Raw genomic sequence first — 72089 nt, forward strand, 5'->3', positions numbered from 1 at the left:
CACTGGTTTCAGCATTTTCAGAAAATTATATTTTAGATTTGCCTTACCTGAAGGCACAACTTCTCATGTTGATTTAATTTAATGTGTACTAGGTGTTATTGTATTCTAGGTCTGATCGATTATTGTGCTTGTTTTAAAAAATGAGGCATTCTGTGTTGATATTGTTGTCTCAAATACACTTAAAGCTACTTGATGTGAGATATCAGAAGCATTATGATCATGTTAGCCCATCCATCCATAGCACTATACTAACTTATTCTGATTAAGCAATCTGAGCAGATTTCTACTCACCATGGCTATATGGCTTCTGGTACCAGAATTAGCTCATTTAGAGTTAATTTTAGCTTGAATATCTCCACTACACTTACATTATGCAGTAGAGACACCCTCAGATAACTCAAAAATGTATATAAACCCTTACAAAAGTAATCTCCAAAGAGTTTTAGTTGGAGCACTCCCATGCAGTTTCTTCTAGTGTGTGTTTGTTTAATAATGTTTGTGAGTTACGCTTGCTTTTATGCATTTTACTGGAACTGGGGGTCAAGCTATGGTATTCCACAGAGTTGCACTTCAGAAAAAATCATTAACGGAGCTGGCAGGATAAAAGGTATATGTTGTCTTTAAGTTATGTTTCAAGCAGACACCTTTCTGGTCTTGTACATGTGTATATAAATAAAGAAAATGGAAAGCTGTGGCATAAATTCTTTACCAAGGAAGACCAGGACAATAGTTCCTGTTATGTGACAGTTTGGGTTTTCCTTTGCCTCTAGCAAGAAAAGCCAGTTAAGCACCCTGCCACTTCACGTGCAAATGCCATCAGTGGTTCCACTGGGTGAATGTACTGTTTACCCAGGGTTGGCTACTCTCACATGCAGGTGGTTCCATGAAGTCACTGAGGTTATTTGTGCACACATGTACACGTGCATGCTGTGTAGGACTGAATATAAACTTCCTCAGTTTTTTTTTTGTTTTTTTTTTTGCAGACTGCATAATCATGCTCCACTTCAAATATAAGAATTTACTTTAGACTGAGATAGAGATAAGAGATCCTAACCATCTCTTACATGCACAAACTCACATGTGCAGCTGCATGGCTCCAACAGGGTGATTAGGATTGCCACAGGCAGGTACATAGCTTCCTTCACCACCACTGCCTAACAGAGAACCGAGTGCTTTCCAGGCAATTTAGAAGACCCCCATGCTGAGCAAGAAGCTGTGGAAGAAACACCAAGCAAGAGGATGTGCCTGAACTCCTACTCCTTTCTAGAAGTCAGAAACTGGAGTCCTGGCTGTACTTCAGACTCTGCACATTTGGGATCCTGAGTGTAGAGTCATAACTAAGCAGGACTCAACCTTTTTAGAAATTCTAGTATGGTATTCAATACTGCATGCTATCTAGTGCTTAAAGCAGTCAGTTGGGAAGTGAAAACCCAGGGCATGTGTTTTCATTCTCACAGAACTGAAACCTACATCTCTTAAGGCATGTCCCCTGACCACAGGAGTAGACCCACTAAAAAACTGAAGGTACTCTCCTCTCATGCTGATGAAGAATAAAATGCAAGGGTGACACAGTGCGGAAAAGGACTGCAGGATGAGCAAGCCAGAAAAAGAATGAGCAGAAGGGAGCTTCACTGTAATTCAATAGTAAAGGCATTAGTTTAAGAAAGGAAAAAGGGAAAACCTAATTTCACTGCCTCTTGTTTAGAATTAGTGTCATTTCAATTTCTTATTCAATGAACAGAAAAACCTGAATATGTTAATTTATGGGAGGATCTAGAAGCAATGCAAAAAACTTACTTCCTTTTCTTCTTCTCAGACTATCTCTGACAAGAATACCCAGTTCTCTGCATCTGCTCTCTCACGACACGTTTAGACGGACAGCGCGCATGATGTTATACGTGCCATTCAGCCATGGGTAGTCCTTCTTGTGAGATGGTGCTGCCGCATTGATGCCATATGCCTTTTTATTTGATGACACCTGTTTGCACAGTATGAGCCAGGAAAAAGATTACTTTTGCAGCAGAATGGGAAACCATAGAGAGTTCACAGGTACTAGTCTCTGTCAGCAGGTGATGGTTGTATTTGCAGTGGGTTCATGGAATATCTACTAAAAGCATTTAACAACTTGAATCGTCAGAATTTGTATAATCATCCAGGTAACATGCTGTTTAAGTACCACATTGGCAAACCACTTTGAAAGCCAAAGAATCTGAATTCTGTAGTTAAAACTTAGCTGTAAGTAGAAAAATATTTATGTATTTTTTTCTGTTACTATTATTAAACTTATCCAATCCCTGTGTTGTTTTGATTAGGGTTTTCTTGCTTTATTGATTATTCTTCTTAGTATTGCAAACTTGGTGAGAAAGTACAGTTTTATGACTTTGTAAGTGAAGTGTACCCCCCATAAAGATTGCTGTTTAGCCCAGGAGTGCAGAATATTTACTTCTGCTGTGGTGCACAATTTAAAGATAGCACTACTGGCCTTTGGAAAAGTTTGAGAACAGGTCGCTGTTCTCGGGTTTCCTTTGTAAACACTTCCAAGTGCTCAAGAGCAAAAACTATCTTAGTTTTAACCAAGATGCTTTTGAGGTAAAATGCTGCATTGCATGCTGAATCACCTCAGGCATGGGCGGATACTCCATTTCTGTGACTTTTCTATGGGAACATAATCTTTGAAAGAAGAGCATGGCAGAGTTTTAGTCTTAGCAGTTAAGTCTTAAACTGTTGCAAGAAGATTCACCAGTTAGTCTGTCAAAGTCTCAAATCACAAATGTCCTCTACTCGCTACCACATGAGTCTACGCGTTGAACAACGAGGAGTCAAGCCTGTATTATCTGTTGCTGTGAAAGCCGTGTAACATGTCAACAGTGATAAAGCACTGCTACAGGATGTGACAAAACAGAAGTATTATAATGCTGAGTAGAGAATAAATAAGCTCATTTAAGGACCTGGAGGAAAAAAGTTTCTTTACATTGTAGAATCTTCCAACTTTGAGAAAGTTTTAATAAATTCATTTGACAGTTTTAAAACTGTCATAACACACAAGAAAATATTTTTTAAAAGGTAAAAACAAAATATTAATCACATTGCATTCATTCATTGTATCCACGAAAGAAAAATAGTGTAATCAAACATAAACTAGATCGCAACACACTAGGATGTTGTATTTTCTAATAGTGCATCATTCTACAAAAGGGTTATTTGAATAGCCGGAGATTAAGAATTAGCCCAACGTATCACAGCAAGTCATCTGAAAAACTGGAAAAACAACATGGGAGTCCTGAACAGAAATTATATGGTCTGGGGGAGGAAAAAAAGCTATTCCATTCCTAGGGCCAGGACTGTGATATCATTAAGGAACACAGGCATATGTAACTGAAGAACACAGAAGAGGGAAAAAAAGGCAAGTCTTTTATAGAACGAGCCTTCCCAAGGTAGGAAGCTATATTCCTGTTTGAACAAAACCAGAGAAGCATGTAGAATTCTTTGTCTTATGTTCTTTATTTCTGCCTACAAAAAGCAGTTAAAGGAAAGAGTAGCTACAAAAACTGCAAGCCATACCTAAAGAGAAAGCAGTGCTCAGAGCTTTACGTTGTTCCAACAATGAAAGTAGAGAAATGGAGCTAAGACTGCTTATGGGACTCTTGGGGTGGGGTGTAGAAACCAAATGATTGACTTTTCAAGTTAGCCAAGAAGTTGAAGTAGCCACAAAGGATCCTGACTGTCTTACAATATATCTTACAATAATCTTAAAAATGTATTATTGCTTCATCAGCTGCATCCATTATTGAAACATGATGTCACTATACATGACATAAAATTAATATTTTACCTAATCTTTTACCTACTTAATATCTTACCTGAAAAGAGAAATAACTCCAGATAACCTGGTAAATACAATGTGAGAGTAAAGTTCTTTTACGAGTGGTAAATTGGAATTTTTTTTCTTTCTTTTTGCAGGATTTGGAAAAAATCTAGAGAGTTGGGACATACATTTTATTCCATGTTGTAAAGGCGGATTAAGGATCTAGAGAGTCCTTCTATCAGACCCACAGGCTGTAATCTCTCATGTCAGGCAATAACCAGTATTCCTCAGAAACCAGTATAAGTGGTGCAAAATGACCTATGACCCCAGGAATCACACCTTCACAGAGAGGAGAAACTAGATCTGCTTAGAAGCTGTTTTTAACTGAAAGTTTGCCAGAAAAGAAGCAAAGTCAAGCAGGCGGTATGACAAGAGTCATGCAGCAGGAAAGCAAGTGACAGGTAAGAAGGAGGGAGGAAAAGAGGGCATTTACATAGCAGAAAAATATATGCAGAATAACAGATGGAGAGGGGGAATGAAGAACAAGGTTAGTGGATCAGACTTTTGAAAAGAAAAATACCTTATTAAGGTTGCTGAAAAGTATACACTTTTACTCTTCCACATGACTAACTGCTCTATCTAGTAAAATAATATTATGATCGTCCAATGTAACCTATGTAACAGCAAAGGGGAGACATCTCTCTGTCAGGATGTCAACCACATTATTAAAAAAATGGATTAGAGGTCATTGCTTTTCCAGTTTAGTGGGAGACACCACTCAACATGAAAGGGATATGAGATGTCATGTAGAAAAACACTATATAAGATGCGGGCCTAATATGGGAAATCACAATGTATTAACATAGCATATTGATTACAGACAATGTATCCCTGTAACCAGTAAGTGGTTTAAATCTGTCACTAAGGATATCATTTATGAAATCCTACCAATATTCCCACAGTATTTGTTTTAGTAAGTTAGACTGAATGCAGAAAGAGTTCAGACAAAATGTTTGTGTACTTAAAAGCTGGAAAAAATATCTGTGGATTTTCTTACGTTATTCACCAGCTGTAATAATGTATTTCTGCCATAGTGTACACCTTGTCCCTAAAATATATTACACAACTTGAATATGGAATGCATTTTATTTCTGTATTTTAAATCATCTTGAATCATTTTGAGTGCACATAACTATGTGTGATCACAAACTAACTAAAATGCTTTTTTCTTTGACTTTAAAGAATTAAAAAGATATATTCCTCCATTTTGTTGATTCTAGTTTCATGTTGATCCAGCTCAGGTTTATTAGAAAATGCTGGTTAATATAATAAAAAAGTGGAAAACTAACACTGACAGTAAACCATTGGGACTGTATAGTTAACGTGTGTTTTTTTCTCTGTCAGTTATACTTACTGTTGCAGACAGCTTCTTATTCTTGTGGTGGAAACTTATATCCTCTCCATTCTCCCTACAAGACCTATGAAGGCAGAGACATCTCATTAACATTGATTTTCTTTTGCTCCCTCCATATCCTGAATTGAAAATGAGTTATGAATCAGATTTTTGAAAAGCTCCTCAATTCTGGTCAAAAGATTTAAAAATCTGGCCTAACACGGGCATCACTGCTATACTGTGGGTGGGTTTCTCAACTCTGAAATGATATCTGATAATTCATTATTCCATAGCTTAAATTTTGCAATTTTATTTCCTGAGTTTTTCATAATCTTGGCAATTAAGAAATAGGAATTATCAGCACTGCATATATGGCCTGGTACAGCATTTGCTACAGTTTCATGCTTTCATCAAAATGTCTTGGAACCTGTCTTGGAATTGAGGCCAGTGCTCAGGCTGAGTCCCTTGGGTATCAATGCAACTTTCCTACTTCCAGCTATAATTGCAGATGTGTCAGCTAATATGTCAGCAGAGGTTATTTAAAATTGGACTTGAATAAGGACCTAAGTCAGTTCTGTGGGGTTCTCCTGGCAAAATAGAGTTCCCTCAGCAATACTGTGAGACAGGGGATGCTGCCGTGCTGGTTTCAGGATAATTAAATTGTATTCCGTTACATCTAAAATCGAAGTTCACATTCCCTAAAAGTCAAACACGTGAAAAAGTCACCTTCATTCCTGCCATCTGCCTCCCATCTCACAATGGAATCCATTCCTGAAAAAATGAGCTCATATAATTTAGTGTATCTTAACAAAGCTACATTTTCCCAGTTGTATTAATAGAGAAAATTGATTCCTGTTGAAATTCATAACCTCAGCAAAACCTGGAAAAGAGATGGCACTCTGAATGTAATATATTTGGCATATTATAGCTGTTGAATTTAGTTTACTGAAGAAAATTATAATAGATTTTTGTTATTTTTATTTCAATTGTAATGTGATGCCTAGGAAGCCACAATCTCCCTCTGTCTTCAGCTACAGAGGAACAGATAAAGGGTAACTTTTCTAATACATGCCTGGGAGAGGGAGAGGCAGAACCTTTTGGCCCCCTGCTGTTGCTTCAAGTTTTGGCGGTTTAGAAGTTCTTTGTTATTGTTGAATACCCTGCACAAGTTAACGAAAAGTCTGCTAAGGAAGGGCAACATTTTTTCACTTTTCAAAAGTGTGAAAAATAATGCTATTCAAAAGTAAATTGGAAAGTCAAAGCATCTTTCTCTGTTCAGATTTTACATTATGCTCTAGCAACATAAAAGGTCTGTAAAGATAGAACTATTCAGGGAGTTATTAAGAGTTCCGCACAATGAAAAACTTTATGTCTGTCCTTCCTTTTTGTCCCCAGTACAACATACAACTCAGGCATATGGCTGGGAGAAAATGTCATGCTGAGAGCAATACTGTACTATGGCTCTTGCCAGCTGAGCACATGGTTCCCACCACTTACAGTAAGAAAACCCTACGGATGGTTTAAAGCCATCTTATTCCCCATCACACTTTCTACTCCTTTTCTTAAGATGAAGGAAGCAATCTGGCCTGTGCTTTGCTTAGAAAGGGGAGGCAGGGAGAGGTGGGCAGCATAAAAAACAAATACAGAGTTTAAAAAAAAACACAAGAAGTAGACATTTTGAGAAACAATGAATTATACAACTAGTCTAGATTTCTATTATATACAGTGGCTGATCTACTTCTGAAATGATCAGTACTTTTATTTACATATTCCTATTGTGTTTTGCAAATGCTGGGGGGGGGGGGCTGATTCTTCCAAATGATAACATTTCAGAGCATCTGCTTATATATATGATAGGACATCGTTATGTCACTAGAGATCATCTGATGTGACAGAATCCCTGGTGGTAGAACCAAGCCCTGCTTAAAGTGAAACATAATTATGGTAATATTTGCAAGCTATATAATTAAGCATATCCTTTACCCTTGGAAAACGTGTAAGTCAAACATCCAAAAGATTCCATAAACAATGAAGCAATAAGGCCCCAGTCAGAGTCATCGTGCTAAGCCCACACTATTTGCTTTACAATATCAGGCCCGCAATTGTTAGGGCCCAACTCTAAAGACTCTCCAAACCATAATTCACTTTAAGCAAGGCAACATTCCCAGTAGATAATGAGCATGTTATAGTTCTGATCTTGCAAAGCAATTCATGGGACATAATGAGGAGAATGAGCTTTTATCAGTAGAATTTAAAAGCATTTTGTTTTAGTACAAATAGTCCTGTCCCAAGAAAATTCTCACAAAATAAATACTGCATTTCCATAATGATAAGAACGAATAAAACGTCAAGCGTTAAACACATAAACACAATTTAATATTTAATGCTCTCATCTAGTGCTCTGTATGCATGTATTTAAGCAATGACAAATCTAACAGTTACAAATTAAAGTTTCTTCATTATTAAGAGTAACAAATATTCCCATCCTTTCAGTAACCATCTTTTTTAATCAACATCTCAATCCTCCAAAATCAGAAGGCTTGCATCATTCCCACGAAGAGTACTGACTTACACAGGCATACATCAAACCCCAATGGAAGAATATGACTGCTGAATAATGAAGGTAGCAAAGAAATGTACTGAAAGGTCATTCAAAAAGTTAGCTATTCCAGCAATTGCATGTATGTGTGATCTGTTGTAAACAACAAATCATTTTAGAGATTCCTGAGAGTAAATAATTTATAGAAAGTAGCAAGAAGACACTGAAAAGTATACTTTGCAAAAAAAGCATGGAGCTTCAAATTTGTTGCCTAAACCATAAACATTACAGAATGAGTCAGCAGGAAGTTTCTAATAAATCACTATTGAAGGGATTTTCCTCAAAAAGAAGGACTGACTGAGACTTCTGCTTTCTAAGAGGTATTTTTCTTGCAGCATCTTCTGTTGCAGAAATTTCAACATTCAGTGGTGTTTTCTTAATGAAACATCTCCATTTTGCATTCTTTAGTACACCATTTTGATTTCACTGTCCATTCAGTATTTTATGGTGTCTTGAATTAGCTGGCTTTCTGCACCATTTCAATAACATCTTCCTACTGTTTCAGGAAATAATGCATCACTACATTTTTTTCCCCATACATACTGTTTCCCCATACTGTTGTTGACTGGAGTGTGAGACTTGGCAGCATCATAAAACGAAGTGGAGGTTAAGCCCCCTTTTCCCTCTTAGTAATCCTGCACCTGAAATTACCAGTTCAGCTATCTAGTCCCTTCTTCCTTTACAAGATTCAGGGAGGACTTAGGGAGATGTGCAGGTCTGAGAATCATAATCACTAAAAACGTCTTCAGAGGGGTTCACCTACCTGCAGGACCCAGGCAATGCTTCAGGGCTACAAAATGCATGGCAAAGAAGGCTACATGATCCCAGGAACAACCAGGAGCAGTTCAGCTTCAGGGTCCAGAGCCAGCACTGAACTGGCCACTTAGGCAGCCCCCGGGTGCTAAGACTCTGCAGTAATATTGATGACACCTCCTTCTGGACAGCTACCTTGTTAATAGGAAGTGAATGAACCACCTTCCCACAGCCATGACAGAAGGGTGCAATTGCAGGTGCAATTTGAACAGCAAGCAAAGGGGAAACAGGAACAAGACAACTACAGTGACACTCTTCCCCCCCCCCCCCCCCAACAGTTGCAGGGATACTGCATACCTACAGCTCCTAGGAAACAATCTTGTACATTGGGCTATGAATATCACACAGTCAAGTAAATTTGAACTGTGGGAGGAATGCAGGGAATGTATTAGCAGATAACACCACCACAGTATTTTTGGCTGTGAGTAAGCATAAATATACTAAGGGTCATCAGCATTACTCTGCTGTTGATGCGTTACTTCCTTCTGTTTGAAAAGGAAAATCGTTAGCAGCGTTTTTCCAACATTACTCCCACCTCTTTGCCACCTTCCCCGCTCAACAAAATCCCGTTTCAGTACGTGTGCATGTATGAAGACATGCACTCTCCGTCACGAGCAGGCTGTGGAGTCAGCTGTACTGTCACAAATCTCTAACCTCCCCAGTTCCCACCACGCAGCTCAGAGTTACAGATGTCCCTGCAGAAACCATCTGGCTCTTTGCTGAATTAATATTTTTCTGACCCTGATCCATACTGTGTCCTCTATGAGTTTATTTTCACTATCTCACAAAAGCTAAAAATGAAATGTAAGCGTTTTAAGACCTTACATAGCATTTTTCTCTCTTTTTTTTTTTTTGGCCTATGTGGCTCACAATATGCATTTAATTACTTTTCACAGTCCCAACAAACTTGTAGCTATAGCAAACCAACTTCCCAGTAGTGTGAATGAGTGATGCTCTATTACCTTAACCTTTCAGAGGCCAAAAAAACCCTTTAAAAATGGTTACCAGCTCTCCTAACGACATTATAACATTCAATATGGTATAATTACCATTGAATTGGTTATTACCATTGTAATAATCAAAATTCTGGACACAATTCTGGCGATGAGTAACTAGCAGCTCATATTTAAGCAACAGAAATGTAAGCTACAAGTGCAGGTTTTATTCAAGGGATGGATGTACTAAATTCATTCAGATTTTAGAGAGATGCTGGAAGATTTTGGAGAGATTCTCTTCCTTAAAAAACTTATTTTAAAACCTATATATTGGACGGCAACCTTGTACATTTGGTAGCAATGGAGATTTCTGGAGACTCCTTCTCAACATCAGCATGACAGAGAAATCCAAGCTGAGTTGAAATAAGCAATACACCTACCACAGATTCACTTAGACTCACTGCATCAGCTAATTTCCTGTCTTTTTTTCTGCAACGACCTCTACAAACATTTTTATTTTAAATAAAAGACTGAAAAGGAACAAAAATAGATGAGAACTGTAAACGTTCCTAAAAACGCACTCCTTGGCACAGCTTGCGGCAGCTCCCCGCCGCGGCCGTGCCACAACATGGCGGCGCCGGGGCCGCCGCGGCCGCGGAACTACAGTTCCCAGCGTGCACTGCTGCCCCCGCGCGCCACGGCGATCACGCTTCACTGTGCTCGGCGCTCCGCCCGAAAGTGACGCTGTTTCCAGTAGTGCCGCGGAGGGCGGTAGGTGCGGGGTGCGCGGGGGAGCGTTGGGGGGTTCGTGTCCCCCCCACCCGCGGGGCCAAGCGGCGGCGGCGGGTCGCTGACGGGGGGTGGGAGGGGAGGGGAGGGGAGGGGAGGGGAGGGGAGGGGAGGGGGGAACCGGCCCCGGCCCTGGCCCTCTCCCGCTCTCCGCGCCGGGGCCCCGGCCCGCCGGCCAGGCCCGGCCGCGGGGCTGGGTGGTCGCGGCCTCGCGGGGCGGGCGGTGCGCGGCCCCGCGGAGAGCTCGGGGCGGCCCGCGCCTGCCGGACCGGGCCCGGGCCTGGCGCTGCGGGCCGCGCCGGCGGGCCGGGGCCTCCGCGTCCGCCGGCGGGGCCTGGCCGCCGGGCCTCGCGGCCGGCCGTGCCGAGCGGCCTTGCCGGCTGCGCCCACCCGGGCCGGGCGACCGCTGCGGGCCCACGGCGGCGGTGCTGCTGCTAGTGAGCTCTCGGCTGCCGTTTTAAAATCTTTATCTCTTCCGACGTGTGCTGTATAGCCTTAAGCGGTCCGATTTAGGTGTGCGTGGTGGGCGGTTTTGTTTTAAGGAAGTATTCAAGCATGCCTCTAAAGAACGGCTTAAAACGCGGTGTCTGCCGCGGTGCGCAGCGGTGTCGGTGTGAGAGGCGTTTGCGGGCGCGCTGTGGTGGTGCCGCGGCGGTGAAATGCGGCCGTGGTCGGCTGGCGAGGGGCTTGGCCCTGCCCGTGCCGGTTGCTCCAGGTGTGCATTTGCCTAGCCTGCGCTAAAAGGTACCGAGCGCTAAAGGTTTCTGCAGCTCTTCGCACCTTCCCAGTGCATCACCACTGAAAAGCTTTTTTAACACTTCTGCTGGCGGTTGTTAGCTAGATTTAACCCCAAATACTGCTTGCCTGTAACTGCTAGATTAAAGATTTTTATTAATCTGTTGTTATTGGGAGTAATAGCCCTTAAAATTAGCAATAAATAAAAACAAGAATAAGAAAGTTCTTGTAACTACCTGTTTATTTTCAGAAATTTGGAAAATAATGTGTTGCTTTTGTTAATTTCTGTCAAGTGTGATTTGAAAATCAAAATACAGTTAAAACATACGTTTGCAAGCTAAAGGAGCTGTTTTCAGCCTTCTGCCTTTTCTTTTTACTCCTACTACAGATTTTTTACCATGATAACAATATGAATTAAAAACAAAGATTTCTTTTTTCTTTCCCTTGAACTGATGAGATACTGAGGGAATATCTTACTGGAGAGTATAAGCAGTGGCAAGTAGGGTCATAGTTTTGTGCCAACAAGATTCTTATCTTTGAGCTTTTCTAGTTGAGTTTAGATATTTTTAGGACATTAACACCTTTAACAGAAATAAGATGAAAACAAATATCTGCAGCCTCTCAGTTGACAGTCTGGCATATTATTTTAAATTTCCAGTGGAGCAGGTAATTTGTGTGGCTGAGAGATAGGCCTCTGCTCTTCCTGCTGGCTCAACTACAGGTTAAACTGCAAATTGTTGGGCCCTGGTAGTGTATTAAACCTCAATATCTCTTCATATACTAGATAAGAACTGTGTGAGCATATGCCCAGTTTTTTCCATAAGCAATAACTATTGCAAAGAACAGAAATTAATTCATTTGTTGGGCTGAGATGTTTGTAGGAAGCTTCATTACACCAAAATTCAATTTTAATTCTGATCTTTTGGCGATTATGCCTGATTGCAGCTCATGCCTCTCAAAAGATATTGACGCTTAGGTTAAATTTACATAAACTTAAGTCATCTTCTGATAGAGTAACATTTGTGTGCAAGAGAAGAGTGGAAAGAATCCTAGATTCTGTTTGTTTTAAAGATTCAAGTAGATTAAAAATAAAATACATAAAATCAAATTTTAAGTTACTGTTCTTTTTAAAAATAACTGTTCTGTGTTGGCAAAAGAATTATTCAAGAAGTGTATTTCTTGGAAAAATCATGGTAAAAATCATAACATGTTCTCCCTGTTTGTTTTACTTCTTTAAATATGTGCCTTGTGTATTGCAGCAGTAGAAAGGTTTGATTGTATTCTGTGTTTTGTAGGTGAAATGGTCTGGATACACTGAACTACACTTCGAATTTAGTCATTTCTGCATATTCAGAACTTCATTTAAAAAGTAGAAGACAAAATGAAGAGTAGGGTGGCACAAATAAATGTAAGTATTCTTAAATTCTGGGGTACTACAGTTTGTTTTTTTGTGGGAGGTTAGAGTATGGAAATTTGTTGTGTCGAAAGTCTTGTATTTATCCCTTAGCTTTTGATTCATTGCTTTCCCTTTTTGTTCCATTGGAAATTAAATTTTCTTAATACTGCTTGTTTATCGAAGATCAATTTTCCCCTTGCTGTTATTTTATTGTTTGGCAGTATATTTTAAAAAGTCCTGTTGTCGCACTTGGAAAGCATTTAACATTTAGCTGTTTTACCCAATGCTTGTGAGCATGTTATTGCTGTGTACCTCATATAAGTAGCAATGGCAACCTTTTTAAAGATGTACTTGCTCACTTATGCTGTACTTGTTCACTTATAATGTAGTCCTTTGTTTAAAAAAAAACAAAAAACTTTTGCATACTTCATTCATCCGCCTTAACGTTTTCCTCCTCTTTCCCAGATGCTCTCAGGTCTGACTGATCCTTTCTGATATGAATTGTGTATTTCTCCCTGTGCTCTTGTGTTTGACCCACCTCATTGTTAACACTTGAAGCATCATCTTTAAGTTGATGCCAAACCAGCATGATCTTTGGGGAAGGCTTAGGCAGAAAATAGTCTTCCTTTGTTGCCTCTTACTCTTTAATTATTCTTGTGTTACTAGTGATAGGATTTCTAATTGATGCTGCTTCAAATAAAACAGCCTGGATGTAAAATGAACAATATCCATAACTGATAGCAATTGGTTGCGGGAGAAAAGTTACTACTAAAGTCAGTGAATTACAGTTGTTAGCTAATGCTCTGTCTTAACAATGGATGTCCTGAACGTTGTTAGAGTTTAATGGCAAAAAAAATAAATGGTGAGAAGTGAATGAATGTGAAAACAGAATGTAAATAAATGGAGGAGTGGGGAAAAGGAATGTTGAAATATCAACAGTGATGTCAAAATGAAAAGATACAGAGACAGGAAGTGGCAAGAAATAGGAGTTACTGGCATTGCTCTATATGTGGTGGTTGTATTTCTTACTGTGAAAGGTATTTTCCTCTTAAAAGCTGTGTAATACATTTCTGAATTGATGGGAGTGATAATTTTTAGGAACGCAACAAGAAAAATTTAAATTCAAAGTTTTTCTTCTAGATTAATGGTTTAGAAATGGTACGTATGTCAAGTACACTAGATTTGAGGTGGGATAGCAGAACAGTATTGCTCTCTGTTTCTGGAGTTTGACCCTGCATAGGCTTCTTCATTCTTTTGGTTCCAGCTGTTCTGACTGAAGTGTTTTTTGACAGGGATGCTTGAGCAATAGGCTGATGTCTCCTCCTATCTTCCCAATCAGGTGATTATGATAGTCCTCCCTAATCTGTTTGTCAAAATAAATCAGCGAAAGTATACTGTTCAAACACTTTCAGTTTATCATTTTGATTGAAAGGAATCAAAGGGGAAGGGGAATGTAGCCTGCGGCAGGATGATTTGTCACAAAGAGCCAAGGGTGCCAAGCTCTTCAACAAACATAGCTGCTTTTGCAAGGAGACATGAGAACAAGCTCCCAAATAGTCATCCATTACATTATTTTACTCTTGTGAACACTTGTTCTGTTGTGTCTGTTCGTAGAAAAGCAGATGCAGAACTCAAGGGATCAAATCATCCTAAAAAGACCCAACTCTTCCCATCTGTTCAATGGTGATATAGTTAACATCAAGATTTTTTTTAATTTTTTTTTTTATTTAGATGCAGTATATATGCTGTCTCTTTCAGAGCTGTTTTTTACAGATTTCTTGGAAACTTAGGATACTACTGTGCCTTGTATTATTTTGGGGAGGAAAAAACCTTAAAGTGTGCTTTTTCGTTTGTTTTTTACCTTGAATTATTTCAGCTCCATTTGCAACTTTCTGAGCCAGGTAGAGTTTCTGTGTATTTAGTAATCCATGTTAATTTCCTCTTTTGTGTTTGTCCTTTTTCTCCTTGAACCCATGTAAGCTTTTAGCATCTACAGCATCCTGTAACAGGGAGTTCAACTGCATAACTACATGTTATTTGAAGAACCAACTCTCCTTGTTACAAGCCTGACTACCGTTAACTTTATTTGATGACCATTACTTCTTGTAAGGGGGGGGGGAACCAAAGACATACTCCTGTCTCAGAGAAATGTCTGCTCAAAATATTCATTATATAATGTTTGGCTTGAATTTCTTTCTTTTTTTAAAGCATGGTTACAGTTACGAGAGGAAAGAAAGCTACAGTTCACGCCAGAGAAGTTTGTCTCCAGAAGACAGGTAGAAATGGTTAACTTTTATGCCCTATAATAATTCTGTATACATACCTCCCATAGTTAAAATGCAAAAAATAGTCTGCTTTGAAATCTTTTTATGTATTATCATAAGTGATCATTGAAAAATAATTGTAGGTTTAATAGAATAGGTCTATTTGCATGTTGGTAGAGCAGTAATTAAATAGACTTGTTTTGCAAACTAAACATTTAAAAATTCTTTAGCATTTAATTAGAATGCCGAGGGACTTAAAAATGGAAATTAAATTCCAGCTTCTTGCTTGGACCCCTGTATTGCTGATATCACAATTCTCACTTTAGAGCAAGATTATGGATGCCAGCAGGAGATGCAGAAATGTCATTTGAAGTGCAGTCTACCAGGGCATGAGATGAACTGTTGGCAATTTTCTTTTAATTTCACATTTTGCTTGGAATGAAACTACTTGTACTAAACACAGTGTCATTTTTTTCTAGTAGTGCCTATTCTGTTTAAAGCTACATAAGCAAAAGTAGATGAAACAAATGGATACATATGTTCCAAAGAATACATAGTGCTGAATTTGCCTTTGGTAGTTGATGTTATTACCATTTAGTATTTAATTCTAAGTTCCAGAAGCAGCTTTCTTTTACAGTTTTTTTTCTTAATCTTGATAGTTTTTCTTTTGCTGGCAATGTATTGTTATAAAGTGCGCATCTTCTGTTGAATGATGTATGTATTGAGACTCAACATAGGGTGCAGAAGTGCAACTTCTTGTATATATGTAACAAATGATATGGCAAATATTATTAGTATAGCTTTACTAAGCCTTTTACTAAGAATTTGTGATTTGGGGTGGGAATAGGGATGCAGAGCGTGACAGGTCTCCATCTCCCAGAGAGAGAAGATACTCTGATGACAGTAGGTATGAGGAATATTCAAGAAGGGACTACTATGATGACAGAACTTCAGAAGGAAGGTGAGTATCAAGCTCCTTTTTTAATCAATATGAAGTTTTTTCTTTCATTTTAAAGAATAAAAGGTGAAAACATTTCACCAACATCTGAGTTGTTTCCTTTCAGAAGGATGGAAAGAGAGCGAGATAGACACCATGAGAAATGGGGGGAGAGAGAATCTGATCGAAGGAAGCAGAGAAAATTTTCGTCCCCGGATCGTAGAAGTCCAGAGAGGTCGATGCCCCAGAGCTCACTTCCTCATGATGAGCCCCCTTCAAAGAAGAAGAGAGAAGAGGTGGATCCAATCCTTACTCGCACAGGTGGAGCATATATTCCTCCTGCCAAGCTCAGGATGATGCAAGAACAAATCACTGATAAAAATAGGTGAGTTGAAGGTAACAGACTAGAATGTCTGCTGAAAAGTAAAAACCTAAAGGTTTTAGGGAATACTGGTGAAAATGGGATGCATTTTAAGGGTTATGATCCATCTTTGAAGGTGCAGGTTTATCAGAAGAAAGATAAGAGAAATGTTTCCCTGAAAACCTTTTCTTCTCCTCCTATCTCTAAAAATCTAGATTAGACTGGACCTGCTTATGATTAGAAATGTTATTGGAAAAGTGGGATACAGAGCATAAACATTTTTTTCAGAATATGTTAGAAAACTGAACATATCAGGTTATAAGATGTCTGTGGAGAACTACATTTTAGTACATCACGTTGGTTTGGTGGTTACTAGTAGCTATATGTACAATTGTGAACCAGTCTTCACATTTATGCAGTGTATATTTTTTACCTTATTTATTGCAGTTTACATTCACATTTGTGTATATATAAAAACTTACTTGATGCTATCTCAGATTTACCTGCATTAGTAATTTGTGATATCTTTGTAATAGCTTGGCTTATCAGAGGATGAGTTGGGAAGCCTTGAAGAAGTCAATCAATGGTCTTGTCAATAAAGTGAACGTATCTAATATAGAAAATATCATTCATGAACTTCTTCAGGAAAATATTGTTCGGGGAAGGTAAGCATCAAAATGTTTTAAAACAATTCTTGCTTTTCTATTAATATGTATACTGTTCATGTGTACATTAATATGTATGCTATGTATAGCGTACTGATACTAGCCAAAATTTAAAATTGACCTTTGTCTTGTCCTACACAGAGGACTTTTACTTGGAAAAAGGGAGGAAAAAAGGTATTGTATCCTTGGAAGAATAAAAGAGTACAATAGATGGTATATGTTTCATTTTCATAATGATTTTACCTACTCATTTTACTTGAATGACTTGCAATTTACAGGTGTCTGTGTCTAATTGCTTTTGGATTCATGGATTTTTATCTGTGGAGCAAATAACATTTTTTTGTCAATATTTAGCAAAACATTTTTTACTGCAGCTGTCTGACTGGATTGTTTACTGTCTTCATCTTTGCCATTGTAATGTGGAGAAAAAGCTATTGTGCTACTCCAGATAAGTACCTAATTATGGTGTGATGGCTTTCCTTGCTTTAATTTTTGTCTCTAGGTGTTAAAATTGGTTGTTTAAAAGAACATGCCTTTCTTAGATTGACTGTCACTTAAAAAAAAGAAAAAATCCCTGCTGAACAAAACTGTAAAGTCTGAATAACTGGTTTTAAAAAACAAAAAAAGTTAAAATCTTGAAAGAAATTCCCAAGAATCAATTTGTAATTCCTGTACCACTGTCCTTTTCATGTAATGTTTTTTAAAACACATTACAGAACCTGTCCAAACCATGTTTAATCCTTAGAATAGAGGTGCTTATGGAATCACAAGAAGTGAGTGGTTAATAACAGAATAGGAGATACTTCAGATAAAGGGATGATAGTCTTAATGTAAGCAACCTAAAGCCAAACATGTGGTTCCAGGTGCAAACTCTGTTGATTCAACAGTGGTATTATCTGTGTGGCAAGTTTTGCCAAGTAAAACAAGATAATCTCCAATAATGTGTAACCTGTTTTGATTATGTGCACTTCAGCAGTAAAGTCAGTTTAGACAGGAAAAACATCAGAGACCTGTCTTACAGCTGTTACGTTACCTATTTTGCTGCTTCTGGAGAATTGAGGTGACAGGATGGGAGACGTTACTGGGTGGAAACTACTTTAAGTTTAAAATATTGGAATAAATCTCCCGGCACATTTCCTGCACATAGTGGAAAAATAGGTTGAAAGTAGCACATCTGAAAGATTCCTTATTAGTACTGAATGCTTTGCTGATGTTATCATATTGGAATTTCATATTAGTGAACCATGCCTAATCTAGAGGCCTCTGTAGTTAAGAGGGCTCTGTTTTTTGCTTCTGTAAAAGTAATTCCCAATGAATAAAAAAGGTTATTTCAGTTAGTTTAAAAAAAAAAAAAAAAAAAAGCTTAAGTGTAATTTGGAGGACTGGTCTGACCAAAGCTGTAATCTTTTTATACCCCTGGCTGACAAATCTATGTCAACCAGCAGAAGCCTGTAATGTTCCCGGGGTTTAATTTATGTCTACCTACTGCAATTCCAAAGTAACACAGACTCCAGGTCTGTCTTGAAAGTTGAAATTTTTGCTGTTTTCCAGAGTGTGGATGAACATCCTGTCTAAAGTTTATTGAATGATAGTATAATTTGTTCTATTTTATAAAGCCTGGTTTTACTAAAGCAAATGATGGAGCACAGAAGACTTCATTCTGTGCAAAAAGTAACATAAAAAGATGCTGCTGTATAAGCAGGAAGCAAATATATTAGTTCTGTGGAGAATATAGTGCATTTATACTTCAAACATTTGTACATCCTCTGTCAACTTAGTGTCATAGATCTTCTCTTAAATACATTAACTTTTGCAATAATCCTATATGCTGGGAGAATAGTGGGTTTTGGTGTGTGTGTGTTTTGTTTTTTTAATTTACAAATTGATAATGATCTGAAGAATACAGCTACATAATGCTGTGCAAAAGAGCTGAGAGAACTTGAAGTGCGCTAGGGTATGTACCAGAACTTCAGCTAAATCACATGGTGTTACACCATCGTGGTGTATCTCTCAGCTGACTAAATCCCATTGGTAAGAAAAGGAAAAAGCTGGGTTTACAGAATCTGCTTCACAAAGCTTTATTCATTTATACATTTATTTATTCCTTAAACTAGCATATCATGTTTTAACAGGTGGTGCGCTGTGTTCACTTCGCTATTTTAGTAGTCGGGTTAGTTCATTCAGTAGTCATTTAGGTAGGTGGATAGTACTTTCTCATATTGGGTAGACATAACTGCAGAAGGTGTGGATATATCCATCCTATCCATATGCCTTCAGGTATATAATCTGAATACAATTCAGAAGTCAAAACTTAAGCATCTGGGTTTTTTGACTAGTTAACGAGGAAAATAATTTAGAAGTTTAGAATGAGTGTCTTGAACAGTACCTTGCCAACTCAAAATTTGCTCAGTGCAGTGTGGGTAACCTTTTGTAGAACAGGATTTGGGCCTAAGTCCTGTACAAGTCACCTGGACATTCCTTTCTTCAACTTGCTTTTGTTTCTGTGATCTACCATGAGAACTGAATATCTTTGTCCAAACAGTAAATATTAGATGCTTCTGATCATCTTTTTCTACTTAAGGTCTCTCTGTACTTTGCATCTTCCTTATGCTACCTTTTCAAAAGAGAGAGAACATAGTCTTTCAGAAAAGTCCATTTTGTTTTCAGTTAGAATTATCACTGCTTTTAGTGAATAGATTTCGCGTCTGTTTTTCATAAGTTATAGAAATAAAGTTCCCTTTCAGGAGGTGTAAAATCAATTTTAATCCTCTTCTGCATTTAATTTTCTAATTTTAAATAAAATTTAAAGTGTGACAATAAATAGAAATGAAGTATTACAGAAAATTGTAATTCAGAACTATGTAGTAATCTTTGTAAACTAGTTTTTGAAGATGGATATAATCCATAAGTAGTTACCAAAGTGCTATCCTCAAAAATCTAATAGAGATAGCTTGCCTATATCAGAACCATTAATACATGCAAATAGAAAAGTACTCTTTTTATTTGAAAAAGTAGTATGCTTGGTTTTCTTTCGATTGTTATGAAACAGAAGTAACATGTTTTACTTTTAAGAACAAGTAGTTATTTTACATCTAGAATTAGACATTTTAGAACTATCCAGAAATTTGTTATGTTCCAGATTGCAACGCTTTTCTTCTGTCATGAATTAATAATGCACTGTTACTTGAGGAGGAAAGTCTCCTATTCTGTTCCTTCCTTATCTCCAAGGAATGCATTATTTCAAGTTTTTAGTACCTGATCGGAAGATGAGAATCTTGCAAATAGCATAAAAATAACAAAAGAGAATTAAGTAGTTACCAAAATTATTTCTGCTAGAGGTAATAATGAAGTCTTAAATAGTCCATTTTAGAACTGTTTTTTATTTGCATGCGTTTCATGTCCCCAAACGTATTTTTTGTGCAAGCAGTAATACTTAGTTTAGTTTACAAAGTAAGTATGGTAAATGTTACTAGAATTCATTTGTTTGTGGAAGTTTCTTGTGTGTACTTTACTTTATAAGCCGTTAAATCTCTCTATATGGAGCTATTCAAAAAATCATAGGTGGAGAATGGCATCATTTCCCTTCTTATTGTAAATTTTGGCTTCTAAATTAATGCAAAAGTACATAAGATTTAGAGACAACTATAAAAATAAGAAAACTAATATTTACCTAGCTGTTATGTACTGTTCCGAGTTTTCCAAGTAGGAGAGTAAATATGATCAGAACTAGAACACTTGGTTTGTAATCCAGAAGTAATTAGTAGTTTCAAAATGAATTATTCTGTTTTTGTAATATGAAATGTGTTCTGTTGCATTTATCAACTCCAAAATAAGTAGGAATAAGCTCATTGTGCAGTTTGCTTTTAGATCTATGTAAGACCTCTTTGGAAGATAAACAGATTTCAATAGACAACAGAGAAGATAGACTTGAATGCCAGTATGCACTGTGAAGATCCAGATTTGGAGGGCTTTCTTTTTTCCATTTGTTCTTTTTCCAATTTTTTCACTACTCCAGTGGGGTAATATAACCAAAGTCAAATTCTGTGTCCTAAAGCAATTAGAAAATGCAAATCTAAGACAAATTCTCAAAGGTTTTTTTTCAAATTTAAGGTTAATATAAATGTAGAAGAGACATTTATTATAATAAAATAACCATCAGCTCTTGAGCCCTCTGTTTCTATTCATTTAGCCTTTTAGAAGTAGTCTTTTATATTCAGCTCTCAGTTCCAGGACATAATTATGATGTTGAAAATGTGCTGGTTCATCTGAGCAAAGCATTAAAAAGCCCTACTTCACTGACTGTTCTGATTTTACTGAACATTCATTACTCTTAGGTAGGTCTTTATTGTTAGGGGTATTGTATGACATATAATTTCTAATTCTTAGAAGTTCCTTTTACTCCTTTAGGTTATTTATTATACTGGAGTGCAATTCTGTGTTCTTCTTAATAAGTAGCAGAGCGGGTGATTTTACTGTCACAAACAGAATGTTGTTGTTTTAACTGAGAAACAGCAAGATCGTATAAATTCTGAAGCTTCAAAGAGCTTGTGTTGTAGTTAAAAACAGGATAGTTGTAGGATTATTTCTACAAGATGAAGGCTTTAAAAATGTTTATCTTTTTAAAATGTAATTCTAGTAGGAAAAATATTTGAAAGATAAGATATCAGTTTAAGAATTTCTGAGCCCAGACACATTTGGGCAGCATCTTGGAAAACTCCATTTGTTGTGCAATAAACTTTGTGAAAATGACTGTTATTTGGTATTTTTATACTATTCCAACTGTATTCCAGCTATTTTATATGATGCATACTGAATGAAAATATTTAATGTTTTCATTACCAGAATAATCTTCTGATTCTTAAACTCATATTTTTACAGGGGATTGCTATCTAGATCCATTTTGCAAGCTCAGAGTGCCTCTCCAATTTTTACCCATGTTTATGCAGCTCTTGTGGCAATTATCAATTCAAAGTTTCCAAATATTGGTGAATTGATCCTCAAGAGGTTGATACTAAACTTTCGCAAAGGCTATCGCAGAAATGATAAGGTAGGTAAGATGTAAAGAAGCAACATGCTGAAACTTGCAATTCTGCTGTGTTAACCTCTTACCAACTGTGTTCAAATCATATGCTTCAAAGGAACATAGCCAACACCTGTGGGTTAGGACCTATCATTATACATGGACCTACATTATACCAAATACAGTAGTATTAGAGTATTGTGAAAGCTTGCTAACTTGTATTACGTTGGTACTGTGGTACTCTTTGTTTGAAAGTATGCAGTCCTAATTGAAGAATAATTACCAATATCCCTCAATAGGTATTTTCATGATTTAATTTCAGATTGTGATGTGCACAAATTTATATAAAGAATGTCTGAGCTGAAAATTTTTTTTCTGTATAAAATAATAGAAAATTGTGGCACATATTTCTTTTTCAGCAACTCTGTCTAACATCTTCAAAGTTTGTTGCGCATCTGATGAATCAGAATGTGGTAAGTTACTTTTTCCACCTCAGTCCAAATTCTATATGGCTGTTTCTTTAGCTTGAAGACAGCAGTAACCCAGGTGAAGATTTCTGCCTGTTCTAAAAGAAACCTGAGCTCAGATTTTCTGTGAACTCTTGGTGCTTGCTATAAGTTCTTAGGACTTTTCTGGAAAAGACATTGCATCTGGTAATTTCACTGTGCAGTTACCACAGGATTGGGATATGTGGGATCAGATGTAGACTGAATAGGCACTTCTATGCTTCTACGGCTAGAAGGATGCTTTTCGCCTGTGCTCCAGAGCTTGCCAAAGTTTCTAGATATGTTTGGGCTAGTATTCAGATAGTTTTGGATGTAAAGCAAGCTTAGTCTGAGGCTCTGTCCTGCAGTTAAGTTTAAGTTGGTGGATCCAAAATCTAACAGAATTTGCTTGCAGCATTGACATCTCATATGGACATAAGTGTCTGCACAGGCAGATGAGAAGAAACTGATCTGATATATTCCATTTGCTTATATACCTGTTCCTGGAAGACCTGATTTGATTATAGACCTGATCCACTTAAAATAAAAATATTTAAGTCCAGCATTTTTTTGTAATGTGAGCGTTATTTGCTCCTTGGAAATACATTCCATCTTTTTCCTAATGACAGTTCATTTTTTCATTGCTTGCTTGTTTGGTGGAAAGTAGCCACTTTTCAAAGTACAGTCACATTCACTATGAAGTTGGTGCAAGTATAGGAAGCAAAACTGTTTGAAATTTTAACTTTGTATTAATTAACTTTGTCCCACTAATGTCATGTGCGCATGTGCACATGGTTAAACAAGTGTGACATGGCATCCTCAAAAGCTGTAGGTCTCAATCAACAAGGTCACTGTAATAATAGGGGAACACTGTAAATTGTAATTCTTTATTAATATTCTTTCCAAAGGCTCATGAGGTTTTATGTTTGGAAATGCTCACCTTGCTTCTTGAAAGACCTACTGATGACAGTATTGAAGTAGCAATTGGATTTCTTAAAGAGAGTGGGCTCAAATTAACCGAAGTGTCTCCTAGAGGCATTAATGGTAAGTATAACTAGCCAGAATGTTTGTCTCTTCAGTTTTTTTATTAATAAGTCTTTTTCACACTTACATTTCTCTTTTCATCCAAAGCAATCTTTGACCGTCTTCGTCACATTCTGCATGAATCTAAAATCGACATGCGTGTTCAATACATGATAGAAGTTATGTTTGCTGTACGGAAGGATGGCTTCAAAGATCATCCAATTATTCCAGAGGGATTAGATCTAGTGGAAGAGGAGGATCAGTTTACTCATATGTTGCCATTAGAAGATGACTATAACCCAGAGGATGTTCTTAGTAAGTTAGAAATAGAAAATAATTCTATGGCTTCATTGCCTATGAAAAAAATTTGGATTAAATATACAGCTTTTTGTTTTGTTTTTTTAAATAAAAATTCTCTTTTATTTTAAAGATGTCTTCAAGTTGGATCCTAACTTCATGGAAAATGAAGAGAAATACAAAACACTTAAGAAAGGTAGAGTGTGTGTTTGTGTGTGTATATGTAAATATATATGTATCTATATAAAAAATGTACATATATATGTATGTATATAAAATACGATTTATCCAAGCATTTCACTGAGACGTGAAATTGTTAAAGGATTCTGTTAAGATCTATAATTAATGTTGTATTTTCAGAATCTGATAAGTGAGACTGATAAATACTTCTACAATAAATGTACCATTTGGTTGTTTCAAGTTTAGCTGGCTTTTGTGTAGTTAAATAACACAGCTAGAGGATGCCTAGCTGAATACAAATTGCTTCAGCGGAAAAGGGCATTTGCTTACCCCGTTATTGTTACCAGCCTTTATTATTTAATGATGGGTGATATTTGTGTCCCAAATAACTGTCTTTTAATTCATCATAAACCTTTTCAGTGTATTCCTTTTTTTTCAGTAACATTTCTAAAACCATGTTTTCGTTTCAGTGTTGAAACCTCTATTTTTTTGGCTCTGCCAGATTCTCCACCGGGGATACCCTTTCACTCTGAGGTGTTGGATCAAGGGTTTTTTTAATTAAACTACTGTGATCTGTATTAATTTAATCCGGGATATTACTCCTTCAGAAATTCTTGACGAAGGTGACAGTGAATCTGAAACAGATCAAGAGGCTGGAAGTAGCGAGGAAGAGGAGGAAGAAGAGGAGGAGGAGGAGGGTGAAGATGGTAAGAGTGTGACTCTAGCAACTTACTGATGATGGAGCTGTTGTAGATGAAACGGGAAGAAAACCTAATTTGTACGTTTTAGCAAACCAAGAATGCTGGAATGTTAAGGAGTGTTTTCTTCTTAAATCCTCCCCAGATCTAAATGTTTAATGCTAGCAGGTAGTATAAAACTTAAGAGGTAAATGGAAACAGTCAGGAGCACAGACAGAAAATGAGAAGCATCTTTGCCCGAGTGATCTTGACAGTATCAGTTGCATGAAGAAGAAGCAAGCAAGAACAGCTTGTAAACATGAGATGTTAAAAATAGATAGAGCAAAAACAGTACACCCAGAAAGGGCTTTTCTGCTAGTTTTTAAGCAAGTGTTTTCAAGTTGGTTATTTTTAAGTCCCTTTCAAAATTCAAAGTAGATTTTCTTACAACTGAAATCACTCTGTCTTTATATCTCAGTTAATAGGTCTGTTCAGCCTCCTTGCTTGATCTTTACTGGAAGCACCCTATCACAGTTTTTACACATTTTCAAATAATGTTGTTTTTAACTCACAGGAAAAAAAAAAAAAGATGGATAAGCATAACTGAGATGTTTGTGCAAACTGTGTGAGTAATTTGAAAGCCAGCCAAGTCCTGTACTTGGAGAATATCAGGAATGGTTTTCCTTATCAGTTTACTAGAGTATTTCACAAAAAAACTGAAACTTCCAGGCTGATGAAAAGTATGAGAATTTGGAGAACTCTTCATCAGTCATGCTATTGCTAAACTTTAAAAGAATGAAGAAGTAGTGAACACCTTGTGGATGAAGGTGTTCACAGTGTGGATGTGGTTTGGTATGGATTTTCTACTCTTGCTCCAGGACAAAACAACTTTGTAGAATGCTGTAATATGGATCCTACCCATACCAGAAATAAAGAATTTCCTGTTAAAATCAGTGGGAGCTAAATAAAGCATTGTATTGTTAAAGTACGTAGAAAATGCCTTGCTAAAAATATAGACAAGTAATGTTAAATTCAGTTTGTGATGGCTAAGTCAGGTGAAAGGACTTTATAAAAGGAGAGTTACTCTCTTAAAATCGTATCTCTAAACATTTGCCCCTTAGTCACAGATAAGGCAAATGCTGATGGCATTTTTCTGTAAAAATACACAAAACAGCTAAGTAGTCCTAAATATTTGTACAAAAAATATTTCATAGTGTTACAGACTTAAAAATATATGCATTCTAGAGATTACATATCTATACATTAATGTTCTGTTCTTTACAAAAACATGTTCCTCTTTCCTAGGACAGAAAGTTACTATCCATGACAAAACAGAAATTAACCTGGTCTCCTTTCGTCGTACAATTTATCTTGCTATTCAGTCAAGGTAAATAGAATATAATTTATACAGCTACAAGTGTAGTCCTTTTGAAACTGCTGAACTAGAAGTTTCTTTCTTTTTTTAATTCTTTTTTTAGCATGCAATCTAAGGGGAAAAAAATCAGGAAAGCATTCCTTAACGAGCCTGATCAGTTATATAAAGCAGACTGTTGTTTTGACAAAGGGGTGCCCAAATTCCCATTCTAAGACAAATCCTGTTTGTTTTAAAATGTTTATGGAAGCAGTTCACAGGGACTTTTCTATGAGGATTGCTGTGTGTTTGTTTGAGTGAACAGAAGTCAGTGATCATCAGACTATGCAGCAATTTCTGAAAAGTATCTGCAACACACTTAAAGTGGAGACGTAGAGTTTCTTCTTTTCTGAGAATAGAGTTCTACAGTGTGATACTATCTAGGCCTGTTGCCACCTGCGTTATTCGTGCAATAAGATACATATACCAGCCACAAAATGTGCTGTGTCTGTGTTCATCTTGAGAATGAAGGCCCGCTTGCAATACATGGCACAAATAATGACAATATAATGGTGTAGCTCCCACATGATCACTTTGGTAAAAGAAGTAGTAAAAGGTCGTGTCTGTCAAATACCACTCAATTCTGTTGTCCTAAGTAGGAACAGCCCACAGTATTCTGCATATCTGAAATCCTACTACTTTTTTTTCCTGCATGAGGAGTGAAGTACTATAGTTGCAGTGTTGATAATTAGACATCTGAATTAATAATGTGCTGAGATGTATAGAAGACTGACATTTCTCAAAGTTAGTGTTGGATACATTCTTGTCATACTTAGGTTAGTTCATCCTATGCTTAGAGGGAAAACTTACTGGTAGCTAGAGGCTTTTATGTTTAAAGAAAGGATTTGCAAAGAAGAGAGCATGGCACATACTTACTGCTTTTGGAACTTAACATACAGTACCTGCATTTCAGTATTTTTCATGATGTGCAAAATGAGCTCACATGTTGGATTTTGTTGCTAAGTTTTGTAATGCAATGTAACAGTGGTAACGACTTGAATCATCTTGTTTTCAGATTGTCTGCAAATGTAATGGCTTTGGATTAATTTTCAGACATAAACTCTTGAAATACAAAATATTAGAATTTTTTTCCCTGGAGGGTAATGAGATACTTTTTCAAAAAAAAAAAAAAAAAAAAAAGCTTCTGCAGTGTTTATTGAGGCTTAGGTATGTATTGATTGGTGCAGGGGGATTCGTTAAAGCTTCTTTAAACTGCAGCTGATCTTCTTGTCCCTCCTTCATTGTTTAAATGCTTACCATATGTTACATAGTCATTGTTTTATATTTGGAAAGGTATTGAGCCTAGCCTTGCAGTACGTCAGTTTTTACAAGTTCAGTTACCTAACACAATTTTAGCAGGACTAGTATTTGTTCCATGAATGTCAATCTCAAATATAATTCTGAAATATGATTTTAGCATAGTGTGTGTTGCACAGACAATAAGAAACGTTTTTTTCTTTATTTCAGTTTAGACTTTGAAGAATGTGCTCACAAATTGCTGAAGATGGACTTCCCTGAAAGTCAAACTGTAAGCCTTGCTTTTTATTTATTACCATTTTTATGAAATTCTATTGCTCTAGTATCTAGAATGCTTGCTCTAGTACTGAGACTTAGTTTGTATAGCAGATGAATGATAGTGACTCGTTACAGCTGTTACTCCTCAAAATGAGTCTTGTATAACCTTTAAAGCAAATAGGCTGGCACACATTTCATAAGGCAAATAGATGCAATTTCTCCTTTCTAGCAAACAGGTTAAATGTATGCTCATGGTCTGTTTGAGAAGGTTTGTTGGTTGAACTGTTGAAACATTTATCCTATCAAAATAGTACAGTAATACTGACAGTATTATAGTACTGACAGTCTCAGAGCTCTGAAAGAAAATTCTGAGAGCTGGATATCAGGTTTGCAGGCAGCTGTAGACTTTGTCTGTTGGGCTTGAAATTCTGCATAGTGCCAAAAAAATGAGTTATTCTGTTGCTTTCGGTTTTGTTTGAATAATATTGTGTATTGAATTAAAGCAGTTGTTATAAGTAAGGATGCTTTGGGTTAATCTTGGAGATCATCAGAAAAAAACTGGTTGCAGACACCATGTTTAAGATCAGTACAATTGGTATGATTTCAAGTAAAGGAAGTTGTCCTTTAGCTAGTGCTTATACTAGATCCTGGTAGAATCTAAATACCCATCTAATTATATAAACTGCTTTTCAATCAGCTGTAAAATATCATCATGAGAGTTGCACTTAAGAGCTGCTAATTTTCTTGTGGCTTTAATTACTACTGTTCTGTTCCATTGAAAGTCTGTTTGTAGATGTATCTTTATTAGTATAATAACTAATAAGAAATGGATATCTATGCTACAGTTAGAGGTTCTTTAAAAAAATTGATTAAATTTACTAATCAAAAGTTGGTTTGCCTATTTTTTTCATTTCTTGTGCTATTCTGTTACAAAGTAATTTACATAAAAATATACTAAGAATTCAGATGACTATGCTGTGCATTTTCTTATCGGATTCCTTAATTTTTTGCATGAAACAATTCAGCACTGCTTAAATGTAATGCTAGGCATGCAGAGGATTATGGTTTCCAGTGAGGTATAACCTGAAGAATTCTGAAGGAGAAAAAAAACAACAAAAAAAAAACTTTTCTGGCAAACCAATTCAGCTATAAAGAATAGCAAGAACAATCCAGAAATTGCAAGCTACATCATAACACACAGGTATAACTTGTGTAACACTGCTTGTTAGGCAATCAGTCAGCTAACTACTTCTCAACTGTTGAGGTTTGATACCAGCACAGTCTCTCTCAAATACCAGCTATTCTGTGGATATGTTTAAAAAAATAAAAAATATAAAAAAAATCCCAAAGTCAAAGTCTGAGGTGTCTAAAAAAAGTAGCTGTTTTTCACCACTTTATTTGGAAAAACTCGGTATTTGTTGAGATTAGACGTAATATTTGCTGCCAGGATATTTTCTTTCCCTGTCTGTGAATGCTTCGATTGCTACAAATAAAACATAATCAGACATGTAAATCAATTTAATATGTTACTTCTCATACATTTTATGAGGTGCTAGTTTACTGAATAATTTCTTTTTATATAACATAATTCTATGATGTGTTCTATTTTTCTCAGCCTTAAGAAACTTTATATTCTGTGCTGTCAATCACAAGTTAAAAATACATTAATGTAACTGCATGCAAAAATAAATATGCAAACGTGGGGGGTTTTTTCCTGTTGAAGTGCAAAACCAAAAATTGTTATTCATTCCTAATTTTGTAGGAAGGATCTCAAAGCAATTCCTGGGTTTATTTTGAACTTTAAGAAGGGATGAGTAAACTGAATTTTCTAGCAATTTTTAAGTGTATGTTGAACTGTTAGGAATTAATCAAAATACAGTGCTGATTTATTTTGAGTAGAGTAGCCTTGTGAATAGCTATGCTATAATCTCTGAAATGTTTTGACTTATTTTGATTTCCCCTTAGAGAACAGATATGTCTGGAGAAGGCAAAATATGATATCCTACCAGCTGTCTGGTTAAGTCTCTAGATGATATGATTGTTTTGATATTGTAACATCTCATTTCAACATGTGTAAAATTCTCTAAGTATCACAGACTTGAATATTCAAATTTGTAATATTCTTTGCAAAACTACTACACTTAGATGAATAAGAATTTCTATATTTGAATATTAAAATTTGTGGTGCTTAGATAACTTTTGTTTAGCACACCACCCCATTCAAAGAAAAAATCTAATGTTGGTTTGTTAATTGTGCTGTAATTACTGTGGATGAGATGCTTTTAAAATAAATGCATAAGTGCTATTTTTGGCATTTTGAGTGGATGTGTATCTAAAGAGATAAATTACTATCAATTGATGATTCGATACTAGTTGTAGAAGTTATTATGACCCAAGAGTTCAAAAGAATTGGTGTAAAACTCCATCTCTTTATTGGATGAGGCATCCTTTTTGTACTGAATTTTTTCTAATAATCATCATTACTTTTCACCCTACCTTCATCAAAGGTGTGACAACATTGACTCACTACATAGACTTACAGCTCCTTGGGAGTGTTTTATAATGGTAAAAAGAAAAACTGAGGTTTCCTCATCAGTGTGGGAGCAGAAACGATGACCAGATACAGACATTAAAATTATACAGGGATTTGTTGGTGTCAGGTCTGTCCATGGAGGTGCAAATCTGAATGCTCTTGACAGGAAATTTCTGTTTGAATTAGCAGCCAGTTTCTAAATGAAGAAAATCATCTTTTATTCTTTCAAGTTAACATCTTCTGAGCAGTTTTTAGTAAAACAATTCTTCTGCCATCAATATCAAAGCAAAATGTAGGATTTAAATTTTAACCATAAAGCACTTATTAGAATCCTTGTTTTCCTTTTACTGAAAGCTTCAGCAACCTGTATTTCAAGATGATGCATCTTACCTAAAATTTCTTTTCATTTTGTACTTCTGAGCTTAAACCGGTCTTGAGAATTTCCCAAAACATTTGCTAAATTCTTGCAAGGATCTTTAAAGTTTATTTGTTCCTGTAAGAAAATTGCTGTTTAGATCAACTGTAGGAAAAGTTATGGCATCATGGTTTGTTCATCATCATTGCTTATTTTTTCCATAAATCCTTTCTATTGACCACAGTTCTAACCTAGAGAAGATCCTATAAGTAAAATTCATTCTCCATGCTAGCTCTACTAATGAATATCATGAGAAGCAGGTACTAGAACACTTGACTAAAGTGTCGTTTTATGAGGTTTTTATTTCTTAACAATCAGGGCAAACTTGAAAACCTTGTTGCAAAGTTTATTTTCAGATTAAATAACTAACTGCAGTAACCTCATTTCTGCCTTCTGGAGGGCTTTACTTAATAAAATGAAATCAACTTTCTTTAATTCTGTCAAGAAGACTTCAGTTGTCCATGGTTTTGAGCAGTGAATTGTTGCATACAACCTAAAAACTGATTATTCAAAACATAAGGACAGACATGAATGGCAGTTATGAGGGTGATATAGTCTTACTCAGCTTTCTTGCAGGTTAATTGTCTCAAATCTTTCTTTACATACAGAGACTTTGGCATGATTTAACATGTTCAGAAATATATTTAGCAGCTTGGTTAAATTATCAGATTATCATGTCATGTTAACTGCTGTGCAACAAAAATATTGGTATGCTGAATACTGGTAATGGATCTGTCACAACAGATCTGACTGCTGGAAAGAAGATTAAGGTTCAAACGGATCATCTATGGACTAGAACAACATAATACTGCTTTTTTGCATTATGGTTTGCTTTTAGTTGCTGGGGGAATGTCAACAGTCTTTTTTTTTTTTTTTTTCTTATTTAGTAGCCTAAAGTTGATACTGTGTTTTCTGTCTTGAGACGGAATACGTTTTTCATTTGGCCAAGAACTGAAATGCTCCTTCTTCAGAAATAAAAGATACTATTAAACAGAAATCTCAGTTCTCCATTTCCCATCTGAATAACCATGCAGTTAATCTTCAGTCTCCAGCTGTACATTCTCCTTCCTCAAAATAGTCTCCTTCTCCTTTTTTGAATGAAAACTTTGCCTGTAACAGTGTACTATTATCCTCTCTCTAGAAATCAGCTTTTCTTATCACAGTTTTCTTTTGTAGGTTTACAGCCTCAGTTTTCTTTGCCAGATTCAGTTCTCTCTCTTTCCTTTGACTCTTTCTTCCCTCATTCACTTTTGCTCCAGGATTCTGGAATTATAATATCTGCTGCTTTTGCCTGGACTTTGACCTCAGGCTGTCCTTTAGATTACATTTAATCTGTTTTTCCACCCTTGTTATCCTTTTTTCTATGGCTTCAGCATGTTCAATAATATTGTCTGAGTCAAAGGTCCCTTCTTTAGTCTTCATTAAACATTAATTCTTCTAAAATTTGATCATTTTCTCCGTTTTTTTTGATCTTTGAAAGATGTCAGTAATATGCTGCCTTGTTTCACTATGTTTTCATAATTTGACGCTATTTTTTTGTTGCCATTTAGGTTTCTTCTGTCTGTCTCTCCTTTCTAGCATATCGTACTTCCCTTAAATAAGCAAAAGCTTTACTCCTTTAACTGTTCTCAGATTTTCTATGGCCTCTTTAAAAGTGGCTTCTGGACATCTATGTTAAACTTCATCACAGATTTTCTTCCTGATCCTTTTTCACACTTTCGATGCTATAGACTTCCAGAATCTCCCTGTGCATCATATTTTATAGATCCTCTTTTTCTACCACATTTTTTTCCTCAAAAAATCTTGAAACTTTTTGCAGCTCTGTTATGAGAATTTTCCCTACATTGTTCACCGAAAGCTTGTCCAGGTTATTTTTGTTCTTCCTGTACTGTTTCTTACCCTTTCAGCATGCAAAATGTCATTGTAGTCTTCCTGCTTCTGATCTTTTGCCTCTTGTTTTTGATCTCTTTTCTGAATTCTTGTTGAGGCACAAAAACCTTCCAAATCTTGCTTCCTCTCTCTTGTGCTGGCATCCATCCCCAATTACAGAATTGCTTCCAAGTAGACTCTTGCTAACATGGCATGCCTCTGCTTCTGTAGCCTCTCATCTGCAAGTGATATTGTCTTCGTATGTGACTTACAGTAACAAATTGTGTCCTTGCATGTATTAGGACACTCTCTTGTGCCCTAAGACTCTTCAGTTTGGACTTTAAACTGTAACAAAGGATTTTCTTTCTTTTTGTTGATTTGAATCATTCTGGTATCTTTGTTCTGCTTTACTATATTAGGCAGTGGTGTTCAAGATTTCAGTATGTCAAATATCAAGAATTTAATTCTCATCTGTTGGTTTTCTGACTTTTTAAGTAGGAAAAAAGAAATTCAAATACTTGAAAACTTCTTCCCATTACTGTAAATTTAATGAAAGGAGCTTCCCTCCCCCCCTTTTTTTTGAAAAGTTCTGTTGTGGTCTGCACTACAGCCTGTGACACTGTTCCAAGCAAGCCGTTCAGTTGCAGCTTTGGGCATAAGCTCAGTATTGTCAGAGGGCCCTATTTCTTTTTTTTTTTTCCTTTCTTTTTTTTTTCCTTATTCCTTTTTTCTTTTTACTTTTTAGTACACTTACTTAATTGCTTAATAGTATTTAAGTACTGTTATCATTTGTGTTAAAACTGCATTAATCCCATGCATTAACAAAGACAAAAATTTAAATAAATTAAAACTGTTAGAGGGATGCAATATTACCAGTTGTTCTGATTTCTGACCTATGAGGAAAGCAAACGAACAAGCCTGACTAAAATGTCAGAAACGGTGTTTTTATCTTATGCTTTCACATCACAAATTTTTGGTGTCTCTTCTTGGAAGAGTTATTTCAGTTTCTGATACTTAGTTGAAAAAAAAATGCCACTGAGGATCATCACAGGGGTAAAAATCTAGACAGGAGTTACAGCTACTTGGCTAAAGAATTGATCCTTCCTTAGGAAGATGCATATGATGAATACAGATTTGTGGAAAGACGCTACTGTCTGTTTAATTTGAAAAGGCTTTTAAGGATCATTCAAGCTGAGAACAGGAAATGTCTTACCTTGTTTCCCAGTCTCCCCCAAGGAAAAAAAATTTTTTTTTTAATCAGCCTAAAACAGAATGGCTTTTTTTTTGTTTTATTGGTTGTGATGGGAACTAAATTCATATACAGCGATGCTTGGATCTTTGCTAGTTTAAGTTACAGCCTCTTCTATAAGAATGATATTTGATCTTCGGTGTGGTTATTCCATACAAAAGTAATGGGCCACAGGATTATATTTTTTACTTGAAAAGAGAAAGGATGTTGTAGGCATGGCACAGCCTTCTTGAAAGAATTATCTATGCATTTGACACATTTTCATTTTTATAGGATGGTGTTGCACTTATTCATAACAGTCACCGTTTGGGGGAAGGGGCTTGTGACTATTGTGCTATTTTTGCATGTAACTTTGAAGGTGGCAGTATTTAGACTTGACATTCAGTGAGAATGTAGTCCAGGAAACAGAAAACTGGTATGGAGTGGGATAGTCTCAAGCTGTGTTTTGATCAAGCTGATAACTTCTTGGATTCATCCATTTCCTTCCTTGTTATAGGGCATTACAATTGATAGGTTTGACAATCATACCTACACCATGACCAGTTCAAAGACTTGCTGCCACCTGTAAAAGGTGATCTCTCAGATCACCTATAGCAGATTTCCTATATTTTGAAGCAGGATTTTTTTTGTGGGTCTGAGATGCTAACTCAATCTAAATTTTCAGAATTTCTCAATTAAGAAGTAGTACTTGCCTAAGCAGTAACTCTGATATTGAGGTTAAAAGTATGTTTAAAAGGGATTCTGTTCATGCACGAGGGCAATGTAATGTTTCCTTTATTTCACTGCTTTTTTGTTGTTGTTAAGGTGTGGAAATATAGATCTAATTACATGAGTAAGCCTGATTTTTCTGAACCAGATAGTACTTCATCACTTATTATTGTAGCATCTAGTTCAGCCTATTCGTGAAACTTAATTGTCCTGCTTTTTAAATACGTTGCCGTAAATCTGCAAGTTTGATAAAAGAGTGATCTTATTCTCAATTTGATCATATGAACATCAGCCCAAATCAAAGCATTAGTTCTCCTAGTTTCCAGACACTGTAGTATGATAAAGAACATCTAAAAGCGATAAATACTTATTTTAATTATATATTTTCAGTCATCATCTTTAAAGTTGAATCCTGAAAGACTGCATGTTTGTAATATCATTCAAAAGTTTCAAGGACTCAGAGGCCCTAGTCTATTTTCTTGTGTTGAAAAGGACTAGTGTGCTTACAATTATTTCCTCCTCTGAGGGGCATTAACAAATACCATTAATGTTTGATAGCCATTAAATTATAGTGTGTTTATTCAATACATAGGGATGTATGTTAGTTCATATACCTTGTGAATTGCATATTTAAAATAGCAATAGTATCGTCAATGCCAAAGATTTGTAGATCACAAGTTGAAAAGCAGTCTGTGGTCTGTTCCTCAGGAGTCTTCAAAAGGTACCAAAGAGCATTATTAGTAGTCTTGGGTTTGATATGGGTGGGTCCCCACTCCCACTAGAAAGTTGACTTTGCCAAGCTTTTCAGAAAAAAGTGTTGATCTCTATACTTGTTTGTATGAGGTTACTGTCTGGCCCTTTTACACTAATCAACATTCTTATGAACTATGTAGCATTTTTAGCCCTGTTTTTACACACGCAGGAGCCTCAGAAGACCACAGTGGCAAAACCTCTTCTAAATAGTCATAATATAAATTTTAATAGACAAAGTCTTGCTCCTACAGTGGCTTTAATATGTGTAATTTACAGTGGTGTTGACATCAGTATAATCCCGAAAGATACAGCACATCAAAAATACACCGGTGCAGAATCTGAATCTTAAGTTAAAATTTGGAAAGACCCTTTACTGGAAACTAATTTATCCCCTTTCATTCACTCCAGTTAATCACATGGTTTACATCCCTAAAGTTGAAGACAAACCGTTTCTAAACGGTTTGGTAGGTGTGAAAGAGCTAGCTGGTTTGTCTGATCTGAGATTTCTTTAATGATCTGAGTGATGGAATAGTGGTTATGCTTGTAGATGACACAAACATGATGGAGACCGAAAGTGTCCAAAATTAATTTACAAAATGAGAATTCAGAGCAATGTGTGTGAATTAGGGAAAAAGTCTTAGGAGGAGGAATGTCTGGTTGCTATTCAGCAGGCACAAGAGCCTGAGTTTTGTTGGGAAAAAATCATCTAAGCACATGAACGGATTATTCCAAGTATCACTTGAAATAATTAGTAATGGATTAAGGAAGGTCATTCAAACCATAGTTGTATGGAAGTCCCAGAAACCTAACTAAAGTTTTAAAGTACTTTTTAAAAATACATAAAATCTCTTAGAGGCTAAGATTAGTTTAAACATAATATGCTCTGTCATTTTTTATAAGTTTTGAATTTTTCAGCTGTCTTCCTGATCTTTTCTGCCTGAAAACACATTTAAAAAAAATTTTAAGACCAGTTTTCAACTATCCTGAGCACATAAGCATAAGTTTAAGCTTGTATTTGTATTTTCTGGAAAACAGGTTGCGCACTCTTTATGAATGTGGTAGGTGATACTGTTTTTAAAATACTTCCAAGAAATGTGAAATAATTTTCCATAGTTGCGTATCTTTGACATTAGTAAACATGCTAATGTGGTCAAAAGTTTCCTGATATAATCAGGAAGCTCGTTGCATAACACTTTCTGTGTATGTTGTGGTATATGTTGATGTCTACAAGAATGAAGGTATAGAAGATCTACAAAATTATGCTGTATTTGTGGGTTACTGATAACAAGCAATAGCTAGAATCCTGACTAGACTTTTTTATTCCAAACATATATGTGTATTTAACCTAAAGAGATGGAATTGCTCAGATTACCTCTGTAGCATTAAAGTTAAGCTTTGTGCCTACCTTTCAGGTTGAAGGGAAGTGAGTACTGTGTAGCTTTAGCTTATTATTTTACCAGCCTTCTCCTTGTGTTTTGCAGAATTGTAGCAAGCAGCATATTTTGAGCTGCACAATTAAATGTGTATGTATCCTTATATCCCGTTAATGATTCCTGCATAAGATGTTACAGATCTAATTTGAGCAAGACTTTGATAACCATGTTCAGCTCTAAATACACAGTGCTGAACTTGAAACAAACTGAGGTAAAAAATGGTAAATAAAAGGACAATAGAAGTTGAGAAAGGCCATCACAGGATACACGATACACGAACACAGAATGGACCTGGAGGCAGTACAGTGGGAGCCAATACCACTTTTTCCAATAAGATACCTGCTACTGAAAGACCTTCCATGGCTTTGCCAGCCTTCAATCTAAACAGTAATTTTGAGAATCAAAGAAGAGAAAGAAGAGAGATGCTGGAGGGGGGAAAAAAAAAATAGACACCTGTGACAGTTATTAATCAAAATATGCAACATTAGGGAAAGTTTAAACATGGTAAGATCAAGTAAAATAAACCTTTCCTTCAGCTGAAATAAAAGGGGGAAGAAGAGAAAAAACATAGAATTTGTGAAAACAGTGCAAGTATGTATAAAATACAAAGCACTGATTTCACATAATTTTAATTTGACATTGATTTAAAGCAACTTATGTCCTTCACTAGGTTTATTTTCAGCAAGTCAGTTCCTTCAGTTCCATGTATTATTGTAGAAACACAAGTGGTGGCATGGATATTTTTACACTATTAAAAAGTTAAATTGGCATATGGGGTGGGGGGGGGTCTTGTTGTTGCTGGAGCTGGTATGTACAAGGGAAGGAGCAGAATGGCATGGCTGGCAAGGGAGACGAGGTGGAAATTACATCACCTACAGCTAGGGAGGGGAGAGTGAGACCTCCTCTTGGAGGCAGCCTGGGGGTCAGCTTGGAAACGTGTCTTAGCTGAATGCTAGTATTAAGGAAAAAAAATAGTAAAAATTAGGAGGAAAAAATGTACTAACTGTAAAAAGGAACCCATGATCAGAAGGGGGTGAGACAGCTGAGTTGCTTTAGCTCTTGTGCAATTAGCATTGCCTTCACGTGAAGCTGAGAGAATGTAGAGTTGGTAGGGTGTGCTTGTTTTGTTTTGTTTTTTTATGGTAAAGCTGGGGGGGGGGGGGAGCAAGTCTGTGTTTTTTGTCTTTTCCTGGCTTACCCTTTAGCTTCTTTAAAAATACTGTGACACTTGGCACACTAGGTTGAGCCAAGGTCCGTTCAGCCCATTATCATGCTCTGACAAAAGCCAATAATAAATATTTAAGAAGGACCATAAGCAACACAATGTATTTAGAGGGATCCTTCCCCTCGTCTGCTGTCTCAGCAGTTTCAGAAAGTGCCGTTTTTCCATGATACACTATTGAATTGAAGATTTTTATGAAGGATTATTATTCACCCCATCTGAATGGGACTTCAGATACTTTTGAAGCATTTATTTACTTCATGATTGGATAGCTGTATGGAGTACTGCGTCCAGTTCTGGGCTCTCCAGTACCAGAGAGATGTGGCACTACTGGAGCGAGTCCAGCGAAGGGCTACAAAGATGATTAGGGGACTGGAGCATCTCTCTTATGAGGAAAGGCTGAGGGAGCTGGGCCTCTTTAGCTTGGAGAAGAGAAGGCTGAGAGGAGATCTTATCAACGTGTACAAGTATCTGAAGGGAGGGTGTCGAGAGGATGGGACCAGACTCTTTTCAGTGGTGCCCAGTGACAGGACGCGAGGCAACAGGCACAAACTGAAACACAGACAATTCCATCTGAACATGAGGAAAAACTTTTTCACTGTGAGGGTGACAGAGCACTGGAACAGGTTGCCCCGAGAGGTGGTGGAGTCTCCTTCTCTGGAGATATTCAAAACCCGCCTGGATGCAATCCTGTGCAATGTGCTCTAGGTGACCCTGCTTGAGCAGGGGGGTTGGACTAGATGATCTCCAGAGGTCCCTTCCAACCTCAGAGATTCTGTGATTCTGTGATTCTGTGATTTTCTCAAGTAAGCTGGATAGTCACTTGTTCAGCATTCTATGAAAGCCTTTGAGCAATATGGTGTATAAATTGTCTGTAAAATTAGGAAACAAATTTACTGCATTCTTTAAAGCAAATAATGGATGTAAAACCAGAGGCTCTTAGTGCCGTAAACGATATCAGAAGTGTTATCACTTGGAGCAAAGAAGTGAATTAACTAACCTTTAAAGCTATAAATGAAGCTTGAATTGCTATATGAACTTGTCACATCTCTCAAAAAATAATTACATCGTTTTAAAGTTTGTTAATTTTTAATCTGGAAGAGAGTTACTCTAGACCTAACCTCGGGTTGTTTTGGTAATACTAGCAAGAATGTCTTTGTGGGCAAATCTATTTTCATGTGCATGACTATTCAAGATACTCTTCTAGAAATCATTGTAATATTTAATTAAAAAGTTAAAATATTTAATTACTGTAAACCACAGGGGATACCGGTGTTGTAATTGCGTTTAAGATGAGGAAAAGTAATTTGTTTTCCAAGTCTTGCTGACTTTATTAGCAATGGCATCAGCACTTTACCCTGTTTTATTATTTAAAAACTGATTAACTGCAGTGTTAATGTAAAACAGGAGGAGAATATAAAGAGCTAATACGCATTTTAATACATCAAGCTAACACAATGTGACAATGTTGAAAAGAATACCTTTAAACACATTTGCAAGTTTGGGTTTGATACATTACTGCTTCAGTATTTGGAGGGAGTTATTTTTCCTTTTTTTGTGTTTAACATGGCTGTCCTTTTAGTTGTTTTGAGTTCAGTGTGTGGTGGGCAAACTTTCTTTTCAGAATGAATATTTGAAAGAATGGTACAAGCGGGAAAATGTAAGAAAATGTTTCTTTACTGTGAGGGTGACTGAGCGCTGGAACAGGTAGCCCAGAGAGATTGTGGAGTCTCCATCTTTGGAGATACTCAAAACCCGACTAGACACAGTCCTGGCAACGTCCTCTAGGTGCTTGAGCAGGGGGGTTGGACTAGATGATCTCCAGAGTTCCATTCTTAACTCACCCTTTCTGTGAACAGTGGACAGAGGAGGACATCCGCCATGGGATTGCCATACCTGACTCTCATATCCATGTGTGCTGAGACTGGGGGAAAAGGGAGGGCAGACTGTCACCGATGGTATGGTCAGAAAAGCTGTGTGATGCTAATCTATCTAGGCTTCCTTTGTAAACAGCTGAGAAGAAGAGGTGCTCTTTTAGAGTGTGATTCAGAACAGGAGCCTAAAGCAGCATCTTTAGAAAAGCTTCTCTCAAATCCTAGGTTATAGCGGGAGTCTAGGCAGATCAGCCTCAAAAGGCTAAATTTAGTCATTTTGAATGTCGCCTTCAGTCAGGGCTCCCTGGTGAAGCAGTTGCAGTGAAGCAGTACATTCTGCGTACTTGTGGTAAAGTTTGTGTTTGAGCCATTAATGATATTAATATATAGCAAAATCTACAAATTTCTGATTTTGGAAGTAGGCTAAAAAAATGGTATTTTAGTTTCCAAATGACTTGTCTGTAAGGCTGTTTAGACATTTGGAATTTCTAAAGAACTTCCTGTATTTTACAACTTCTGTAATGTCTTGTTTTTTCTATAGTAGCCTTAAGCTTATTTAAAAAAAAAAAAAATTAATTCCAGAATGATAAAAGAACTTCTGTTGGATTGATATTGGGCTCTGTTTTATAGATTTTCTTTGTCTTCTCTTCCCACCCATCTCCTCCCCCAGAAAAAAAGATTGCTTTTTGGCTCTTTTTCCTGCTTTTTGCTCTTTAATATTATAGTTAGGATTTAAAACTCCAATTCTTGTGCTTGAACTACTATATAGCCACTTTATGATGAAAAATATGAACAATTATACACATCATTTACATGAAATTTGGTTTAAAAATGAAATAATTACTTTAGGACTTGTGCAGATGTATGCATGTTTAACTTTTCATGCATGAGTTATCAGTTCCTACTCACATTTATGTAAGCATATACTTACTTTACAGTATTAAAGCCTAAAGTTCTGAAATCAAGATGCAAATGTGCGCTAAGTATCCTTAGGTACTATTTATTCTGGTGGTTCCTGTGTTATACTTTAACATGAATTTCCTTATCTTCATTTTCTATAAGTACAGGGATTGATGCTATTAAAGGGAGCATCCCTTTTTAAGCTATACCTCCTTTTTTAGCATTGTGGTGAAGTCAGTTTTTAAGTTTGTTTTGACATTATTTCTTCTGTAGGATGGAAATTTAAATGGCAAAAGTTCATATTTAGGCCTCCAGTAACTTCCAAAACATGAGAAATTCAGAAAACTGTTGATGTCACCAATTAAGATTTGTTTAAACATTCTTGTTTCAAAGGTGACATCCATGTGAGGGTTTCTTCAATATTTTGGTGCTTACTAATGTTTTTTTTTATTGCTGCAGCAAACTTACATAGAGAAAATTTTGTTTTATCTCAAACCAGAAAGAACTCTGCAATATGATACTGGACTGCTGTGCTCAGCAAAGAACGTATGAGAAATTCTTTGGGTTACTGGCAGGGGTGAGTTCTATTTTACTCACTTTGTGGTAGATAATTTCATTGACTTACTCTAATTTTTGTGTGTCAGAAACTTATCTTTTAATGGGTAAATAAGATTAATTGTTTTATTCTGAAAATAGTTATATTAGTTGATTGATTTAATGTTTTGATTGTAATAAGCATAGTGATTGCAGAATGAGTAAACTCACTTTCTCCTTATTCTTGCTTCCTGCCCTGTCCCTTTTTTTTCCCTCATTGCGGTAGAAGAATACATCAGTGGCAAAGGCATGGTACTAAAAGGAAGTAAAAGTGTTCTGAGTTACTAGAAAAAAATCTTTTACAGTGCTGGAGATTAACTTTGGAAATTCCTCTCTTTCATCACTTCATTAAGAGCTGTTCAGTTAGTTTTATTTAGAGGACAAGACTGACTAACTAGTCTCCTTTTTTTTATTTTGTTTTTTTAGTAAGCAGCTGGCTCTTGTTTTATTTTTGTGTGTAACTAATTGCTATTTTAGTTGCAGTTATTACTTAGTTAAGTTTTCCCTGTCTATAATATTGACAGAACTGACTGGTTAAATAAAAATACTTGTCTTCTCAAGGATACAAGCAGGTATGCCAAAAGGGAGTGTATTTTTTTCATTTGTAATTTTTTCTTATCCAGTATTTGAGGAAATATTTCCACTGACATTGTGTTATGAGGCACTGACCATATGAATGTACATATCCAAAAACATTAGAATACAAATGTTAATTTCTGTGTTCCTTGGAACGTTTATGACCAAAATGTCTTGCCTCTAATTGTGTTCCTGGCTGCCTCCCTAATTTTAAATAGCCCTTCAATGATGTCATGAAAAAGTTGCTTTTGATGGGGTTATGTCAGGTGGGAATACTAGATGTGTGAAAGTAAAAAATTTCTGTATAGTTTGCTGTAGGTCAAAATTGATAATTACTATTTGCAATGCACATGAGTTTCTTGTTCTGAAAAACTGCTGAAAGCAGTAAAATATCTGTTTAAAGGTATTTTCTTTAAGTATCAGTTAAAAGGAAAATCTTGCAGTAAATATTTGCATCATTAGGTCATTTACATGTAAGTTATTTGCATGTTTAATGTTTTGTTTAATCTAGTTTAAATTGTACAATGTTGTTTCAGCGTTTCTGCATGTTAAAAAAGGAATACATGGAATCCTTTGAAGCTATTTTCAAAGAACAATATGATACCATTCATCGTTTGGAAACAAACAAATTGAGAAATGTTGCCAAGATGTTTGCTCATCTACTGTACACAGATTCAATTCCCTGGAGTGTAAGTAGAAAAGGCTGTTGTCCTAGGTTTCATTTCTTTTTCAATAATTAATCTCCAGTATTCGGAAATAATGTGCAATACATCGTGGTTTTAGTATTTATTCTACATTTCGGAACTATTTGTATTTTTAGCAAATGGGATTATTTTAAATATCTTCTCATACACACTGTTGAACTATTGTGTGTACCTCCCACCCGCACAGTTTTTAATTAGTTGATTTGAGCTGTTATTTTACAGAGCTCAACTGGAATTGGTTGATTAAAATGTACTTTTTTTAGCATTCAGAACTTTTAATCAGCAATGTAAGTAGCAGAAGTGTCTCTGAAAAATAAATCAAAAGAAACCTTTTAAAATTCTTTAAAAATTAAATTAAAAATTCTTTATATTCACAGGAAATTTTAAAATACTGCCTTTTTGTGGTTTAAGTGCTGAATGAATAAGGACAGATTCTGTCATAATGACACATAACATTAAAAAGGAAAAAACGAATACCTAGATAACTTCTCTTTTCAAACTGTTCTATTCTTGCTACACAGCCCAGCCTAACTGGCATTCTTTATCCAATTCTTTATCCAAACCACTCCTATAAAATGGACTAACATATAAAAAGTTACTTCTGCTTTTCAAGCTTCAACTTGTGTTTTTTCTTACCAAGCACACACAAGTCAGTTCCAAATATTCACCTTTTTAAAACTTAACTCTCAAATCTTTAACTTCCCAAAAGTTCTCACACTTGATTTTCTCTCATGGGCATTTCTTTCTTGGACAAAGTAAATCCTTAAAGAATTGCTAGCATTCATGTGGTCAGAAGCTGCTGCCAGGTGGTAGAACATAATTTTGAGGAAGAAAAGTTTTGACCAGGAATTACAGGATTCATGTTCTTGCACCACCAAAAAAACAAAAAAAAAAACAAAAAAAACCCCTGTCTTTATTGTTACTTCAGTAGGACAAAGGACAAAATAAAATGCTAAGATTAAAATCTTAAAATAAGATTTTTATCTTTTAAAATCTGAAACTACCAATGCTTTAGCTGATGGGAGTGTTAGATTTACAATTAATGTGGGGGTTTTAGGTAATGCATTTGCACCTATAGGTCAAAGGATATATATCCTATTTTTATTTTTAAGGATTAATAAAAGGCTGTATGTTTGGGTTTTTTTGTTTTTTGTTTTTTTCCCCCCTCAGGTTCTTGAATGTATAATACTGAGTGAAGAAACTACCACCTCCTCCAGTAGAATTTTTGTCAAAATATTCTTTCAGGAACTTAGTGAATATATGGGACTTCCTAATCTAAATGCAAGATTAAAAGATGAGTAAGTTGAAATTGTATTTCAAAATTGTTCATTGAATACATTTATTTATCTGAAAGAGTACATGCAAAAACTGTATTTTTCAAATTCAACTAAGACTGCAAGTCTGTAGCCACAATGTTTAAAGAATAAGTTCATCTATAATTCTATACATTGCAGATAGTCCCATTAAATTCAATACTACCATTGATTTGGGTAGAGTATATGTATATGCATGAGTTTTTATAGGATCTATTTTGTTAGGTTTTTCTCCAGTGATAGTTCAACTTGTGTAATAGTTTTCCAAATGCAAGTCTGTCTATTTTTATGTATTCTGTCAGCTTAATGTGGTATGGCTGTGTAACAAAAGTTACTGTGGCTGCTTTTCCCAACAGAGTTTAGAAAAAAGCACCAAACTATTAATTCAGATTTTTCTAGGACTAGTTGCTTATCCTTAAGTATAGTGTTACTAATGCATTCTTCTAAACATGCGTGTATTTTGATGAATTGCATTACGGCAGCGCCCTCAGTTACTTGAGAATCCAAGTTTCTTCTGCATATTATGATGTATTTAGTAGGCACTTTAACCCATGTAATTTTGAACATAAAACCGTACGTAGAGCCCAGTTTGATGGAATTTCAGTATAGATACAAAGGCCTTGGAGCAACTTTGTGGTCATCACATACAATCCTTCGCTGTCACAGGCTACTGTTCAGGCAAGTCTCTTCAGGGCTGCACAGAATCAAACTGTTTGTTGTCATAATCTGACAGTGAAGTATGTAGTTTTTCTGCATGTGAATAAGCTTAAATTACTAAGACTTGCTCTTCTGTGCTCAGAAAAGCATTTTGTTTGGATAAGTCATAGGTATAAGCAGTGAAGGTATTTAAAAATGCATGAACAAAAACTTTTGCTATCCTGTGGAAATTCATGTAGTTTATTTTTCAGTTTGTTAATGTAAATGAAAATTAGTGCTAAGCCAGCATGATATTTAACTTAGATGCTTGTTTTCAACAGAACATTGCAGCCTTTCTTTGAGGGATTGTTGCCTCGGGATAATCCAAGGAACACTCGCTTTGCCATAAATTTCTTCACTTCTATTGGCCTTGGAGGACTAACGTGAGGAACATTTTTGGTCTTCTGATTTGATATTTATTTGCTCTCTTTCTTCCCCTTCCCTTCCAATTTAAAGATAGAAAATAATTTTTTTTGTTGATTAGAGATGAATTACGGGAGCATCTGAAAAATGCACCAAAGATGATAATGACGCAAAAACAAGATGTTGAGTCATCAGATTCCTCTTCGTCTTCTGAGACAGACTCTTCTTCAGATTCAGATTCTGACAGTAGCAGTAGTAGCTCAGAGACATCCAGTAGCAGTGACTCCTCATCTAGCAGTGGCAACAGCAGTGACTCAGGTATTAAACACTAGCTATAAATATTTACTTCTCTTCATTCTATACATACATATACTTGTTCTGAGGAAAAAGTAAGTGTAGATTGTATTTATTTTGTGTTGTTAAAAACTCCTATTTTTAAACACTTTTAGTTTTTAGTTTTAAAACACTACATTTTGCTTGTGGAAACTTTTAGAAGTTAGAGAAACTGATTTCCATTTTTAAGAGACTGAAATATTTGAGGAGCACATTTTCTTGATGGTTTTCTTACACAGCTGATACCTGTTGCATAGAACCATCATTTCAGTTCATTGGGGGATGGAGGGGTGAGAATGACTCCCTGGCAGTATGTCTGTGGCAAGCATACTGGTGAACTGTAAAGACTGATATGCAGGACTTTTTTTTCCCCTGGCTTTGGTTGCATGATTTTGATGCTTCTTGTGTCCTTCCTTGTAAATATGTGCCTCTTCATGGGTCAGACAAGACATTGCTCAGTTTTAGCAGTGTGCTTAGTTTTGTTCTCCAAGTCTCCATTTTTGATTCTTGTTCCTCAGTAAGCGTTTGCGTGTTGATACAATGAGATTTCTTGTCTCATGAGAAATCTCCAAGAATTAGCTTTTGCTGACAACTTCTCATATAATAGTTTTATGCATTATAATTAGTGTTCAGCATCTTACATCATCCTGCTGATATAGAACCTGCTATTTTATATGAAGTATCATAAACATTGCTTAATCTATAAAGTACATGCTAGTAGGAGTTGGCATGCAGTGTTCCCGATAGTATATGATGAGAGCAGATGATAACACAGCATGACTTTCTGTAGTTCAGAAGCTTGCTGATTCATAGTTAATTTGATTGATTATGTGCCTTAGAAATGAAAGTGTCGATTAATAGAAGAAAAGCAGTATGAATTACTCGTGCTCTGGAAATGCATTTCCGTTTTCTGTTGCAATCTTCCTGCGCAAAGTCTGATTTGCGTGTCGGTATGAAGCTATCGCACTAATGTCGGCAAAGCACTAGTGGAGGGCACAGTTAAACGGGGTCAGGGAGGCGTTAGTTCAGCAAAGAGCCAGATGGCTTCTGCATAGACAGCTGCAGCTCTGCTGAGCTGCTTGATAGGAACCAGAGAGGTAAGTCCTTAGTGACAAACCAACTGAGTCTGCAGTCTGCTAGTATGAACACTTCCTTTTTGTAATTTTAGGACCTTGTCTTCCACCGTTTGTCCTTTCTTCAGGAACAGATCCATTAAAACTTACATTTTGATATCTTAGCAGCCTGATTTGGTTTACTCCTTTTTCCTGCCTCTTGTGTGCTATATACAGTGTCAGAACACTAATTTGAGATAACTTTGTTCTCTAATGGTAAACATCATTCAGGCTTGCTACAAAATGAAGGTCCATTACTGATTATAACTCCAAGTCTTCCGGTGTTTGTAGCTTTTTAAATCTTAAAATAACTTGATAGAATTTTGGAAAGCATTTTTCAGAGCAGTGTGCTACAGTATTTCAGTGTTTTAACAATACCATATATAACAGAAAATAGACAAATTGCTTATTAGAAATTGAGAGACTGAATATACAACTAAATTAGAGATTATTTTTTACTGATAATTACTGTGTGGAACTTCAGCCAGTTCAGCTGGACGGGTCAGTCCAGACAAAACAGGGCCATCAGAGGATCAAATCTGTCTGTAATCAAAGCAGTTTGTTTCTTTGTATTTATTTTCTGTGGTGTCTTTCCTCATTCTATTCTAAAATACTGAGAAGAACACAGTTTAAAAAAAAAAAAAATCATGTTTTAAAATCTAACTAAAGCCATTCATCATCACATCTTAGAGTGCCAGTAAGCCTTATTTGAGACAGGAGATTAGCCAGCTGCTGTAAAATTTAGGTATTTAATATACTATTAAATCAGTTTATGGCTGTGATATTTTTCAAAGGTGAATAGAAACAATTGAGTGATGTGATACTATAGTTAATACAGTAAGGTGAAACAGCTGTGTTGTTCTCAATGGCTATAACTTCAGTGTGTTTACCATTACTGCTAAAGCTTGGCGCATCTGTTGAGTAAAATTTAAAGGTTCCTTATAAAGAGTAATCAGGAAGAGTAAAACCTCTTCCACTAAGGAGATGAACACTACTGTCTATCTAGTTAGTTTATAGTCTAGACTGTTTCTGAGGTAAATATAAAACATGGCTCTTGAAAAGAACATAGGTGAGGAAAATGTAACCTTTGCTAATGGAAAGCAAGTCAAGTAAAGACAGTCTTTGCTAGTTTAAAGCAACTATATCACCATTGCTTTCATTCAGCAATTGTTGTGTAACAAGTATTTTTAGGAATATTAAGGTTTTTACCAAAATGTGTCCTGTTAGCATTTTAAATTTCTTGTTAACTTTACAATTTCTGTAATGCTCTTTAGCATTCATGTTTTCATCTTTCACTTGCAACTAATATGTATTCCCAGTTTACAGCAGAGACTGTTTTTCAAGCTCTCTGGGTATTAATGTAAAATTACATCCTGTGGTTCCTAGTGGCAATAGCTTGTGGCCTTCTTTCCTAGGGCCTGAGAGCTGATTGTAAATTGTTGACAAGCTGGCACTGTCCCTCTCCTGAAAATGAGCCAGAGAGCCACTGCTACGCTGCTGCAATACGGCTATCTCATGCAATTTCAGCATGCCTTTGTTTCCTTGGAGGCTAGCGTTAGAGATTTTTCCCCATCTGCTGTCTTTAATCTCCTTGACTGATAAGCTTTTCCAGAAAGTAATTGGGAGAGGAAACAATTTTTAGAGAATGGATGGTCTGGGAAAGGTGATCTTTCTAAAATAAATTATTTGTGAGAGTACTTTGATGTGTGACTCTACAGCTGCTGTGTTTGGTCCTTCTGTTTCAAGTCAACAAGAGGGAGATGATGGGCAGAGGTTCTGAGAAGTCAGGCATCAGTTCCAGATAACTAAAGGATAAAAGCCCTGCTGACAGATACTCATACGAGTGACAGCCACATCTGTACAAATCCGTCTTTTTCCCCTCTTAACCAATTAACTAGATGGCGGGGAGGGGGGGGTGAATTGTTGCAGTTCTGCTAGTACATAGCGTTTCTATCCATCAAATATTTTCAAATCTAAAAGGATATCTTACATGACCTAGAAATTCTTGGATCAACAGGTTGGCAGATCTGACTGTCAGGTTCCCATTTAGGGAGTTACTCTATGTTAACATTCATATGTTTGCTTAGTAATGTTTTGCATTCAAGTGAGTGTTTGTTTAGTGTGGGAGGCTTTTTGTTTTGTTTAAGATGAGGAAGAAGTTTCTCTTGGTATCTTTTGTAGCTGATGGGGACTGCTGTATCGTGTTGATACCTTTGCAGGCATTGTAGAGTGGGAAGAAACACAGGAGGCTTCATTCCCTAATTTCTTATTTCTGTACTGCTAAGGTTTTGGGTGTAATGGGATGTAACCTTGCTTGTTACTAGCATGAGGTTCTTGTATTAATAACAATGGACTTGGTCAATAACTTATTAACACAGTACTGAAGTTTAGAGGGAAAAATGTGGAGAAACCTTGGGATTGGTAGTCAGTTCACACTCGTCTTCCTTTTGTGGAGAATTGTCTTAGTCTGATTGACACTGAAAAAAATCAGTACCTGTTTGGATAAAAGAATGGGGAAGTTTCTTGCCATTGCATGTGGGAGACACTCAGCTGAGGTGGGGAAAAGCATAAAATCAAAGTTCGTTATTTTGAAACCTGTGACCAGATACACACCTAAACATAAAAATTGTTTGGCCAAAATTATTTCTCTAGAAATTTCTATATATTTTAACATATTACGCATAACAAATTAAAATGCAACCTTATTCCCACAATTTGCTATAATTTCAGATGCTGCTAAAGCCAAAAGGAGGAGGCTGCAGAAGAAAAATAGAGAATTAGATAAAGTTTCCAGGAAAAAGCAAGGAAGTAAAAAGAAATCACTTGAAAAGAAAATGGGAAGGAGACAGCAAGAAGATAGAAGTGATACTGAGAGAAAGTCAGAAAGAAATCACCGAAATTTGAGAGAAATGCAGAGGAGGGATGACATATCTAAATATCATCACAGGGATGAGTCCAATGGCAGAGACAGTTATCACAGTGGAAAGGAAAGGAACCATGAAAGAAGCAAGGATCTAGAAAATAAACACAGTAATTCAAAAATGAAGAAAGCAGAGAGAAGAGCTTCTTTGTCTGATGATGAAAATTATAGACACTGGAGTAAAGATAATGGACATCGCAGCAGAAGAAGAGAAAGGTCAAAATCTGGAGAAAGACACCATAATAATTCAAGTCCCAGAGAGGAGGAACGAGAAGACTGGTACAGAAATGGTTCGGAGAAACTCCGAGAGAAGTACAACCGTTATTCTGACCAGTACAGAGAATCAAGAAAAAACGAGGACAGACGAAGGGAGAATTCCCCACACAGGCGAAAATAACGCTTAACCAGAATTTGAAATCAGTATGCATTTCTGAGCTGTTAAAACTGTATATTTTAAAATCTATTACTGAACTTTCTTTAAAAAAGATTTTGTACAAAAGTGATAGTTTGCATTTGTAAATTTTATCAGATTTTTTCAAGTTTTCAGTACCACTTTTTTATAACAACTGCATTGAGTCTTTCTGTTAAATTCTCCCTTTGGAAAGAATTTTCATTGAGAGAGAAGACAAAGTTGCTTATATTTGTGAATAAAGCAGTTAAGATCTCAGTGAAATGAGTGTTTTTGTCACCTAGTTTTGAGTATTTGTAATTGTTATTTTACAGTCTGAAAAATGTTTGGTTTCAACTTTGCATAATAGTTGATCAAAGATATTGAGGCTAGTGTGGTATAAAATTTCACATTACAGTATGAATGTTACATGAGAAGTTTTTTAATTTACAGACATCAGCACAAGCACTTCAGACATTCTACAGTTAATTATATATTATTTTATATCCATAAATATGGAAGCAAGTCTGACCAAAGTTTTCAGAAAATAATACTTCAACTGATTTTTTTCTTCAAAAGTTAAAAATTAAAACTGCAATACTGCAGTGTTAAATGTCACATTAGAAAGTGTGTCAACTTGTTCTGTTACTTTTACAATTTAAAAATATCTCAGCATTCTGAACTAGTTATGTTTGTGATCTTGTAAATGTAGAAAAAAATTTTCAACTATGAATAAAAGTCACATAGGTTTAAATTCTAGCTATAAAACTATAAGGATAATATGTAAGGACCATCTTTTTCAGTATGCAAAAAATAAGCAATAGAAACAAAAGATGCTCAAAAATTTTTTTTATTCACTTTGAGCTATATTGCTTGAAGTGCTCAAGTTTATTGGAAGCAAAGTTTACCAAAATTTTCATTTGCAGCACTTAATATAGAGCTGTTGTATCTGGATTCATTTGAAATGATTAGCTGAATAATTATTATTTGAGTAACAAATCAAAATCAGTGGTCAAGATTCTAAATCTCATTAGTAGGTAAGAAAAATTCTGAAAGTCTTTTGACATAAAGTAGGAAATGGTGTGAACGTGGTCAGTAGGAAGGATAAAGAGGTGATATTATGCTATCAGTGATCCAATAAGACTGCAGTTTTTTACTTTGCTAAATGAACACAATTGGTGGGCATATGAAAACTTACACTTTTAATGTGTAAATCATTATAGAAATTATTTTTGAGCTGTTTTATAACAGAAAATAGGACAATTCCTAAGGAAGTAGACTAGTTTTGAGTAATTCTTGTCACAGAACATTTTTCTAAGAAAAATGACATTTTTTTTCTGTATTTAACAGAACATATTTCTGCAAGTTTTCATATAATAAAACATTTTCAGACAAAAGCATTTTGCATGAAAAATAAATTCATGCTGCTGGAAAAAAAAGCCAAGATTTTCTATCATGCTGTACTGCACAGCTAAAAATGCTTTATTTGCATCACAAGGTATGTCTTATTTAAACTGTTGAAGAGTGCTTTTTTTATTGTCCAATGCACTTCTCATTTTTAAAATGATTTGTGCATTTTTGGGATCTGTTATAATTCCAGGAAAAGAGTTAATTTTGAAAGAATGCTTTCTATGAAGAATTCTGATGATGATTTTTCTTTGATAGCTGTCTACTAATATTATTCAAAATGATCTTTACTTCATGACGGTTTAAGTGCACAGACTTACTTAATCTAGTGATATTCCCTTATGATATCATGGGTTTAATAGCATTAATATTATAAACCCATAGCTTCAGATATTCTGTATGAGTTTAAAAAGCCTGTTAATTGCAGCTTTAATAAATGGAAATGCATTAAAACAATAAATGTGAAAACATAAGCATCTTTCATTAAAAAATATAACTCATCTGATCCCTGATGTGTTGATCAGAAAAAGCCAGCTTAAACCACAGCATCTCTGAACTTGTGTGATTTCACACTAGTTTACAAAAATACTGTGCTGTTTGAGGGGGGAAAAAAGATTAGGACTTCAGCTGGGGCCTTAACTGCATAGGCAATTTGTTTGTTTGGGTTTTTTTTCCCCCCAGAAATATTAATGGATATTTAATAGAATGACCTTCTTTTAAAAATAGCTGTTATTTTTACCATTACTGCTATCAGCAGTTTAATGTTGGCTCAAAGCAATACCACAGTGAGCAGTAGTTCCAGCCTGTGAATTTTAACAGATGTGCGCTCAGAAAAGCGGCTGTGCCAGGCCAAGCCAAAAGCGTGTCCAGCCCGGTTTCCTTTCTCTGGCAGTGGGCAGCATACAGTGTACATTCCTGCTTTGTAATAGTCTGTTGCTTAGGGACTTCCTGAGCCAGAGGCTCTGTGTGGACCTTGGTTGAGGAAGACCTTACCCATAAAATGGTCTAATTCTTTAACCCCTTTGAGGGGGGGAGAGGAGGGGTTCTGTAGCATCCTGTGACCAGTTCCAGTATTTTAACTGTACAGTGTATGTAAAAGTGTTTCTCTTACAGCTTGACCACTTCCATTTGATATCTTACCATTTGTTTTGTGAAGAGCAGTATATACTTATTTCCTGTTTGCCATCTCCATCTCACTTGTGATTTTATAGACCTAAATCTCTATTTTCTGCTGTATCTATTCCAGAATTTAAAATTCATCTGTTTGATCTCTCCTTGTGTGGGATTGCTCCATAGCCCTGGCCATTCCTCCTGCCCTTTTTAGTTCTATTATATCCTTTATAAAGGAAAAGAAAAGCAAAAGAATCAAAATACCATGTGATATTCAAAATAAGGGTGTTCCAGGGGTTATATAGTGATACAATGGAGTTTGTGTGGGGTTTTTGTTTGTTTTCTCTTCATCTCTCCAGTCTATTTTCTCGATTGCCATAGAGCTGAGTGATCTACAGAGATTCTGGGATTTCTTTCCTTAGTGGTAATGGTTAACTGAGAACCCTTAAGGGTTCTCACACTTAAAGCTGTTCCTTCATGTCCCAATTGAAATGAACACAGAAAGCTAAACTTAAACTTAAAATCCTGTCCAGTAAAAGTTGCTGTTCATTGATACTTTCCACAAAATCCCTCATAGGAGAGCCATGCAGCAGAAATAAAACGGGCTGTTTTCAAAAGCGGGCATCCTCTGTTCTGTCTTGTTTACAAGTGAAAGTCACAGTTCCAAAATACCTGAGCCTGTTTCTGGATGTTTGTTTGCTTCGGTCATTTAGGTTAATAAGATATACTTTTAATTTGTTTATATGTAATTTGAAAGAATGCGTAGGCTTCTAAAAGTTCACTGATACATCATATTGTAGCTAACAAGGCAAGATGAGCTGTTAAGTACCTAAGGGAGCATTTTCGTCATCCAGCCCAAATAATGTAATGCAGACCATCATGCACAGTAATAAAGTGATTCGTGTGTCTAGTCTATAATCTGTACTTGAGCTCTAGGATGCATTTTGGCAAGCTATCGAGTTTTGACTGAAAGACTTCAAGAAGTGCAGTTTCTATTATCTTAGTTATTTGGCTCAGTTGTTATTTCTGGTCACTTAAAAGTGTGATTGAATTAGCCTAGCTTTACCTTCCTGCATTTGGATCTGGTTATGACTTTGTTTATAGGTGACTTCTGATAGTAGAAGTCTCTTATGTAGGTACAGCTGGGCCGTGTCCAGGTAACTGCTTGACTGCCTCTTACATAAAATAGGCTGCTTGAGTCTTACTGACCTTGGTCTTGAAATGGAGAAGAGTGAAATGTTATGCCATTGAGGAAATACGTTATTTCATTGGCCCTGTAATCAATAATTTATATCATTGGCCTTAATGACATGCTATGAATGGAGGTATATATAGCAATGTAATATTAGGCATCCAAGCCTGGCTCTTTACTATGTATTTTATGCAAATAATTCACTGAATACAGAACTGTCTTCGAACTTCCAGTTGTGATAAACATTAGCTTGCACAATCCCTCACGATGTTTAAAATTCAGGCATTAGTTACTTTCCTGCAGTGCTGCATGTATACTAACAGCCTTTACACATCAAGGTAGAGAACTGCTGGAGAACTTCAGGACTCTAGGTCTGAACTGGTGTGAACCAAAACGATGTTTGGGAAGGAACTTGTGACACCTATTTCTGATTTTGTATGCTTAAAATTTACCTTTCAAACATGACTGTAACATCAGAGTCCTAAGATGCAATGAGAGAGGCTGCATCCCTTTTTCCAGGACTTCTTGGTTGAGTCAGCTTCATTGACCATTCTTAAACTACTTTAAATTATCTTTTAATGTTGAGGAAATGTGCCCAACTATAAGGCTAATTTTTTTAGAGGATCTAAAAAAGCAAGAATCTATTATTATGCCAGCAGAAATAATTGACTCCAGTTACTCTGATGACTTTCAGAGAACAGGAAAACTTGTACCTCTTTTTTTTTTTTAATTAGAGAAGTTAGTACATTTAAACAAAACTTTCATAAGTCAAAATAATTTTTTTTAAGAAATGGTGAAGTCAAAATGCAAAATAAAGGTATTTTAAATTAAAATTGGACATAAAACATTCATTACAAGGTTAAAAGTGGCATAAGCAAAATATTACTTTATACTTTGGAAAAACTTGAGGTCGCTTCAGAGATGTTCTGCTTTTTATATTTAGTTTTCTCTTACATATTTTCCTCAAGCAAGTCTATAATTTGGCTATGACTAGAATCAGGAATTTTCTTTTCTTGTCTACTCCTTATGACTATCATCAGGCATTTTCTTCTAACTGCTAAAAAAGGCAAATTAAAACCCTAGTGTGTTGGTAAACCTGTTTGTTAACTGGTAAAACAGATGAGTCCATTAAGAAAAAAAACTGCCAGATTTTGACTGTATTTTTAAACTATGTCCATTTTATGTTACCTTTTTCCATTATTTTGTAAAACAAAGTGAGGACCAAAACTTATCATGAGGGACAAATAAGCCACAATGTTCCTTAAAAGAAGGAGGTGAGGGAAAGAGCAAGAGGTTGGAAGAGGAGGCAAAGCTCCAAGAAACAAGAGAATTTGCCTTTAATTTGGAGTTGCTAGTGGCAAGTGAGGCCAAAGCCTTTCTCACCAGAGGAGCCACTAACAGAGTTCTGTAGGTGAAATGCTAATTGGTTTTTAGCTTGTTGACTGCTATAATTGCTGCTTAATTACTTAATTGAAATGGTCTCCCTCTAAAATTGCTAGGCCCCTTTTTGCTTGGAGTTGTATTTAAGCTAATTGGAAATACTCCCATTGATTTAAAAGGGAGAGAAATAAGGCCTTTCATCTGGTTGCTTGCAGTGGCTGCTTCTCCTACATTGACTATATTTGTGTTGGTCAGTGTTCTTACTCTTATTAGGCTTTTCCTCATTTTCTCCTACTCTGGTTATAGTTTTTTCCTGTAATTTGTGTGGCCTATTTCTAGAGCTTCTGGGTTTTGTTGCCCCTTTCTCTATCACATGCAGTGTTAGCCATTTAGAAAAGTATGAAGTCAAAATTGTACACCAAAAATTGACTATGTGTCACACTTACAATGCATCAAAAAAAATTTTTAAAGGATTATTTGGCTGAGGAGTGTGTGTGTAGGCACACAGCAAAGAACAGGTACGTAGCGGGTTTCTTATGTTCTCCTCCTCACCTTGGAATAGTGAGTTATGGGGCAACTGGAAGTTTGTTGAGGTTAGTCGGTATTATGTTTATAAGCATTTCTTTCAGGTTGTCTTTGTGTTGCAATATCACCTTTGCTAGGAAGAAGCGTTGCTGGAGTTTCATAGGTTTCTGAAGTGAGGTAAAGAGGTGGTTGAAATGTCTCGTGAATGCTCGCTCATCCTCTCAGAGGAGCCATGTTGGCACTGGCAACTGCAGAAAAAGTAAAGAGGGGCAAATATGTAGTGAGGAGTTGGGTGTCTGTGTGCCTTGTGCCTGTAGGGAACCACAGGGGTTGGGATATCTCACTGGCAGACTACGAAATCAGCCCGAGAGGAGGGAGATGTATCCGCCTATCCCCTCTCTGGTTGTCCCTTACCACCCAGGTTCAGAGCTGGGCACCTTCTGCTGGTGTCCTTTTTGGTGATCATTGCTGCAGCCACGTTTTCAAGCAGGTTAAACGGTAGGTCTGGTTGTTGTTGAGTGCAGAGGGGTTTCACAGTGGCTAGCTTGAGCCCTGTGAGCCTAACCCACCTTGGCTGCGGTGCGGGTAGCAGACAAAGAAAACCTCTGCTGCACATCGTAGCCTGGAAGAGCCTCTTGATTACGGTGAGAGCCTCAAGGGAAGAGCTTCATTACACCAAGGTTAGCTTTTGCAGCTACCTTTCTCCTTTCTTCCCCTCTCTACTCGCAGGTTCTCACTCACAGGGGGATGCGTCTTCTGTGTTGTGAAAAGCGTCCCAATTTTTCATTTGGTAAGCTAGAGACACACGGAGGAGAAGTATCTGAATATAATTAAAGAAGTTGAAATTTTCTCTGGAAAAGTAATTGAGGCCAGTGGTAGTGAAGGGAGAAAATTCCCCCAGTTCTTGAGTGTTTGCAGTTAGGTGACTGGCAGCAGCCTCCCCCCCCCCCTCCTTCTCCTCCCTCCGTTCCAGTCTTGGTGAGAATGGCATGCTCTTATGGTGACCCGACAGTGCAGGGGGTGGGAAACACATTTCTCCAAGGAAATACGTGAGAACGGATTTCTCTAAAACTATTCTCCTCTCCCCATCTTCCATGAGTTCCTCAAAAAGGAGGAGATGTCACCTCTTTCTGTTCCCACTTAAAAATGGCATCTCACCCCAAGTCTGGTATAAGCACACCATGATGAGTTGTTTTAAGTAGCTGATAGAGTTTCATATGGCCCTGCCTGCTGTTGCCATAGACGTCAGTACCAGCACACGTCCCGCGCAAACGTGTTCGCGGGGTGCTCGCTCGCCCGGTGCCGCTGCCCGCTGCCTGCTGCCCGGGCCGTCCCCCATGCCGGGCTCTCACACCTGCGGGCCGGGGTCGCTGCTCATGCCGGTGGCCCCGAATGAACAAACTGCTGCTCGCGTCCACAGCTGGCGCTGGCCAGGGCAACGCTGGGGGCCGGCCGACCTTGCTGGGGGCCTCTCCGGTGTCACCGTGCCTGCTGGGAAGGTCGTCGCTGCCAGCCCACCCCTAAGGACTCCAGGGCCTGCGTCACGAAGCCTGTTGTTTCACGTCCTTAGGATAGCCCGCCTAACCTGGCCTGAGGCGGACCAGCACGTCTGAACAAGCGAAGCAAGGAGAAGCCCTCAGGAAGGGGCGATGTCGGGCTGGAGAGGCCAATGCTGTGCTCAGCGGCGCGGCTGGGCGCCGGCCTGGCTCAGCACCGGCCGCCTGCCTGCGTCCTCGGCTCCTCTGCCTGCTTCGGAGAGCCACCCGGGGATAACGGACCTCACTTCTACAGCGGGCGTTAAGCACGTTAATCTGGGGGCTGAAATAGCCAATTTAAAACTTTCTCGATGCATTAGATCATATTACGCTCGGGTGTAGGCAGCCTTTGTGGCTTCGTGTGAGGAAGGAATACGTAAGTGACAACGAGCTAGAATAGGGGACACGCTTTTAACGAATATGCTGCTTTTGTTCCGGCCCTGGGGCTGGATGTCTGGTTTGTAGGCAGTCACGCTTTGATTAGGCTCACAGGGGCACCTTCTCCTTGTGATACGTGCTTTGTTATGAGTTACCAGAGGTGAAACACAAAAGTGCTTAAGAAGAAATTGAAGCAAAGTGACTTACTTGATCAGTGATTGAAATGAGAAACTGAAAATACACATTTGGAAAAAAAAGATGCCCCTTTGCAGCTCTGTTCCTTCCTGTTCTCTCTTCCCTGTACAGAAAAAAACCCTTGTTATAAGTCTTTGAAGAGGAGAGGTGGTGCGCCCGCCTGGTTTGATCACTCTACCTGTTTGAATCAGCAGTTCTTTGAGACGTTATTCACATGTGCTTCACAAGCCGCCGTTTCCTCCTCTCTTGCTCAGTATGCTTGCATGGTTTTGGCTGCTGCAAGGGAAGCGTGAGGATCGGTTAATTGTAAAACCCACTGTGGGAAAAGACACAGCCTCTGTTCCTTAGGGAACGACAGGCGAAATGCCTCCCTATACATATGTGGTCTATTTGTTTCATTTTGCAAAGTCTTCATCTCTTTCATGTCATTTTTAGCTCTCTATTGATAGAAAGGCAGGCATATTGGAAAAGCATATTTTAGTTTTCCACATATGTATAAACACACACTTAACACCTGCATACAAAGTTGTCTATTTGCATTCTGTTTGTAAGTAACAGTTTAAGATTAATTGTACGTGTAAACTGAGATAGTTCACTGGAGTAAATTTATTTCATCTATTTTAACTCTGTAACATGCTTCATCACTGTTCTATCTGAACAGCTCCCAAACATTATGTTTCATCTATACCCTGCTGAACAATACAAAATATTCATGTTCTTAATGTTGTGAAGTCCAGCTGGAAAAAAAAAGGACATGGTACATTAACTGAGGTTTTGTTGTGATGTGTGGTGCAATATAATGCCACCAAAGTGGAAAATCGTACATTTTTTATAGTCCTAATGACAGGCACTTCACGAGGTGCGATTACAGATACCAGCATTGTTACTATGTATTTTGGGGTCACAATCTGACATTTTATATATAGACAATTATACTTTCCTTTCCAGGAGCAACTTAAGTTTAAACTTAACTGGAACAGCGTGCCTGTCCAAAAGAGACTCTCCTCCTCATCCCAGTGGAAGAGGGGTGGCCCATCCTGTAGCCTGCATGACTCTGATTACAAATGTGGTAAGATGTAATGACTATTTTTCAGTGCAGAGGGTAGAAACCCATAACTCGAAGTCTACCTCATTTTGGGTGCATATATAATCAAAAACCTTCTCCATCTCACAGTATTTATAGGAAGGCTTTATTTCCATAATTGCAGTTACTGCAGTTTATAAAGAAAATACAGTATAAAGACCAATCATTTTAATGATCTGAATATCACATTCCAGTCGAAGGAGACACAATTTCAAGGTCAGTTGCGTGGTAGTTGTCATCAATCTGTGAAATTATCATTCTGAATGACAAGTTTAATTTGCACTTTAACCCTAGTGTTAGCTTAAACTCCATCTCCTTTCTTTTTCCTGATAACTCCAGTCTCTTCTTTTTTCTGTTAAGACCATCATAACCTTTATATGAAAAGAAATTAGAGGGAGAGAAAATTCATATCTCCAGAAGGCTCCTTTTATTTTTCTTAACAAGCTTTCTACTCCACCCCATTGTTCTGAATTACATGTGAAATATTCAGTTCATTATCAGTCAGTGTTTCAGGAGAAGATGCCACAAATCTTGCAGACTATTATTATGGAATCATCTACAACATTAAAAGGAAAAAGCTATAATCTATTTTAAATGTGTTGTTTTCATTTTCATTGAATGTCTCTCCTGTTATGAGATAGGGTAAGAAGTACTCATTTTCTCTTCCTTATACTGTTCATTATTGACAGTGTCCAGTGGTAAGTCCTTTTCTATTAATTATTTCTGTAAACACTTTTTCACAATTTCTCTTCAGAAAGAAAACCTTCAAAGCCTATAATCATTTTTATTCTCTCTCCTTTCTTTCTCATTCTGTCCTTTGTGATGCTACTGCATATTTTGGGGCTATCAGACATAGCATTCCAGTTAATGGGACTATGCTGCTAATTTTCAAAATTACACTGTATTTTCAGTATTATTTTTTGCTTTATGCATTGAAACAGTCTGTGTGTTTATTTGCTTTTTGACAGCCACTGCATATTGATTGGAGATATTCTTTAAGTTGTCCACCGTGATGCTCAGGTCTTTCTTCCACGCTTGGTACCCCAAAACTTGTATGAATAATTCACAAGCTTTCTTCTAATGTGCATTACCATCTTCCTGTCAGCAATGACTTCCATCTGTCTTTGTGTTGTCCTTTCAACTAATTGAGATTCTTTACTTTTCTAACACTTTCTCATGATCACAGTAACCTAAACGACTGCTAACTGTGTTACATAACGCTAGAACCTAGTTTGGGGACTATTTCACTATTAACCTTTTGCCATACTGCATACTGACCATGTCTTTATATGCTTTGTATTCTAGCACCGTGTTTCAAAATCACACTTCATCTCTTACCTCACAACTGATAATTTCTTTAATAGCCTCTTGTGCAGGACTTATTAAAGGTTTTTTGAAAGTCCAGATAAATTACATTATTCCAGATAGGTTTCTCTGTATATCTTTTGTAGGATCTTGTGATTTTAATTACAGATAAATTAATAATTTTATTATTACCGAATATTTATCATATAACTAAATATGAGCACAATAAGTCCCCCAAAGACCTTTAATACAATTTGTACAACTGGCAACTTGAATTAAAGGCATTTAAAAGTAGGAGAAAAGATGAAAATGTTTCCAAGGTGTTAATTCAAAGAATTTAATTTCAAGTAAATTTTAAAAAAGTATTTAAAGGCAAAGGTATTAAAAAGGAATAAGATAAAGAGACTGGTTGTGGAAAATCTCCCATGTTTGGGCTATAGGTGGTTGAACAGCTTTGTTTGAAACCACTTCATGAACAGCTAGAGTTTAATTTGTTTCATACCAAGGAGCAAAATAAATAGCCAAAAAATATATTTTACATAATGAAAACCCTCTTAATCCCTTGACCTGTTTAGTTCAATCCCAAGTAGGCATGTGAGGGGGAATGCGTATTTGCAGAGCCACTGCGTCCCTGCCTCCCTGCAGAAGGTGAATGAAAATGCTGGAGGACGTTTGAAGAGAGCAGGGAGGGGACGGCAGCCGAGGGACAGACTGCGGGAGGGGAGGATGGAGGGACGGACCCTGTGCTGGAGCCCCCAGCACAGGGCCATGGGGCTGGTGTCCTCCTGGGAGCCTGGCTGAGACCCGGCTTGGACAAACAGCCTCGATCACACGGGAACCATGACTGGCAACTGATGTTATTTTATACAGAGAAATGAGAGAATCTTTGGGGTTATAAGCACCATTATTGCAGAAGACACTGCACACAAGAGGCTATATTTAGCTCCTGTCAAAACCAGAAACCACAGGAATTGCCTTTTTTACCCTCTCTCTCTCTCCTCTCCACCTCATACACACACACACATCGGCTTTTCACATACAGGCGGTGCCAGAAAAGCTCTGAGCTGAACCGCTGGGGCAGGTTGTGCAGCCCGGCTCTGGTCCACAGAGCCCTCTCGCTCCCACCTCCACGTAGGTCTACAAGCAAGCTTCCTCACCCTGCCGTATATTCTTTTGAGGGCCCAATGTTACTGATCCGTCTTGAAAAAGGGTTGTACTTTACAGCACAAAACAGCAAAACACCCTGTGATTAACTTTCAGATCCGAGTGGTGTAGCTAGGACAGCACTCGGGAAACTTGTTCCGAGTCCCAAGAGACCGGTGTTGTCCCTAAAGAAATACTCTGTAACACCAGGAGGAGAGGTGGGCAGGTCCCCCAGTTTTCAGCAGTTCTGCTTGTAGAAGTGGGTAGGAAGGAGAAAAATGTTTGACAGCTTCCCTTGCCTCTGCAGAGCTCTCTGGAGCCTGTGGTGGTGGTGGGGTTAAGCATATGTTTTTCAGTCAGGACGGACTGCCCTGGTGCCAGATTCACACAGCAACTCCATTAACTTTAATGAGCTGTAAGTGCGGGAAGAACGGAGCGTTGTCCCTGCGGGCAGATGCTGTCCTGCCAGCCGACGCAACAAGTCCTGCCCACAGGCAGTAGCAAAGCCGCAGCTACGACGAGTGCTCCAGATCACCATTTTTTTCCTGTTCATTTAGGATTCCTCCTTCTACTGCAAAGAAAGAATGAATGCAGGCTCTTATGGTTAGCCCTTCTTCATGTTAAGTTGACTGTCATGAAGATGTTAAATTCCAAAAGAAAACAGTGAAGGTTGCACAGTTTTGTGGCATAACATCAGCCAGTAGAGCTAGTCCTGTCAGGCGTTGTTTCATCTGCTGAGACACAACAGCCTGCCTGTGCCACGCTGTGCTAGCTTGTCACACACTTTCAAAGAGAAAGTCTGCCTACTGGGAAAGAAATATGAAAAGTTGTCCCTAATGAGCTAACAATTGTAGGAGAGAGGGGCTTTGTACAGGTGTAGATCAGAGTAGAGCATCACTTAGTCTTCCTCTTGGTCTGAGACCAGAAGAATTAATCCACTCATTTCCACAGTTTATTTAAAACAGGGATTTCTTGTTATGAGACAATGAGATTGCCAAGTATCTTGCTAGAGTCTCTCCGTTGCCTATGGTGTACAAAGGTAAACAAACAAACAAAAAAAGTATTTTAATATATTATGGACTGCTTAGTGCATGAAGGTTGTTTTTCATTTCTGCTAAACACTGCCACAGCCGGGATTGTTGATGCCCTGACCAACTTAATCCTTCATTTCATTTTTACGGTAAAGTGACAGGGAAGAGGGAAAGCACAAGCACACATGAATCATTTGGTAAACTATCCTGTAAGTTGATGGCTCGTTTACCTTAAGCCATTCACGTTCCACTGAATTTATTTCCCAGTATAATGACAGGGTGACCAACTTTGATGAAACCTCCCTAACATACAAATTATATTTATAGTTTTGTAGATAAATTCATATCTATGCACTGAAGCATTCACTTATCCACGTGGAAAGCAGAATATTCATTAGCGTTCCCCTCCGAGCTCCCATCAAACAGGCACTCTGGGAGCTCGGGGAGAATTTGTTTCTTGTTTCTGGCATAAGCAGTAAATCTAGTGTCAAAATCTGCAGATTCTCCAAAACCTATAATAGGTCTTGAAAAGTCACCAGAGACCCCCGTGCCTTGCTGCTCTCCCCGGGACCACGGCTGTACAGTATTTCCTTGCAGCCTGTGACTGGCTCCTAGAACACCCAGAGGAGAGATTTGTTCTATGGCTGGCAGAGGCTTGGTGAAATAGAAACAACATGTTATATTTTTCACTAGTTATGAGGAAGCACAATGTCTGGCACATGTTATATACAAGCACCTCAGGCCTATTTGCCATGCAGAGATCCCTGACCACAAGGACAGCTCGGCCCAATATCTGGAAGAGGGGAGGGAATGATTTCACGGGGACCACATGCCTTCCTGCCCCAACAACCTCATTGCTATCTAAGGAGCTCAATGTGGTGAGAAATCCCCCACTACAGAATTACGTGTCGCTTTTTTTGCAACAGTAGTCTAAGCAATTCTGGCTTCCTGTCTACAATTTGAGAGCTTCCCATGCTACTTCTTTTTCTTTTGACAATGCTGAAGCAATGCTTTTTTTGTACATGTTAAGCCCCCTCTTAAAGAGAAGACAGATTTCACCTTGCACATGAGGTTTGATTTGCTTCTCTGTAGTTACATCAGATGTAATTTGGTTTGGAGGATACTATTTTGGTGACCGTTTTTCTTTTGCAACTGTATAATCATACAGAGGCAGCTTTTGAACTATTTAGCATATAATTAAGCTGTATCTATTGCTGTCTTTTTCTACAGAATAAACGAATAAATGAATGAATGAAAATGTGCTGGGGAGAAAAAAGAAGCCCTTATCTTTTCAGCTAGGTTATAAACCCTGAGAAAATAGGATGTAGAATTGAAGTGTTGATACAATTGCTATTGTATCAGAATTAATCTCCTTTGTAAAATTCTAATATACAGGATCCATGTGAATATTCGAAGGAAAGAGTCGTTATTTAAAAAGTTGTGGGGCTCAGTGGCAAATAAGGTAGTTATAGGGGTATAATTTTGTAAGACTGCAGGGTCATATGCTTAATAAGTAGCTATTTAATTATACATTGTGTTGGGCTTTTTAAAATATACAATATAATTACAGGGCTGTGTATTAAAATTAATCTTTAAAATGAGGAACCCATTTTCAGTTTCCCAAAGTTATTTTACTGTAGTATCTGTCCACCAAAACTCAGCAGCTGCAATATTACTTTTTAGCCAATAGTATAACCCAGTTTGAATACTACACATAAAATCTCTGTGTATTTTAAAAATGGCATGTGCATGTAATACACACATCCCTCATGCTGGTAAAGTAAAAGTAACTTTCTGGAACTCAGATGCATGTATGCAGGCATAAAAAACAATTAAAATGGTAAATCAGAATAATTTAAATCCTCGTAGTCTCCTCTTGATTCTCATTCTGTGCTCTTCTGGCACAAGCCTTCTCTTGCAGGTGTCCAGTTACAGTGCCCTGTAGCCTCTGATTCGTATGACTCATCCTGAGCTTCCAAGAGACATCCACCCCATTGATGCAGTTTCTCACATTTCTTCTGAAATTAGACAAGCACAGCTGCAGCCTGTCCTTTAAATATTCTTAGACCTGGTCTACATTCACATGGTGAATAGATGTAACTTTTTAAGTTAGAGTATTGTGTTGTTTTTTTACTGAAACATTATGCTTTTGACAGAAAAGAGGAAAAAAGTCTTAGTAAGGATACAGAGAAGTTTTTATATGAAAAAGAAGTCTTGATATGTAATCTCTTTGTTCATGGGAAAACAAACAAATAAATCAGTACTCAAATACTTACTACAAATGTTCAGAAGTAACAGTAGGGCATACAAAATCCAATAGCACAGGTAATGCTGGTACAAACGTCTAGTGTGGATCTTTGTATCAGTAGATATACGCATATATACTGGTATAGCAACATACTCCTGTAGCCTTCCTATACTGGAATAGCAATACCAGCATAAAGCCACCTAACAGATATGTCTTCACCCATACATAGAATTTTATGGCACTCTATAGCAGTTTAGATAAGTAGTATTGCCTTTGTGTGTAGCCAAACTCATACTGGTAGTCTCACTTAAGATGTAGGCAGGTCTGCAGTTAGAGCCAAATCCTATTCTTGTTGAAGTCACTAGAGAAATTTTCCCTGGGGCTTAATTAGAAGAGCTATTATTTATTTATTTTATGATTCTGGATGATGCACTGAGTTGTCATACTTGAATAGTGTTAATTCAAGTACTTAGAATCAAGGATCGCAAAGCATTTTCACAATGCTTTCTTTTAGTCTCATTGTGTGGAGAAGGTGCTGAAGCTGTAGTAAAGAGTCTGTCTCTCACCACCACACTTTTTATTTTACCCCAGACCAATTCTTCCAAGGAAAGCTTCAGCTATGCAAAGAATAAAAGTTTATTTTTATCCTTGGTACCCTTTTCAATCCACGGCACAAGATAGAAGACGGCTAGTTTCCCACGAGATCTGAACACTAGCATTTACACTGGATTTTGTGTCTCATAGTTTTTCCATCAGTAGTTATATAAGGGGGGGCAAAGATATGCTACACATGCTTGGCTTGCAGTCTGTCCTCAGAGGGGGAGATCTCTTAGAGACGAGACTGGCCTTTAACTGAAGAATGATCTTTTCAATTCAGATTTTTCACAGAATTATATTTTGTTGCACTATGTTTATATTAATAGAAAATTTTCCAATAAATGAGCATATGTATATTGTTCTTGTTTTTGAACAATGAATTAAAGTTCCTTATCCTACCCTTCTAACAATTCCTAATTTTCTGCTTGTATGCCATGCAGGTAGTATTATTTTAAAAACAGATGGGAACTCAGGAGGTGACTGTGATCTTTCACCTGCACTCTAAAAGAGAAACGGTCCTGTTCTTATCTGTAAGTCCCTGATGGTTTTTAATGGACACTGCTTTAGGAACACTGAGGGAAAGAAATATTCTAATTGGTTTTGTTTTTCAGCTGAAGAACAGTTTGTTTCCATGTTAAATGAAGTAGTGAAAACAAATAGTATGCCATCTGGCTAGCCTACCTGGATACTTTACCAGGAGGCTTTCTAATGTTCCTTTTACCAATTTCCAACTTCTTAAATCATATTTATTAATGTACTGTCTTTACACAATTTTTCTTCCCTGTCTATGAATTACGGTGTTCCCTGAACTGAATTAGAATTTAAAGCATCCGAACCTCTTTTGCAAAGATTCTCCCTATTCATTATCGGAATGATTTATTTTCTAAATTATGAAATCTCCAGTGTTTCCAGCATTCATTGTAAAAACAGTTATGCAGAGGAATAGACCTCCATGTTATCTGTGAAGCTGATACTTTCTGGGGACAGGATAACATTGAATAGTCTTAATATGTATCAGCGAGCCCTCATTCTTAGGACAGATTGTTACTGAAAGGAATGGTTTAGCTGCTTTTCAAATGCTTAGTAATATGTCATATGTTTTTGTTTAGATCACTTTTTTCTGCTTCAGCTTCTCAAAAGAACAAGATCCTGAAAGAAGATAAAAATATTTAGCATAGCTGGGAAAGTAATAAAGTACAGATGCAAATATTTCATTAGAATAAAATATTTATTACTGATTTGCCATATTTAATACTGTTTTACTTAGCGTAAAACACATTTATTCACAAGTGATTTTGAAAAGAATTGTGAATATACAAGTGAAACTAGATTTGTGAAGAAGCTTTCATGTATCTTGACGAATGTTTGTTATTTATTATTTATATTGAATGTGCACATACAACCCTAATCATGGCTCACAGATGTAGCATTCTAAGCACTGTATAGGCAAATAATGAAGAGAATTCCTGGTACCAAAGAGCTTACAGTCTAAATCCACGTAATTTCACTCAACACGTAATCAAGGAACTAGAAACAGTATGATGGGAACTAAGCAACACAGTATGAATAGCATAGCTATGCAAGATTGAATAGTTTTCAGATAATTCATAGACTAAAGTATATTCATATACACAACTTATTGAACAATTTTGAATGATGCAGATAACTTGCAGACAGACCCCTCCCCCAGCTAAATTCATCAGATACTGTGAATCCTAGCTATACCTAGCAGACGCAGTTATGAAAAAGGAAAATCTCTGAGCAGTTAAGAAGTGCGACATTTGAACATATTTTTAAAACATCAAGAAGCTGGAAGTCGGTGGGAAAAATAAAAAAGAGCAGTAATGAGTAATAGCAAATTGCAGAAAGCATCTCAAGTAACAACGTTTCCATCAAATACAAATGCAAGATAAAAAAAAAGCAATAAAATAAATCATTGTCCTACTTAAAAAATAAAGATAGATTGGTTAGGAAGTAGCAGGTTGGCTAAGTAGTTGCTTTGTCTGTTTTTACTGAGGAGGCAGATGGAGATCTGACTAAATCAGGGATTGTTTCCCCAGAGGCTGTAACAGGGAAGCTAGAAAATGTACAGACATAAGATAACTGGTTATAAAATGTCAGATTCTCTTAAAGGAACCAAAACTCCAGACATTCATACAGCTGTGAATTTTAAACTGAGTATGGAAAACAATGAACTTTCGAAAGACTTAAAAAAAAATCCAGAAGCAACTTGAGAGGATTGAGAAGGGGCAGAAAGAACTTCTTTATTGAAAAAAAATCAAGAGAGAAACCCAGAACTTCAGGCCAATAGGAAAAACTCTTTAGTCTTTTGAAGAAATGTTGTGAGAAAATACCATGAAGAGCTCAGTTTGATTAGGGACAGCCACCTGGGTACAGGCATGGAAGATCAGACTTCAGCAATCAAATGGGAGTTTCTTCACAATACTTATTCCATGCAGTAAAGTCAGTGGGTATATTTTTAGCTGAATTTTAATAAAACTCAATATCAGACGTTAATTTTGAAGATCATAGAAATGGGTGGAAATCTTCATGAAAGAGATCAATTTAAAAAATATATAAGGTTTAAAAAAGAAGCTTGAGAAAATCATTGCAATTGTTTTCTCTTCTTGCCATAGTCTAGAATACTGTTAGATGTTTTAAAACTAGTGCAACAGGTAAAGGCATATGATAACCATATAAACAGTTACTATAGTTGTTGTGTCCAACAAGTAAAAAATGTGGATGAAAGTCTCAAACACAAGTAATTAACACATTCATATTATATTAAAAATGCAAAACTAAAGTAATAAGGGAAGACAACGCTGATTTCAAATTCCCATCGTGTTACTTACTAGTTAATTACATATACCAATAAATGGCATGTAGGTTATTTAACACGGGCACACATATAACCTGTTGGTCTTGAGTGAAGAACCAAGGCAAGGAATATGTATTAAATATAATAATAATCCAGCATACTGAGCTAGAAAGGATGTTGAGACTGATATGGGAAACATGTAAATAAACAAGTAATAAAAAAGGGCACACAAGATGTGATGTAACAATCTCAAAGAGAAGAGCAAACACCTCTCCATAAAGTTTTTATTCACATGTACAAGAAAGAGACAAGAGAAGCACTGAACACAGTATTGCAACAAGGCTATTATTATCTCGAAAAGGGTAGAGTGTAAAGCAAACAGAAAAGGCATCCCATATTCAGTTAAAATCACCAGGAATATGCGTTTAGAGAATCTAGGCCAATTACCCTGGGAAATAAGACACTTTGAAGTAATCACTTAGAAACTTCACCCATTATAAGAAGAATTAGTCCTTAATGGAGAGGAAATACTGACACTAACTTCACTTGCATTCTCTGTTTCTACATCTGCTCTCCCTCATCTGAAGAAGCCTTTTGAATTCTTAACTCTTTTTACTGAAACATTTCTCACAAAGGCTAATATTGACTAAGTTACTGGAAAAGGCAGTTAAAAAGGAGTATTGGAAATGCTTCTGTTTCTTTCCACAGAGGTAGACTTGTAGAATGTACCTGGGAAGCATTTATTTTTGTTGTTGCTCCTTTCATCATTGGCCTTATGAGATGACCCTAGAGGCAAATGCCCATACGGAGAATTAGGACACTAATTTCACCTTTCACATGGACTGCAGGGAAGAAAAAAAAAAAAAAAAGAGAGACAGCTTGTTTTCAAAATGGATGTTAATCAGAAATTCTTAAGCGTTAGTTCTCATAAAAATACAACCTTCTTCCTTCCACAGTGGAGTAAAGGAGTATAAGTAGTAGGCCTTTGATATTTGAAATGGATCAGCATAGACAACTCAGCAATTTCCTTGTTTTCTAGAGGAAAGAGGAAAATACACTCTCAGATTGTTTGCACTATATCTCTTACAGGATAAACCATGTCCGCGAGGGTTGCTCTAAGCCTGCCAGTCATAACTTCTCCCCGAAACCTGGTATAAAATGGTGTCAGTCTTTAATATTACCAGTCAATTTGGCAGGAAATATTTCCCAGCACTTGGGATGTCCCAGACTGATTTGGGGTTACAGGCATGCACTCACATCAGATTAACTCTATTCTCAATGCCAGCTGTCTTAAAAAACAAAAACTATAAATGTTTATTTTAGTAGAGCAAAGTTTTAAGTTCTTAATTACAAAAAATATAAATTAAAAAAATAAAATGCAATTCTAGTTCACATTCAGCCTGTCTCCTTTCTATACTATATATTTTGATTTTATTCAGGATAGGATCCCATCTCCCTTTCCCTCACCTGTTTTTATTCTTAACGTGGTTTATGCAGTTTTTCAGTGGAAATAGAGCATGTAGCACCTTTCCTTTCTGTGAGGTTTCTCTGAGCTTACAGACCAGTTAGCTCCTCCTAATTTCTTCTGAGTTAAACAGTTTTCTTGTTGCTCACAACACTTTCATAGTTGTTTCAATATTCTACAACAACTTCTAAGAAACACTAGCTGTACAATTCTGTAAGCTCTAGTGTGCTTTCATCTTTTGGCAGAGATTAAACATGACACTTTAATAATACAGATCACAGGGCGTTCAAAATTCCTCATCCTCATCACCTATCCCATCTTCTAGCTGATCTACACAGCATTTGATGGGGAGCTGAAGTCAAGAGTCTTCCACACAGTGGAAGACTTAAATGAAATGCCTTATACAGATGTTTAGTTACAGCTTAAATGTTGGTGTTTATGATGAGAACAGTTATTTCAAAGACAGATCCAAGATATCTTCACATAAACTGTTCAAAACCATACAGAATTATCTGTCTGCCATTATATCTCTCTGTAGGTGGTTGATGGTTAGCATCCACTGAAGTGTCATTTTTTTTTATAAAAAGGAATTCGTAAGCCTACTAAACACAAATATATTTGTTCTGAAGAATGTTGCAGTATTCACAGGGGTTCTTAAACATTTTCATCTTAGCAGACAATATGATGCATGGTCATTGTAGACCACCTTCTTTCAATCTGAGATTGAATAGCATCTCTATGGCAACTATAACAGCTGCTTACATAGAAAAATAATATTCCATGAACATATTCTTAGTTCTCTATAATGGAACTTCGCAGCTAGATTTGAAGAGAAAACTTCTCATTTTTCCACTCATGATAACTATTTGGAGATTTCTGAACATATTTTGGAGACTGTTGTTCTAGATTACAGCAAGTTTGTCTTGAAAAGAACTAAAAGGTAGAACTAAAAGATAACCAAATATAAAAGTATTGGATATTGCTAATGTGTGAGTACACATGGATGTTCCTTTTCAAGATAATCAATTTAGTGTCTGGTTTATCCAAAATCCTGCCAGCATGGATCTTTTTTGTGTGCTGGGTCACTGAAGGTTTTGTACTCACTGGCACTCTCTGCCCTGGGTCTCATGTTTCCCGTTTCGGCAGTGGGTTCTGCCTGTGGTGTCATCTCCTCCGCCACTACAGGTTCAAAGAATGTTGCACGAACTCAGAATTTCTGAAAAGAAACTGTCTGTGTCCTGTTTTTAGCGTCTCTTTCTTTCTGTAGGAGACACCAGTAAATCTTTCAAAAACACTTAGTAATGCTTTAGATTTCAGACCTTGTTTGGCAAGAGGTTTGTGTTACGTAAAGCATCAGAAGGGCTATTTACCTTAGTTTTTATATTTTAATGGGATGATTAATTCAAAGTCCGAAAAATGTCCTGTCCTGAATTACAGAACTTGTTGAACATAAAACTGTAAACAAGGCATGATGCAATTCTTGGTGGCATTACGTACTGTTACTGCTCTCCAAAAGCTGAAATTAAAATATAGCAAGGTTTTAGCCAGTCAGTGTAGGTGTTTCTGTTTTCCTTTCTGCACAGGAACAAACAAATTAAGTATTGCAGGACTTTCCCATCATTTGAGTCATGCAGAAACATGAGGAGGTATTTGAAATATTATAAAAGGAGATATTATTAAAATGTTTACACCTAAAATTGTATTAACACATTTTTGTCATTTACAATATTAAGATTTTTATAAGAAGTACACTGTTGTAAAGCTGATGTTTTCTGAGAGCAAGGATATAATTTTGTACAATCTAGAAGACAGCACTTAGTCCTAACTCTTACTGTTTGTAACTCACAGGCGGGTTTCCAAAGTCAAAGGCTCCGGGTTTTCGCTAGCGATTTATTTGAATTTAGGGAACAAACACGAAACCCCAATGACTTGAAGCTGAAGGGGGGCAGGGAGCGCAGGGGACCAGCGCTTCCGCAGGGTGTTTTGAGAGCCGCTGCCTGGGGGACACTGCTGCGGCCGCGGGGGAACCGGACGCCGCCGCCGCCGCCGCCGCCGCCGCGGCCTTTCCAGGGGCGAGGAAACGCGCGGGGCCCGAGCAGGCTGCCTCCAGCAGCACACCTGCCTCCCCTCCGCCGCCGCGCCGCGGCCAGGCTGCGCGGGCAGCCCCGCGCCGGGGCCCGCAACTTTCCGCGCCTCACACCCGGGCAAGAGCGCGTGAACCCAGCTCCCGAGCCGCGCCCGGGGTCGGCGCTCGCCAACGGCCGCGGCGAGCCGAGCCCACCCGGGTCCCCCGCCCCGCGCTGCCGCTGAGGCGGCGCCGCGGCCGCGGGCGGGAGCCGCGCGCGGGGCGGCGGCAGCCCCGCCCCCGCCCACAGGTGCCGGCGCCCCCCGCCCCGGCGGGAGCGCGCAGGCGCCGCGGCGGCGGGGTCGCCGGCCCGCGCGCTCCCACCTGAGCCGGCTGAGGCGGGGCCGCGCTGCGCCGCCGGGCCGGGGCCGGGCCGGGCCGGGCCAGACCGGACCAGACGCATGCGCCGGGGCGGCGGCAGCGGCCGCGCCGCCGGGGTCCGGCGGAGTTGGGACGCGCTCGCCTGGGTCGGGCGGGAGCCGCGCTGCCTGGCGGCGGTGGTAAGTGGCGGCGGCGCCGCGGGGCTCGGCAGGTGCCCGGCGGGACCTTGCTCAATGTCACGGTGCGGCCGGGGCCGGGGCGAGCCGCCAGCCGCGGGGCGGCTCCCGGGTGCCCGCCCGGCCGCCCCCCGCCTGCCTGCGCGGCCCCGCAAAGTTTCGCGGCGCGGAGCCGAGCCGAGCAGCGGGTAACGGGCGGCGGCGCGGGGCTGCGGCGGCGGTGGGTCCCGTCCCCGCCGCGGGGTCCCTCCCACCTGCGCGGGTTTGATGTTTGTTTGTGTTTTGTTTTGTTTTTTTTCAGCGTCTCTCGCAGCCGTAAACTTGTTTCTAGAAAGCACAGCGCGCTCCGCTATGTAGGTCAGGGTCTTCAGCAGCGCGTGGGACTTGCGCGGCGGTTCTGCTGCCGCGGAAAGGTGCGAGGCGGCTCTGCGCGCTCCGAGCCCGACGGAGCTGTTTCCCGCATACCCAGGGACTTTTTTTATTTTTTTAATAGTTGCACGGGCTTAGCTTGGCTTTCCTGCTTTGTGCATCACGAAGACTTTGGGAAAGGTAAATTCCTAAGGCAAAGGAGGCATTAACCTACATTAAGGAATCATCCTTGATGAGCTAATTACCCGTCAGCTGTAAGTGCACAGGCTTCTTCACCGCAAGCCCCTAGATGGTGGTGGCATGCTTAAAATGTTAAACTTTGAGCCCTGGTAACGTTATGTTTCAGAGCATGTAAAGGAGAGGTAGGTGTCTGGCTGTGGTTTTTGCAAGTGCAAACCAGAAAATTCTTCTCGTTTCAGGGGAATTATCG

The 72089-nt window shown here is 37.6% G+C and overlaps 1 protein-coding gene across 4 annotated transcripts; it reads left to right on the forward strand.

Moving 5' to 3' along the window:
• Nucleotides 1–10277: 10277 nt before the first annotated feature.
• On the forward strand, nt 10278–49540 carry CWC22 (CWC22 spliceosome associated protein homolog). Of its 4 annotated transcripts, none has more exons than XM_067298983.1 (20): nt 10278–10316; nt 12365–12477; nt 14674–14741; nt 15577–15690; nt 15794–16051; nt 16564–16692; nt 21571–21739; nt 22132–22185; nt 23106–23241; nt 23329–23535; nt 23651–23713; nt 24306–24404; nt 25680–25761; nt 27253–27313; nt 40756–40833; nt 41963–42115; nt 43301–43428; nt 44421–44522; nt 44624–44820; nt 48678–49540. In XM_067298983.1, exons 2-20 carry the CDS (start codon nt 12451–12453, stop codon nt 49262–49264), a joined length of 2712 nt encoding a protein of 903 aa, XP_067155084.1. In that variant the 5' UTR covers nt 10278–10316; nt 12365–12450; the 3' UTR covers nt 49265–49540. The 4 variants fall into 4 exon arrangements, with proteins under 4 accessions (XP_067155084.1, XP_067155086.1, XP_067155087.1 ...); XM_067298985.1 differs by having other exon boundaries at nt 15797–16051; XM_067298986.1 differs by having other exon boundaries at nt 15610–15690.
• The last annotated feature ends 22549 nt before the right edge of the window (nt 49541–72089 follow it).

The sequence above is a fragment of the Apteryx mantelli genome, chromosome 6 (genome assembly GCF_036417845.1).
Source record: "Apteryx mantelli isolate bAptMan1 chromosome 6, bAptMan1.hap1, whole genome shotgun sequence".
NCBI lineage: Eukaryota > Metazoa > Chordata > Aves > Apterygiformes > Apterygidae > Apteryx > Apteryx mantelli.

What these genes read in the sequence shown, in the direction of transcription:
- CWC22 (XM_067298983.1), top strand. Translation starts at nt 12,451, where the DNA reads ATGAAGAGTAGGGTGGCACAAATAAAT. An exon ending in ATACAAAACACTTAAGAAAG is followed by an intron (nt 23,714 to 24,305) that starts GTAGAGTGTGTG and finishes TTACTCCTTCAG; the next exon opens with AAATTCTTGACGAAGGTGAC. An exon ending in AATGCAAGATTAAAAGATGA is followed by an intron (nt 43,429 to 44,420) that starts GTAAGTTGAAAT and finishes TGTTTTCAACAG; the next exon opens with AACATTGCAGCCTTTCTTTG.